The 72089-nt window shown below is 40.2% G+C and overlaps 1 protein-coding gene across 1 annotated transcript; it reads right to left on the minus strand.

Annotated features, from left to right (window-relative positions):
* Positions 1–50177: 50177 nt before the first annotated feature.
* LOC114271404 (uncharacterized) lies at positions 50178–56150 on the minus strand. The gene is made up of 3 exons (XM_082900995.1): positions 55956–56150; positions 50856–51272; positions 50178–50768 (listed from the first exon to the last, which is right to left on the minus strand). The coding sequence occupies exons 2-3, from the start codon at positions 51270–51272 to the stop codon at positions 50178–50180; spliced, it is 1008 nt and encodes a 335-aa protein (XP_082757121.1). The 5' UTR covers positions 55956–56150.
* Between the last annotated feature and the right edge of the window lie 15939 nt (positions 56151–72089).

Raw genomic sequence — 72089 nt, forward strand, 5'->3', positions numbered from 1 at the left:
GAGGTTAATCTTCGAACAACTTTCGACATACTGAAACCACTCATTGCATAAAGAAATGAGAAAGTAAATAGGTTTGCACCAAATAGGAAGTGAGGTGAAGAGAGTAGTGCAATAACAGAATAAAACCGTTAACAATTGAGAAAGTTATGGAGACCGAAAGATAGCTTGAAGAAAAGTCAAAAATATGAAGAAAAATCTTATTTTTGGTAAACTTTCAGAGCTCTGATGGCATACGAAAAGAGACAGAATGAGATGTATGAAGGGTGTTACGAAAACTAGGCCTTGAGATAAATCCAACGACACTAAAATTAGGCAAAACAGAGTTATGAAGAAGGAGTTACAAGGGCTTGAAGTGGTGGGTTTGAATATGAAACTTTGGCTTTGTTCGTGCATGCTACTAGTGGGTTGGAGAAGATGAAGTACGTTTTATCCAACCTTTTTTGGTCCATGGTGCTATAGTACATTCGGGTTAATCAAGTGGTCCGATGACATCGGGGATGACTACTCGAAGGTTTTTCGATGTGTATAATCCATTTTTGAGGTCAAATGCTACAAATTCCAAGTCCAAGACACATATCAACAATCGACAAACTTGGAAGAATCAAATGGAAGATCAACGATGATATCATGTTCGATTGACGTGAAATTTTTAGTAGGATGATCATGGAGCTAGGACAGACATATCCAATGGTCAACATTGTAAATTGAAGTCACACAATAAACCGTTAACAACCTAAGCATCGTGAGAACTCCTTTAAACGATTCATTTCTCCTCTTTTTGTTCTATCTTATTTTGTTCTTTTACTTTATTACGTAGATGATGATATATGTGATATTATATGTTGGTTAGATAGTTTAATTATATAATGCATGAAATTGGTGATTATAACACGATTTCTTATTTACTATTCTATAGGTATCGGTCGAAACCTGTAAGAGGAGATATGACCTCTTTTAGGCAGGATAGGTTATTTAGGATCCTACTATTTCAAATATTGTTTAAGAAAAACCAAATAATTATGAAATCAAAATCTATTTAAATAGGGCATTATTTGGTATATGTATAGCACATGTGATTTTTGATGAAGTCTAAAAAGATGTGTTTTAATAGTCCAAGTAATTCTTAAGAAAGTATTCGAAATTATTGATGAATTTATGGATTATCATACCATGTCATATCTCTTGTTTGTTTTAGTTTTGTGATATCATATATGCTTATTTTATGAACTTATTTTTATCATGCATTGATTGTCTCATGTTTAACTTTGGTTAACCTTGTTGTGATTATTTGTTATTCTAACCGAAAACATAATGAATGTAAAATGGGGAAATGTAATGGGATGGTAATGGGTTTGCGCTCACTTGTTATATTTTGGAAATATGATTGTAATTGTTGATTCAGTGATAAGAGGATTTCAATATTGAATTGATGGTGGGATATGTTCCCTTTGAGTTAAGTCTTGCGCAAGTATGTCACGGTACCCTAAGATGGAACGAGTCATATTCTGACTGTCTATGGATTTGGTTGTGGCATAAGGTTGGTAGTGAAGGTCTCACACAAGGAGAATATCCCTGGAAGGTCGTTGCTCCTTGGCAGGCCATTGATCTTACAGCTCGAGTATACAATTCGGGGCATATGCATCCTTGGTGCTCATTCTGATATAAGGCTAACGGGAGATCCGAATACCTTCATGTCCATTACTTAGTGGCTAGGTAGGTACGACGCTCTATGGAGAGTTGCCTAGAGTTATGTGATTAATGACTTGTTGACAACTAACAATCATAATTGTTAAAAACTAATGTTTTCGTTTATGAGGATTGTAATTTATGTTTGTTTGCTCAATGTTTATGTTGCATATTATTGTATGTTTTATTGCACTACTTATGTATTTGTGCCTATCTTTACTTGTTATTGTTATATTGCTATGTCTATACCTATTCATATTATTTGGGGGTTGTAGAAAGTTTGGGTTTGTGTTTGTTCTTACTGAGGTTCAAGCGCTCATGGTTATTTTCATTGCCATGACATTAATGGCAAATTTTTGGAAGCATTCACTGACAAAGAAAGATTTTGCAAAAAAGCTTGGAAAATTGCATTAGCCATGGACTGATGTCAAATTTTTCATTCCGCTATTGAAATTTTATTTTATTTATAATTTGTAAAATTAGGGCGGTGTTGTTTGTAATATATTCAATTCTAATGTATTATTATTTATTTTTAGACTTGCAACCTTGGGAAAATCTTGTATTTATTTGTTAATATATTTCTTGATGTTCCCGATTTTGGGGGTGTCACATTAAGTCCCAAGCGGAATCGCCAACTATGGGGGCTGTGCCTTTTTGAGTATTAGGCACGTTTCCACCCAAATGTTGTGCCAACTTTCTTTAACCAATATAGAGTCACCACTTAATTTTTTTACGGGGAATTAAGAAACATTTAATAATGAAAACTAAGCTAAGGACCTGATCCATCATAACAAGAGATTTTCAGGTTTAGGAGCTAAGGTACAAAAGAGGAAGGTCATTGAATGAAAGCACTCCCTTTTTGCCCAATCTGAAGATTAATTTCTACTAATTCTCTATTTTATGATTTTAGTGGTTAATTATTCATACATGTCATTTTAAGCATAACAACCCTTGACTAACCTAAAACTAAGTGATTTGAATAGAATAAATATCATCCATTTTTTATTTAAAGAATAAAGTCATATTTTTCTAAAAATGATGATTTTCCAAACAAAGAGAATTTTTAATAATTCATAGCCATAGACTCAACCCAAAATAAATAATATTTATGAAAATCATTCAAAACAACCAAATTTCCATATAAAACATATAACTTGGATTATTGAAATAACAATGCAAGGAGCACACATATGCTATAAGAATGTAGGAAACTTACCTAGATGCCTACGTTTAGCGAGTTACATTCAATACATAAATTAAATATGACCCAAATATACAACTACACATACAAGTAATGATCCTAAGCTCGGTTTGAGGCTACTAAAATGTTGTTTATGAATAAAAAGGCAGATAACAAGTAAAAAGAAAAAGAAAATAAATATCCTAAGATTACATGTTGACCAAACTAGGCTTATGCATGCTTATTATATGATTAAATAAATCGTAAAACATGTTATTTAATAAGAAATAAAGAAAATGCAAGAATGGGTGAAAAAGCTAATGAAACTAACAAGGTACATGATGGAATGATGAACTAACACCCTAACTATGATTAACTGCTGAAAGTAGGCTAAGGGAGGAACTAAAATTAATAAACTATGAGGGTTTACCTGCTATTTTGAATAAATCGAAGGCACACGAAGAAAGGTGCAAGAAAACAATTTGCAAGCGTCCCTCAAGCTTGGGTTTTTAAAATAGTTCAAGTTCTTCAAGCCTTCGAATGATTTTCAGTCTTTAAAGTTGCTTTGGGTGTGTTATTTTTGAAGCTAAGGCTAGAGAAGAGAAGAACATGGGTGTTTTGCTCTCAAAACTCACTAAAAACTCTCAAGAGTCTAACCGTTTGAAAGGGAGGGGGAGGGTCCTTTTTTTATAACCAGAGAGGACTTTTAGAGCACTCTAGAGGTTCTCATCGCTTCCCCTCACCGCCTCTCTCCAGAAATGAGCCAAGATTGAGTTTCCAAAATAGGCTTTGCCACGTGCCCAAATGCATGTGAGACGAGTGTATGCAAACATGAGAAATGCTAAAGAAACATGATGCTCTACACTACCATTATAAATGGGTAAATAAAAGGGAGAAAGAAATGGGATTGGAAGACATACACCGTTATTACATATTTGCCCTTATGCAAGAGGGTTTGGATGGGTGTCGAAGTATCTGAATAAACTAACTACTACAAATTCAAATAAATGAATCACATTAACTAAACTAACTACAAACTAGATATCTAAGTTATCAACTAGCTATCTAAGTTATTACAACAAAGGCATTATGAGAATAATAATATTGCATCACAAATATTTACATCAATAATGATTACAATAAAAAGATTACATAATTACAATGAGTAACTCAAATAATAGCAAGGATGCACAACGATTGCATGCACTGTGTCTAGAAACTGCTCTGTCTGTCCAGACCGCTCTGTTTCACCCTCAACTTTTTCCCTTTGTTTTTGGCAAATTCACTGCTTAACAAACATTGGAGGCCAGCCGGCTCCCAATGAGGCTCGACCGGGTCAAAATAAGGCCAGACGTGCCCTATTTCATGCCAAAATTTTTTGTGCTCTGAGGTGAGGACAGTGCAAACAGAGCCTTTCTAGGTCCTGTTTGTCCCTTCTGCTCTTCTCTTTCTTGTGAAACTCAAGAGAAGAACAAAGTCGAGTCTGAAACCACCAATAAGCACAAGTTGATGGCTTGATGATCCCGAGCACGTTTGGACAAAATTGACTAAATACAATGGAAAACCACCACCCCTCCCTTATATCATGAAGGCTCAAAGAGGGAAGCAAACACACTCTAAGTCTCATGAACGTATCATGGATTGATAAGTGGTAATTCTCAGATCGATGGACTTGGCATAACGTTCGGCCAAATCCAACCATTTAAACATTTTCTTTATGTCAGTTTCATTCATTTTAAACCAATTTAATTAATCCTTTCCATTCTTTAATCAATTTGTCCAAAGTGATGTTTAAGTCCACTAAATAAAGAGAAACGTCAAACGAGAAGTGATCCATAGTATGAAAGAGAGATTATGTCTTGATGATGAACCTCCGAAGAGATTAAGCCATTGAGCATGTGTCTGTTTCTCATGCCTTGAATAACAATCGATCGCTTGAAATGACTCTCAAACAAAAGAAAAGAAGTACGGTGGGAGGGCGCAAAAACGATCATGCAAACTTGATTATTAGGATGAGACTCTTGATATGAAAACTAACTAAAGAAAAGCTATCAAATCAAATGACTCGGTGTCTAAGGCCTAAACAACTGAAGCCATGAGGACTTACAACACAACAAGCTAGATATTCAAAGCATAAGCTATTTAAATAAATTAAAACAGCCCTTAAACAGCCCCTAAAGTGTAAAAATAGTGACAAAACTACTTCAAAAAGGGGAAGAAAGTGAACACAAATAGGAGAGGACAAGCTAGACAAGCAAGCTTGCACTAAAAACATGATATTCAAAGCATAAATTAATTAAACGAGTCACATAGCCCCCTAAAACCATTAAAAAAAATTATAGTGACAAAACTACCCTAAAAACAAGCTAAAAATCGTTTGAAAAGCTAGAAAAAGTAAGCAAAGATCAAAGAGAACAAAGCTAGTAAGCAACCTTAAGGAAGGGTCGCTAACCCCTCAATTTTTTGCAACTTCAAATCACATATTTTAGCCTCCAAAAACAACCCAAAAATAGTGGCTAAAATCATGTTAAAATAGCACAAATGATAGGGAAAACAAAGAGATACAAAACTAGTAAGCAAGACTAAGGAGGGGTGGCTAACCCCTCCATTTTTGGAACTTTTAAATCACATTTTTCAACCTTTTCAAACTCAGAAAATTAGTATATAAAGACAAAAAAAAAAAAAAAAAAAGAAAATAGAGGAAAAGAGTAGAAGAAGATTAAAGGAGAAGGTGCAAAATTATAAATTTTGAAAAGTGAGGTAAGCTCTTAGTTAACAAACTTGATTCCAACACTCTTAAGTTTATGAAATTTAGTTTGAAATCTCAACAAAAAGCTCCAAGAACAAGCTCTAATGGTTTATGTATTGTGTATGTATAGCTAAAAAGTGATATGAAGTCAAGGAAGCTTTTGGAAGGAAGATTGATGTTTTATCAATGTCTAAGCCTCTTGGAAGGTTTTTCTAATCTTAAAATCTGAAGTGGGAGGTCCTATTTATATAATTTGAGCCAACTTGGTTGAAAATATTTTCAAATAAAGCCAGCTGTCCAATTCTCACCTGTTGTCTGTTTGGCGTTATTGAGAGCCAGCTGGCCCCCAAAACAGACCATCGGACCTAAAATTGAAAGGCCGGCTGTAAAAGGAACAAATTCACTATTTTTCATTGAAAGCCGGTCGGCTCTAAATGAGCCACGGCCGGATCTAAATGGTCCCGGCCGGCTACAAAAATCTGTATTTCAGGCCTGATTTCAAACGGACATATCTCCCTCATCCGAACTCAGTTTTAGGTGATTCTTGAGTCTAAATTGAAGCCCCGGAAGTCTAATTTCCAATGCTGGTGACCTCATATCTAAATTCTAAGTGTACAAAGAGATATTTCTAATTTAGTGAAGTCTTCTCATTTATATCTTAACGGATTGATGCCCAACATTTTCCTAAACTAGTTTTCTTCCATCCCCTCCTATTTCCTTCAACTCCAAACCTATAAATAAGATATTTTAAAATAATTTTTCAAAGATTTCACCTCCCTTCCATGTATCTCCACTTTGTCCTTACTCGGTTTACCGAAAAGTCCAATATTTTAAACGAAATGCAAGTCTTGGAACATCGTAGAAACATTTGGAAAAATATTTTGAAAAAGAGGGTTTTAAGGTTTAAAATAGTTTTGGTCAAAATGGGGTATAAGGTTTGGGATTAGAGCTTGAATCCAAATTTCTTCACTGAGAATTCAAAAGATTGCAGAGTGTAACTTTCATCATCAGGTATTTGGAATAAAGTGCCCAAGTCTTAAGGACGGTCAAAAATAGGGTGTCTACACATGTGCAATGCCCTCTTCTACATGTGCGGTGCCCTAGGACGCATGTGTGGTTTACTGTAGAAACCACAACTCAAAGTTTACCCCTTCCACCTATCGCATGTGTGGGACCCTAATACAGAAACCTCTAACTCCTCTGCACTATACCGTATGTGCAAGCTTCCTATGCCACATGTTCAGGGTGGTCCAAAAATGTTTCTAAGGAATTCCACACTTCCGCGGTTTCGTCTTTCCACCTAAAACGCAAAAATTTGTAACTTGGAAATATTAAGAAAGGTTAAATAAAGTTTGAAACGAAATCTAATGACATTATGTGGTACTCAAGACTCCGAAAGTAAGGCAAATAGTCCAAATAACCCAATTCAAGTCAGGTCCATGACCCAGGACATCATAACCTCTCTACCTTAGGAAATTTCATCCCCAAAATAGAAATAATGTAATAGACGAGGTCTAACGAAAGTAATAGAAACTAAAAGAATCTAAATACTCGAAATTAAAACTAAGTTCCTCTGAACAAATCTAGGTATTTGGAGTTCCAAGGTGTCTCCATAACAATTTCACTAATGGAATGGTTTTGCCCCTCAACACTTGCTCTCGGGTGTCTAACATTTGAACTAGCCTCTCCTCATACGAGGCATCCTCATCTAATTCTAGATCAGCCCACATACTTTTGAAGCATGGATATGTGAAATACATCGTAAACCCCATAAAGTTAGGGCGGTAAGGCCAAACAGTAAGCTACCTCTCTAATCCATTCTAAAATCTCAAAAGGCCCAATGAACCACAGAGAAACCTTTCCACTCTTCCTAAACCACATCCCACCTTGTCTCGATTAAATCTAAAGGAACACATGATCACTGACCCTAAAAGATAAAGGTCTCCTTTTCCGGTCGGCATAGCTCTTCTAACAACTTTGAGTTACGACCAACCTCTGCCGAATGTAACTTTCTCAGTTGTTTCACGAATCAACTCCAAACCCAACATAGGTGCATCCTTCACCTCGGGCCAACATACTAGTGATCCATGAGGTTAGCCATACAAGGCCTCAAAAGGTGTCTTCTCAATGCTTGCTTGAAAGTTATTGTTGTATGCGAACTTTGTCTAAGGCAAGTTTCTTTCCCAAGGCCCCTTTAAGTCAAGAACAGAAGATCGAAGCATGCCCTCTAACATTTGGATAGTGCACTTAGATTGCATGTCGATCTAAGGGTGGTAAGCGATGTTAAAAATCAACTTCGTACCTAAAGCGTCTTGAAGGCTCTATTACAACCGAGGTGTAAAACACGAATCCCTATCCAAAACAATGGTCATGAGAACCTCGTGCGGTCGAATTATTTCTCTAATATATAAATTAGCTAGATAATCAACCGAATCACCCATGCGCATAGGAATAAAATGTGTAGACTTGGTCAAACGGTCGACAACTACTCAAATAGCTAAATTACCTCCATTGAGTTTTCAAAAGCCCTAGAATGAAGTCTATAGTGCATGCGTCCACTTCCACTTAGCTATAGGCAAGGGTTGAAACAAACCCGCCAACTTTTGGTGTTCGACCTTCACTCGTTGACAAGTTAGGCACTTCGATACAAACAATGCTACATCTCTCTTCATACCCCTTTACTAGAACTGACGGCTAAGGTCATAGTACATCTTTGTGCCTTTTGGATGTACTGCAAGGTGAAAATGGTGAAACTCCCAGAGTACCTCAGCCCTACAAGACTCTGGCACAAACAAGCAGTCTAGGTATCTTATAGTTGAATCGGGATGCATGCTGAAACTCCTCTCTTCCTTTCCCATTGGAGATTCTCTCTCAGATATTCTCCTCCCCAGTCAAGTTGTTGTGCTTCTATCACCTTAATAATCAAAGTAGGTTGTGTAGTCATAGTGAACAAGGTAGCACACTCATTAGACTCACCAAGATCCAAGTCAAACTCATATCCCCCATCATCTCTAATTCTCGAATGGAAACATTTGTGATACTACTCATGAACTTCCTACTCAAGGCATCGACCATGGCCTTTCCTGGATGATAATGTAACTCGAAATCATAATCTTCCATAAACTCCATCCATCTTCTATAACATACGTTCAAATCATTTTGTGAACACATATATTTCAAATTCTTGTGATCGGAGAACACTTCGAACCTCTCACCATACAAGTAATGCCTTTTATGAGTGCAAAAATCACTGCTGCTAACTCCAAGTCATGGGTAGGATAGTTTTTCTCCTGGGTTTTCAATTATTGTAAACCATAGGCCACAACATTCTTTTCTTGCATCAACACACCCCAACCCATCGTGAGATGCATAACAATAAGTGGTATAGCCTAAGCCTCTCTTTGGAATAATCAAAACTGATGCAGTGGTAAGTGTAGTTCTAAGCTCTTGAAAGGATTTCTCACAAGCCTCGCTCTATACAAATTTTATACCTTTCCATGTCAATCTAGTCAATGGTGATGCTAGTCTAGAGAAGTCTTTCACAAACCGTCGATAATATTCGGCTAATCCCAAGAAACTCTAGATCTCAAACGCATTCTTAGGTTGTTCCCAATCTTGCACGGTGTCTAACTTCGAGGAATTAACTATCACTCCCTTCCTTGACATAACACAATCTAGAAACTTTACTTCTGAGAGCCAAAACTCACATTTCTCAAACTTAGTATATAATTTTTGTGGCCTAAGAAACTCAAGTACTATCCGTAAGTGCTCTTCGCGTTCCTCCTTGGAGTGTGAATAAATCAAAATGTTGTCCACGAAGACAACCACAAATTCATTTAAGAACTCTCGGAAGACACAATTCATCAAGACCATAAAAGAAGCTGGTGCATTAGTTAACCTAAATTGCAAAAGGCCTTCTTCTGAATATCTTCCTTCTTTACCTTCAACTGATGATACCTCAATCTCAATCCAATCTTCAAAAAGCAACAAAACCCCTTCAGTTGATTAAGTAATATATTCTATACAATAGGTATTTGTTCTTAACCGTAACGCGATTTAACTTATGATAGTCAATGCACAATGGGAATGAGCCATCATTCTTCTTCGCAAAGAGAGTCGGTGCTCCTAAAGGCGATGTGCTAGGGCGAATGAAGTCTTTATCTAACAACTCTTGAAGTTGTACCTTCAATTCACATAACTTGGTAGACGCAAATCTATACGGGTCGTGGAAACCGATGTCGTTCCTGGCACTAAGCCAATGGAGAACTCAATCTCTCATTGTGGTGGCAACTCAGTAAGGTCTTTCGGAAAGACATCTGGATACTCGCAAACTACCCTCGACAAGTCACCTCAAACAATGCTACCATCGTTGGATAAAGTGATGGAAAAGAGGAAGTTATGCCCTTCTCGACCCTTGAAGTCATACAATGGAATAATACAATTATCACCCCAGTCACAAAAGAAGTCAAAATAGTGCCCAACTGGTATACACATTGATACCCTTCTACGGTGGCAATCTATTGTCGCCTGAAAATGATCTAACCAATCAATACCCAGGATGACGTCGAAAGTACGCATGTCTATGATGATTAAATCCAAGAAGAGTCAATGATGTGCCACCTCAATCTCATTGAGCGACACACTTGCCCCAATGCCACTCTACCTCCAACAGAAGACTCAACCAACAACGGAGACTCTAACTGATCAATCTATAACCTCAAAGTAGATGCAAAAGAAGATGACATAAATGAATGAGATGCACCCAAATCAATCAACACACTGAACAAAGAATTGAACACTAGGAAGTTACCTCTCACAACTGAAGGTCCTGATGAATGTAGACACCCCATTTTTGACTGCCCTTAAGACTTGGGTGTTACTGATGGTTTACTTGGTGGAGAAAGGTGTGCAGGGCAAAGGTTCAAATTCGTCAGCAATGAAAGAGTCAAATCCCAACTTCATACCCCTTTTGGACCAAAACAATCTTGATCAAAAGATTTTAGATCTTAAAATCCTCTCTTTCAAAATATTTTGAAAATAAAATTCCTACGATGTTCCGACGCTCACATTTTGGTAAATGTTGCGCTTTTCGGTAAACCAAGCAAGGACAAGTTGGAGATGAATGAAAGAGATATGAAACCTTTGAAAAATCTTTCAAAACACTTTGTTTAGGGGTTTGGAGTTGAAGAAAGGAGAGGAAGAGAGAAGAAACCAAGTTAGAGGAGAAGACAGGCATGAATCCGGGTAGAAGGGAGTCGAGCAGTCCTCGCTGAATCGGGCTTATTAATCTGCCTACTTGGATTTCAACTATGGGGCCACCACCGTCGGAAATCTCACTTCCGGGGCTTCATTTTTCACTCAAGAATCTCTTAAAGCCAAGTCCGGGTGGGGGAGATATGATCAGTTGAAGTTGGGCATCATTCCGGTTGGATCGAATCTGCGCGGCTTCACCAAAAAAAACATAACTTTTTGCACAGGAGGAATTTTAATGTAAGGTTTGCGGCATTGGAAAGATAACTTTCGGGGCTTCAATTTGGACACCCACCGGCCATTTTTTGACCATGGCATCATCTATCGGCAATCTATTAGCCGACCGGCAATTTATTGTGCCGACCGGCCATTTATTTTGGCTGACGACCTCCTTTTCTGGCCAGTTTGACCTTTTTGCACCTTCCAGGCATGGTGCACGCTAGCTGTGCCAGCTGGGATGCACAAACCCGTCCCGCCATACACATAGGTGGTTGTTTTGAGCCATTGACCCTTTTTTTTGCACCCTTGGCTCAAGGCTTCTTGAGGAAGCCTTGACCCCTTATCTTGGCTTCCTCAAGAAGCTTGGCCAGCTGTCTTAGCTTCCTCTAGAAGCCTTGACCTCCTTTGCCCCCTTTGCCCCTTTCACGAAGCTTCTTTGAGAAGCTTAAACCATTTCCCTTTGCCTATATAAGGACCCCTCTTCTTCCATTGTAAAAAGGTTGGTGATTTTGAAAGAAAAACCAGAGCTTATACATACATATATCGGATATATACACCCTCTCTCTCTATATTTTACTCTCTCTCCTCCCTTGTGTGTGTTTTGTGGCCTAAAAGTGCATTTTTACCTTAGTTTTGCACTAAGACACACACTACCACACCTTGCTTCGAGTTTGAGAGACATTGAGGGTTGATTCTTAAGGTTTTGGACTGATTTTGGTCAGAAAAGAGTGGCTGGACCAACTGTTCTTGAAGTGTTCTTCAAGGGTGAGTTTCTTGCTTTATTTTCCCTAATCTTGCATTGGCTTTTGACCTATCTTGCATATTGATTTGAGCTTTGTGTATAACTAAAAAAAGTCTTGTTTTTAGCTCATTTTCAAGTTTATTTAAGAACACTTTTGTGTTTGGGGTAGTCTACCCCCTCTTAGGCCTTGTTTGGCCTCATTCTTATGCATTTTTTGTGAGCTCCGGGACCACCTTGTTTAGGCCTCCTCACCACTGAAATGTTAAGGGATTTCAGTGGTGAGGAGGGTGTCTTAAGGTCCTAAGAAGGAGAGGGCCATCCCCTCTCCTTATTGTCTTCATTACTTGCATTTTTGGCCTTACAAAGGGGCCTATGTTTGCACACATCTTGAGCTCGGTTTACGCATTTTTCAGTGGGTTTTAGGACCCTCAAAACTCATTTTCAGAGTTGGTTTGGTCTTACTAAATGTCTATCTTGCATGTGCTTAATAACTCCTTGCATGGCCCTCTAAAGTAACTCATCATTTTTGCATGCCATGGTTGCATATCAGTGGTTATTTGGGCTTATTTTCACATGTTTTATTCACTGATTTTTGATGGTTTGGTGAGATTCCATGTGCATCATATACTTGCCATACAACCCATGTTTGCAAGTCAAAGTTACATGCTATTTTAGTCCATCTTGCTAACATCTTTTGGCCATGCTTTGAACTGGAAATATGCATGTTTTGGGACTGCCTTGACTCTGTCTTCATGCTTCATAATCAAATAATGCATGCTTTGTATAGCTATAGGTCAATGCGTATGCCTAGTTTTGTGTTTCGGGACCATTCCATGCATCGGGTGCCATGTTTCCATGATTCGGGGCTGTTTTGTATCACATTTCAGTGCTGGAATTACATGCTTGTATGCCATATTTCATGCCTTGCCATGCCTTGTTAGAGTTGCATACTATGCCTTAGGTTTGGTCCTTGGTTTGCGTGCATGCATGCACGCGTTTCGAGAGTCTCATTTTCATCTAATGACCACTGATTTTGGCATGCTTGCGAGCTATCCATGTTAGTTTAAGTCCATCATCGTATGTTGTTGCATGCCATGTTTGCTTACATGTTTAGGTTGTGCGCCTAGTATACATTGCTCATTTGCATGTTCATGTTGCATACTTAGCCTCCATGCCTAGGTTGCATTTCATTGAGCATGCATCCCTTGCCTGTTGATCAATCATGATAGGGGTTGGGGCCCTTTGATATGTTTTTTGCTTGCATTTCTTTTGATATCGAAGTTGCAAAACTTGGCCTCTTAGGCCATCATGCATAATTGATGGCCCGAGGGTCGAGGGTCGTGCTCCCTTGAGTCCATTACATGATAGGGAGTGTGTCCATGCATACATTTGCCTAAGAATTCCATGCCATACACTGCTTGCCCTCTGCTGCTGCCAATTGCAGGTTCTGCAGGAAGCTTTGGTCGGTCGGTTAAATACAGTGCCGACCGGCAATCCATAAATGGCCGATAACTTCATCAGCGGCCGGTGACCATTTCCCGTGGCCGGTGGGTATTCCCTTCAGCCGAAGGTGTCCTATAGGGCTCGGGGAACCTGTCCCAGGATTTTTGCAGTTTTCAGAGAAGCAGGGCAGTGTAAACAGAGGCAACAGTGGTATGGTACGGGTTTTCGGGGGAACATAAATCCGAGCATGCATCATTCACGCATCCCGAGGCAGGGGCCGTGGCCACCTTGCATTTAATTTGTTAATTAAATAGGAATTCTGTAATAATTAATTAAGTAGTTAGTTATTTATTCGGACTGTAATATTTATTCGGTCCCTCCGAGTGAGGGCGTATTTGTAATAAGTGCGGGTGCGTGTGTGCATGTCTTCCAATCCCCACTTCTTTCTCCCTTTTACTTACCTGCTTTGATGGTTAGTATTATGACATGTTTAATTTAGCATACCTTATGCTATGCATGCGTGCATCCATACATTTGCCTTACATGCACTGGGCTCGGCACATCATGCTAACTGCACTTGTGTTTCAGTTCCAAAGTTGAGTACTTGTTAATTGCAGGATTTCACATGCCATGTTTAGGATAGCCGAGCCTATCATAGTTGCATCTTGCATGTGTTGCATTAGCCATTTTAAACATGAACTAGGATCATGCATATGATTACTAACTAGTTTCTGTTTTGGCTTGGAGTACTCTGTAAGTTCTTTCGCTTTAGCATACCGCATGCGTGTGAGTGTTGCCATAGTTGCATGATTACCATGAGGCTAGCTGCTTATGTGATATAACTGCTTGAATGCCTGTGGATGGAGGTTGAATTACCTAAATTGGAATAATGCATTAAAACTATGAGTTTTAAGCCCACTAGGTAGTGGCAAAATCATCTTTTCAAAAGCCCACTTGAGGGTGGCAAAACCTGCATTTTTTAGCCTACTCGCGAGTAGCAAACCATTTTAAAAACAAACATGAAATGGTTTTGTTCTAATTTAGGCAATTTGGTCTATACTTGTTGGTGTACGCATAACATAGTAATTCTAGGCTAATAACTGGAATAAGAACACATAATGCTTTCAAAACAAGATATGACGGTTAGTAGAGGCCGATCTTTGATCGGGCGAGAGGGGGTGCTCATAGTTGACCTTCCCCAATCGTACCCAAGTTCCCGAGCCGAGGCAACTTTGGTGATGACGGACACGTGGCCTTTGGCACCGAGTCAGGGTTTCCTAAATTCCCCAAAATAAAATATTTAGGTGGCGACTCTGTATCTGGCAAAGCAGTCCATGTTTGGCACTTCTTTTTCTAAAAATCTGTTTTCTCAAAACGATTTTCCAGATTTGGACTCTTTCGTTCAGATTAAGAACCGTGACAATTTGAGTCCGAACTGTAGTAGACCCGCAAAACGAACGGAACGGGACCTCACCCTCTCGGGGCGTTCGGGGACGTCTACAGTTTTTGGCGACTCTGCTGGGGATTTTAGAGAGCTTGACTCGAACTCGTGATATCCTGTTTTGATTACACTTATGTGTTTCTTTGCATTGCATGTGCATTGGTGCGCCTAGGACACCGTGTTTGCCATCTGCCATTCCCGAACGGTTTGCCGAAGGCTCGTCTTGTCAAGGCATGACCATAAGGCTGACCAGCTGTGGACTCTGATAGTATGGGAACACAAACCCCGGTTTTACCGGGGCACCCTTTTGACCATTCGACCTAGTGCATATTGAAATCCATAGTGACCATTCCAAACTAGGACAGGTTGCTCACCCGATGTTAGGTTGTTTGAAACCGCTGTGTGCGTAGTGAAACCCTAGTTCCTGACAAAATAGGACAGGGAAACCCTACCCCAACATAGGGGTGTTTTGGCTCTCTCTTACTTGCTATGTGCTTTTAGAGTGTATCTCTACAAGAACGCATATACCAGTTTGCAAGTCTGGGCATCAGGCCTGTGGGCATAAGCATCAGTATTTGGGGAATCCGTTTTACCCGAGGGTATCAGTTTACAGGCAGATATTTGGGAAACAGTGATCAGTATTGAGCACAGTCATCTTAGTATGCTCAAATCCGTTCCAGTGAAATTGTGCTGAGATGCTGTCTGTTTTCTCTTTTGCTAGGTAGTCCTGGAACTATAGCTTCAGAAGGCTCCGATATCCCCGGGGTACATTGGACTAGTGTTGATAGACTTTGTTAGGTCAGAAATTCAATTCAAGGGCAACCAGTGCTCTTTCGCTGAGGCAAGGCAAAGAAAGGCGGGTTAGGGCTCACCGGTTCATCTGATCCGTCAGTCGCCAGTCACATCACCTTTGTTCAGACTCAGCAGACCATGATGGCCTAGGGTTCGGAAGAATTTGTGGCCGTGATAGCAGCGTTAAATCAGGGAACTGCCATGCAGGCTGAGACCAGTATTGAAATGCAGCGTCCACCTGAGGCATCTGCCTCACATCCAGCTTTGGGACCCCAGCCAAACTTTGACCCACTTCTGCCAGTTGAAGATTTGCAGTGTCCGAATCCTCGAGAAAGGTTGACTCAAGCTTAGGTGCTCAGACCCTTGGTACAGCCTAATGAGAGGCTTTATTCCTTTGATGTTAATGAGCTCAATTCGACTACAGTGAAAATTGCAAACCTTGAAAAGCACTTCAAAAAGGCACAGGGCCTTAATTCCATTCCCGACATTGAGGATGGGCACACTGAGTCTGCCGTACGGCTCCCAGACAGATTCAAAATGCCATATATTGACCGTTTCGATGGGTCTGGAGATCTAATGGTACATATCCGACTTTTCTTGGATGTCCTAAAGCCGATGGGTCTAACTAAGCCACAGAAACTCTCTCTGTATGGAAGAACCCTGTCGGGTGTAGCAGCCACTTGGTACGCTAAGTTGGAAGATAAAGTGAAGCAAGACTGGGAAGAATTGGCTGAGGCCTTTGTTGATCAGTATTTCTACAATACCCAAGTTGAAATGACCATGCAAGAGCTTGAAACAACCCGCCAGAACCCAACAGAGCCTTTTGTGGAATTTGTTGCAAGATGGAGAGCAAAGGCAGCACAGATGACAGATCGGCCTTCCGAGAGGGATCAAGTGCAGATGATGGTGCGAAACCTCGAGCACGATATGTTGTAAAAGTTGATAGTCGCTCCACTATTCACTTTCAAAAGTTTGCATGAACTGGGGGTTCAGGTCGAGAATGCGTTCAACAGTGGGATCATCCCCAGAACAAGTGAACCGACAAGGAGGGTGATTTCAAGGAGTACCAATGCTGGTAGTAGCACTATTCCCAAACCCACCGAAATCAATATAGTCGCTACAGCCGACCCTTTTGCCAATCCAAGCCTACAAACCGCCAGCCCAGCCCGAGCTCAAGGCAGAACTTTCACCCCCCTCTATATGAGCCTGACTAGCGCACTAAAAGTCTTGATGGAAAGAGGGCATCTCAAACCCCTCGATCCTCAACCTCTTCCTAACCCACTTCCAACCAGACATAACCCCTCCAAGTACTGTATGTACCATCAGCAGCGCGGTCATGGCACCGACCGTTGCTACCGCCTTCGTCACGAGGTCCAAAATCTCATCGACAACCAGACAATAGCTCCACCTTCAGACCCCAATGAACAAGTACATCATTCACATCTCAATCTAATCCACACACTGGCCGTCCCTTGCGACCCCAGCATGTGCATCACCCCAGTCCATCTACCCAGGCCTAATGTGTTTATCCCAGAGAGCCTGGATTTATGCATGATGGGTGCATCTGAACCCCAATCATCTCAAACCCACGAACCCACTACTTCTGAGCTGATGAAAATGATTGAAGACCTTCAGAGAACTATGGCAGATCTGGCCTTTGGGGTTTTGGCCCCATCATCGACCATATCACGTACCATGGAATTCATATCTAAAGGCTCCCCAACCTTGGGACGGGTTGCATTTGAAGAAGACCAATCCCTTGGCAAAGTGGAGGCAAGTGGTAAGAACAAGGTAGGGGCAGGCATTGGTCCCCATGAACACCTTCAGTGGGATATTGAAGCTTTGAAAGCCGAAGGGCTGAACAAACAACAAGTACTCGTAGTTGTTGCAAAAATTGTAGATGACACTTTCGCCACTCAGAATGAGAGCAGTCTGAATCAAGAGGCAAGCCGGGAGAAGGGCCGCTGTACCAGGAATGTTCCTTTCAGCTCTAAACCCTTGCTCGGAAGAGATCAGCAAACCCAGTCAGCACCTACCAATCCCTTTGCTGGTGCATCCAGCAAAATTCCACAAACCTCAAAACACCCACCTCGAGGCCAGAGGGTGTTCGCACCACTGTACATGTCTCTATCAGCGGCCTTGAGGGTTCTGATTAAAGAGGGGGATCTGAAACCCCTGGAGCCGCAACCACTGCCAGATAGACTTCCTCCCTCCTATGATCCGGCCAAGTACTGTGCCTTTCATCAGCAAGTTGGCCATGTCACTGATAGTTGTTTCCGTCTTCGCTATGAAATACAAGATCTGATTGACAATAAGGTCATCGTCGCACCAACTCAGCAAAGTCTATCATCATTGGATCAGTGAACTTGGGGGATAATGTGAATATGTGATCGGGGGATGAACCAGCTGCGGGTGGCGCTCGATTTACTCCAGATGTGGCATATGGCACACACTGTTTTGAGCATTTGCGAATGCTAGTTTCTGACTTGGGTACTTAGTTCAGTTTTTGTTGTGTTGTTTTGAGTCTGTCTCTTTGTTTTGAGTCAGTCTTTTTGTTTCGGGTCTGTCTTGTTGTATCGAGTCAGTCCTATTTTGTTAGAGTCAGGTGATTCCGAGGGTGTTACCTCGGGCATCACTATTTTGTTTTGTGTCTGTCTTTTTGCTTTCTTTTGAGTCTGTTTCTGCCATGGAGCCAGTTACACCAACAGTTATGAATGAAACAGCAGTGGTTTTTCATGCTTTTGTGCTTGCTTCTGCCTTGTGCCAGTTGTGCCAGAAAGTTTGAATGAAACGGTAGTACTTTTTACCTACTCTTCTGCACCCCAAAATCATTGCATTGACCTAAGTTTTTCAAAACTTTTTGAACACTGCGGTGAAAACGAAGAGGAAGGAATTCCTTGGGTTTTGCAAAATTTGATCATTTGAGAGAAAAAGAGGCATGCTAAGCCTTTTATGATTGAGATCATGCTTGTTAATGTGAGTACTGAGAAGGATCCTGGCTTGATCAAGATTGGTCTCACACTGTCTTCAGCACGAGCGACTAGTCGCTTTCTTAAAAGATTTCAAAAAAAATATTTTGCGCGATCCTGCGAAGACCTGTGTGGAATCGCTCTTGAGATTGTGCAGCCTAGGATCACTCTCAGCCTCGAGACTTGACCCCTCATTTTCAAACCTTGGACTTAAATTCAGAATGGTCAATGGTCAACCATCAAAGGAGGCCTGTGTGGCCATATTTAAAGCAGCCCTCAAACTAGGGGCAAGAAAAGTCAGATCAAGGGGATCAGATGTCGCCAAAAGAAGCTTGCAAAGCTAGATCAGAAGTATCCCTGGAACTAGGGGCAAAAATGCCAGATGTGCTCGAAGAGCCGAAGATTAGTCGTCCCGCAAATCAATGAAGACTGGCAAGAATGCCAAACCCCAGAAGAGAAGAAAGAAGAAAGTATTGTTGAAGAACTACTGAGTTCCTATCCACAGCACTAGGGGCAAATCCAGCCCCCATGGAATGGACTCTTGCATTGTCAGCGAACAACAGTCACTCTCCTAGATTCAGATGGATTCGAGATCTCAGAACCATTTGACATGGACAAAGCTACACTTTTACCCTTGAGAGGCTCGCTGGGTCGAAAACCCGGAAGGGCGACCCAGGCAAAAGTTAGAGCAAGGAAAAAAGGAAAAGAACAAAAAAGAAGAAGAAGAAAAATGCAAAGAACAAAGGAGAAGAAGAAGAAAAATGCAAAGAACAAAAAAGAAATGAAGAAAAGATGAAAAAAAAAGAAAAGAAAAAAAGAAAGAAAAGAAAAGATGAAAAAAATGAAAAGAATTGAAAAGAAAAGAAGAACAAAGCCCGTAAGGCTGAAAACCCAAAAGGGCGGCTTTGGCAAAAGTTAGAGCGCAAAAGGAGAGGTTAAATACCCGAGTGTACCTTAACCCCGAACTACGTAAGGCTTGATTCTCATCTTTGGGATACGTAGGCAACTTCATTCTGAAGTCCAGCCGTAAAACACTTCAAAATTAACTGTGTCCATGTAATGGTTTTGATCATCTTTGCCTTCTCTGTGTCCGAGAGTTCGGTTGTCATCGTCACTCTGAGGACTGATTGCAATGCGCTGCGATGCTATCCAAACAAGGGGCAACTTTCCGTTGCCATACAGTGTGCCGCGGTGCCATTCAAACAAGGGGCAACTTTCCGTTGCCGTGCAGCTCTTTTCAAGCAAGGGGCAATTTTCCTTTGGATCTGAAGTTGCGCATCTCAAGAGTAGGTTCCATGCTTGTTGAGCATTGGCCGTTTGCAAAAATAATTTTTGAGAATTTTTATTGAGGTTGACTGATCTCTTGAAAATTATTCCATCTTTTCCAAAACTGGACCATTTCTTGGACCCAAAAAGGGAAAATTTTCAGTGCTCACAACCTAACTTGCATGATTTTCAAATCAAAAATTGAACAAGTATGTTAATCTGACTCTCATATTGGTCAAAATTGTTTCAGTAGAAAGCAAAAACAAAAAATGGTCAAAATAATGAACTAGGGGCACAATTGAGTCAGGCTTCCTGTCTTTCTCTTGTTGCCAATGCATCTGCCAGAAAGGGCACTCTACCTGCCTGAAAAGGGCACCACTGAAGCTGACCGCAAAAGGGCAGAAGGCTCTCACATCCTCCACGCAAACGAGGTATCAAGCCAAGTGCGAAGCACGAACGGGAACGGATCAAGATATTCCACTCCTTTGTTTGGACAGATCTAATCATGTCCAAACTCCCCAGTAAGAGCATCGTCAACCAATGTCGATTGCAGATCTGCTGCACATACAGCCGCATCGTGACCCCTCTGTGGGAGAAAGTTCACTGTTGTGAGCAGAAGAAGAGAATCTAGCAGAATGCTTGGGGCAAGAACCCGCAACTTCCAGTTTATTCATCAACCACCTGGGGAGGGATGAAAAATGAGAGATTAAAGAATAGAGAGATGTGCGTTGAGAGAAAAAGTGAGGAAAAGGGCTTTTTTAGAAAAACAGAGCTTGAGGGCCGAGCGATGCGGGAATCACAAACGAGAAAGGGTGGGAAACAATACCCGGGGAAACAGGCTCCATGTGCACATTTGAGTCTTGTGTTTTATTTTGTCTGTCTCGATTCTTGTTTTGAGTCGCTTCGAGTGTTACTCGATGTGTTTAGGTTGTTTACCTTCGTTTTTCCCTTGTCGAGTCGTTTTGGCTGTGGCCAGTCGTCAACTCAATACCCGATTATGAACTCATTTCTCAATTTCCAAAAAATCATCTTGTGCTCAGAGTGCTGTGCCATTCTCCACATTTGTGCAAAATAGTATTTGTTCTTTCATAAAACTGCAGGGTCCACCCCCGATAAGTGTGAACAGTAGAACAAGGACCTATCTGAAGCTATGTAGGTTCCAGACTGCAAAGCAAAAGAAAAAAGGAAAATTTGGAGCATCTTAGGGTGTTCCAGCATTGGCAAGATCCGAGACTGCATTTCAGGTGCACCATCCCAGACCTCGCCATTTCTCTGGAGTATGAGTGTATCTCGACCCCAAGTGTAAGCCTGCTTCAAGTCAGAATGGCAGTCTAAGCAGCACCCGAGGATTTCACATGCAGATGTTATCTCTCGCCAATATAAACAGGGTGTCCCCTTTTGAGCTGAGCGTATTGCCAAGTCCTCCGAAAGGTAAATCAGAGGCACCAGAGTATGTGTTTGATGCCCTTCCATTGCATAGAATGTGCACTTTCATATACACTTCTGTTACATGCATGCCGCGCATTGTTGTGATTCATGTATAGAATATGCTTGCTTTCGATTCTGCATAGAATTTTCTTTCAATATTGCATAGAATATGCTCCTGTTTCTTGCATAGAAAATGCTCGTATCTTTTGCATAGAAAATGCACTCTTCCATACTTGCATAGAAAATGCACCTCATTTGCATAGAACATGCATTCACTCGCACTGTCTTGTGCACTTACACTTTGTATCTCACTAGCGCTGTCTTGTGCATCTTGTGGTTGTATCTCACTCGCACTATTTTGTGCATTGCATATCAATCACGCTGTTTAGCGTATCGCACTGTTTAGTGCATTTCAAGATCAATCGCGCTATTTAGCGTATCGCACTGTTTAGTGCATTTCAAGATCAATCGCACTGTTTAGCGTATCGTACTATTTTGTGCAGTTTATCACTCGCGCTTTCTTGCGCATTGCACTATTTTGTGCAGTTTATCACTCGCGCTCTCTTGCGCATCGCACTGTTTTGTGCGGTTTAATCACTCGCGCTGTTTAGCGTATCGCACTGTTTTGTGCATTGCATATCACTCGCGCTGTTTAGCGTATCGCACTGTTTTGTGCATTGCATTTCAATCGCGCTGTTTAGCGTATCGCACTGCTTAGTGCATTTTAATCGTGCTGTTTAGCGTATCGCACTGTCTTGTGCATTTCAAAATCAATCGCGCTGTTTAGCGTATCACACTTTCTTGTGCATTTCAAATTAATCGCGCTGTTTAGCGTATCGCACTGTCTTGTGCATTTGAAAATCAATCGCGTTGTTTAGCGTATCACACTGTCTTGTGCATTTCAAAATCAATCGCGCTGTTCAGCGTATCACACTTTCTTGTGCATTTCAAATCAATCGCGCTATTTAGCGTATCGCACTGCCTTGTGCATTTGAAAATCAATCGCGTTGTTTAGCGTATCACACTGTCTTGTGCATTTCAAAATCAATCGCGCTGTTCAGCGTATCGCACTTTCTTGTGCATTTCAAATCAATCGCGCTGTTTAGCGTATCGCACTGTCTTGTGCATTTCAAATCAATCGCGCTGTTTAGCGTATCGCACTGTTTAGTGCATTTCAAATCACTCGCGCTGTTTAGCGTATCGCACTGTTTAGTGCATTTCAATCGCGCTGTTTTGCGTATCGCACTGCTTAGTGCATTTTAATCGCGCTGTTTAGCGTATCGCACTGTCTTGTGCATTTCAAAATCAATCGTACTGTTCAGCGTATCGCACTTTCTTGTGCATTTCAATTTACACTCGCGCTGTTTAGCGTATCGCACTATTTCGTGCAATTTACTTTCGTGCTTTCTTGCGCATCGCACTGTTTTGTGTATCACATTGTTTCATTCGAGCTATTTTGTGCATCGCACTATTTTGTGCAGTTTACACTCGCGCTCTCTTGCGCATCGCACTATCTTGTGTATTTCATTACATGCTCTCTCTCATCTTGCATAGAAAATGCTTGTAGTATTTGTCAGTGCGTTGCGTCGCACTGTTTTGTGCACCTTACTTGCATTTTGCATGCATTCTATCGCGCTATCTTGCGCACCTCACCTGTACTTGTTAGTACATTGCATTGTTTTGAATACAAACCGGCTTCGCGTAACGTATAAGTCCAATTATCAAAGTCTTCTTTCATATTATTTTTATCCTGCCACTGAACTACGCTGGTTTGATTCCTTGCAAAGGGGTATGTAGGCAGCCTGCGGGTACAACCATTCATTTATCGGTATTTTGTTTCTTTGTCCAAGTCTTCTGCCTTGTCAAAAATGGGTCGTCTCTGGGCTTTGACATTCACTCACATCACTTCTTGACTTCCGAGTTTTGTCAAAGAGGGGCAACTGTAGACACCCCATTTTTGACTGCCCATAAGACTTGGGCGTTACTGAGGGTTTACTTGGTGGAGAAAGGTGTGCAGGGCAAAGGTTCAAATTCGTCAGCAATGAAAGAGTCAAATCCCAACTTCATACCCCTTTTGGACCAAAACAATCTTGATCAAAAGATTTTAGATCTTAAAATCCTCTCTTTCAAAATATTTTGAAAATAAAATTCCTACGATGTTCCGACGCTCACATTTTGGTAAATGTTGCGCTTTTCGGTAAACCGGGCAAGGACAAGTTGGAGATGAATGAAAGAGAGATTAAATCTTTGAAAACTCTTTCAAAACACTTTGTTGAGGGGTTTGGAGTTGAAGAAAGGAGGGGAAGAGAGAAGAAACCAAGTTGGAGGAGAAGACAGGCATGAATCCGGGTAGAACGGAGTCGAGCAGTCCTCGCTGAATCGGGCTTATTAACCTGCATACTTGGATTTTAGCTATGGGGCCACCACCGTCGGAAATCTCACTTCCGGGGCTTCATTTTGCACTCAAGAATCTCTTAAAGCCAAGTCCGGGTGGGGGAGATATGATCAGTTGAAGTTGGGCATCATCCCGGTTGGATCGAATCTGCGCGGCTTCACCAAAAAAGGCATAACTTTTTGCACAGGAGGAATTTTAATGTAAGGTTTATGGCATTGGAAAGATAACTTCCGGGGCTTCAATTTGGACACCCACCGGCCATTTTTTGACCATGGCAGCATCAATCGGAAATCTATTAGCCGACCGGCAATTTATTGTGCCGACCGGCCATTTATTTTGGCCGACGACCTCCTTTTCTGGCCAGTTTGACCTTTTTGCACCTTCCAGGCATGGTGCATACTAACTGTGCAGCTGGGATGCACAAACCCATCCTGCCATACACATAGGTGGTTGTTTTGAGCCATTGACCCTTTTTTTTGCACCCTTTGTTCAAGGCTTCTTGAGGAAGCCTTGACCCCTTATCTTGGCTTCCTCAAGAAGCTTGGCCAGCTGTCTTAGCTTCCTCTAGAAGCCTTGACCTCCTTTGCCCCCTTTGCCCCTTTCACTAAGCTTCTTTGAGAAGCTTAAACCATTTCCCTTTGCCTATATAAGGACCCCTCTTCTCCCATTGTAAAAAGGTTGGTGATTTTGAAAGAAAAACCAGAGCTTATACATATATATATCTGATATATACACCCTCTCTCTCTATATTTTACTCTCTCTCCTCCCTTGTGTGTGTTTTGTGGCCTAAAAGTGCATTTTTACCTTAGTTTTGCACTAAGACACACACTACCACACCTTGCTTCGAGTTTGAGAGACATTGAGGGTTGATTCTTAAGGTTTTGGACTGATTTTGGTCAGAAAAGAGTGGCTGGACCAACTGTTCTTGAAGTGTTCTTCAAGGGTGAGTTTCTTGCTTTATTTTCCCCAATCTTGCATTGGCTTTTGACCTATCTTGCATATTGATTTGAGCTTTGTGTATAACTAAAAAAAGTCTTGTTTTTAGCTCCTTTTCAAGTTTATTTAAGAACACTTTTGTGTTTGGGGTTGTCTACCCCCTCTTAGGCCTTGTTTGGCCTCATTCTTATGCATTTTTTGTGAGCTCCGGGACCACCTTGTTTAGGCCTCCTCACCACTGAAATGTTAAGGGATTTCAGTGGTGAGGAGGGTGTCTTAAGGTCCTAAGAAGGAGAGGGCCATCCCCTCTCCTTATTGTCTTCATTACTTGCATTTTTGGCCTTACAAAGGGGCCTATGTTTGCACACATCTTGAGCTCGGTTTACGCATTTTTCAGTGGGTTTTAGGACCCTCAAAACTCATTTTCAGAGTTGGTTTGGTCTTACTAAATGTCTATCTTGCATGTGCTTAATAACTCCTTGCATGGCCCTCTAAAGTAACTCATCATTTTTGCATGCCATGGTTGCATATCAGTGGTTATTTGGGCCTATTTTCACATGTTTTATTCACTGATTTTTGATGGTTTGGTGAGATTCCATGTGCATCATATACTTGCCATACAACCCATGTTTGCTAGTCAAAGTTGCATGCTATTTTAGTGCATCTTGCTAACATCTTTCGGCCATGCTTTGAACTGGAAATATGCATGTTTTGGGACTGCCTTGACTCTATCTTCATGCTTCATAATCAAATAATGCATGCTTTGTATAGCTATAGGTCAATGCGTATGCCTAGTTTTGTGTTTCGGGGCCATTCCATGCATCGGGTGCCATGTTTCCATGATTCGGGGCTGTTTTGTATCACATTTCAGTGCTGGAATTACATGCTTGTATGCCATATTCCATGCCTTGCCATGCCTTGTTAGAGTTGCATACTATGCCTTAGGTTTGGTCCTCGGTTTGCGTGCATGCATGCACGCGTTTCGAGAGTCTCATTTTCATCTAATGGCCACTGATTTTGGCCTGCTTGCGAGCTATCCATGTTAGTTTAAGTCCATCATCGCATGTTGTTGCATGCCATGTTTGCTTACATGTTTAGGTTGCGCGCCTAGTATACATTGCTCATTTGCATGTTCATGTTGCATACTTAGCCTCCATGCCTAGGTTGCATTTCATTGAGCATGCATCCCTTGCCTGTTGATCAATCATGATAGGGGTTGGGGCCCTTTGATATGTTTTGTGCTTGCATTTCTTTTGATATCGAAGTTGCAAAACTTGGCCTCTTAGGCCATCATGCATAATTGATGGCCCGAGGGTCGAGGGCCATGCTCCCTTGAGTCCATTACATGATAGGGAGTGTGTCCATGCATACATTTGCCTAAGAATTCCATGCCATACACTGCTTGCCCTCTGCTGCTGCCAATTGCAGGTTCTGCAGGAGGCTTTGGCCGGTCGGTTAAATACAGTGCCGACCGGCAATCCATAAATGGCCGATAACTTCATCAGCGGCCGGTGACCATTTCCCGTGGCCGGTGGGTATTCCCTTCAGCCGAAGGTGTCCTATAGGGCTCAGGGAACCTGTCCCAGGATTTTGGCAGTTTTCAGAGAAGCAGGGCAGTGTAAACAGAGGCAGCAGTGGTATGGTACGGGCTTTCGGGGGAACATAAATCCGAGCATGCATCATTCACGGATCCCGAGGCGAGGGCTGTGGCCACCTTGCATTTAATTTGTTAATTAAATAGGAATTCTGTAATAATTAATTAAGTAGTTAGTTATTTATTCAGACTGTAATATTTATTCGGTCCCTCCGAGTGAGGGCGTATTTGTAATAAGTGCGGGTGCGTGTGTGCATGTCTTCCAATCCCCACTTCTTTCTCCCTTTTACTTACCTGCTTTGATGGTTAGTATTAGGACATGTTTAATTTAGCATACCTTATGCTATGCATGCGTGCATCCATACATTTGTCTTACATGCACCAGGCTCGGCACATCATGCTAACTGCACTTGTATTTCAGTTCCAAAGTTGAGTACTTGTTAATTGCAGCATTTCACGTGCCACGTTTAGGATAGCCGAGCCTATCATAGTTGCATCTTGCATGTGTTGCATTAGCCATTTTAAACATGAACTAGGATCATGCATATGATTACTAACTAGTTTCTGTTTTGGCTTGGAGTACTCTGTAAGTTCTTTCGCTTTAGCATACCGCATGCGTGTGAGTGTTGCCATAGTTGCATGATTACCATGAGGCTAGCTGCTTATGTGATATAACTGCTTGAATGCCTGTGGATGGATGTTGAATTACCTAAATTGGAATAATGCATTAAAACTGTGAGTTTTAAGCCCACTAGGTAGTGGCAAAATCATCTTTTCAAAAGCCCACTTGAGGGTGGCAAAACCTGCATTTTTTAGCCTACTTGCGAGTAGCAAACCATTTTCAAAACAAACATGAAATGGTTTTGTTCCAATTTAGGCGATTTGGTCTATACTTGTTTGTTGTACGCATAACATAGTAATTCTAGGCTAATAACTGGAATAAGAACACATAATGCTTTCAAAACAAGATATCACGGTTAGTAGAGGCCGATCTTTGATCGGGCAAGAGGGGGTGCTCATAGCTGACCTTCCCCAATCGTACCCAAGTTCTCGAGCCGAGGTAACTTTGGTGATGACAGACACGTGGCCTTTGGCACCGAGTCAGGGTTTCCTAAATTCCCCAAAATAAAATATTTAGGTGGCGACTCTATATCTAGCAAAGCAGTCCATGTTTGGCACTTCTTTTTCTAAAAATCTGTTTTCTCAAAACGATTTGCCAGATTTGGACTCTTTGGTTCAGATTAAGAACCGTGACAATTTGAGTCTGAACTGTAGTAGACCCGCAAAACGAACGGAACGGGACCTCACCCTCCCGGGGCGTTCGGGGACGTCTACAATGACTGATCTGCATGGCAACTGTATCCATGCACTCATGTGGCCTTTGATCTACCTACTTACCCATCTGAGCATAGGCCTATTGGACAGATTGGGCTAAAGTGGCCCCCTAAATGGCCCTAGAAGCCTAAACAGAATGGGTTGGTTGATGGCTCTAATATTGCCTCAAAACTCATGAGCCAAATGTACCTCCCAGTTGTGAATTGATTGCCCATATTGATAATATGTGGATGGTTGTCCTCTACCCTAGAACTGATTTTGAGAAAGAGCTGATGGTGATGGCGGTTGCTCCTCTCTATGGGCATCCTAGAGACCTGTGGCCCAGCTGGCCACACTGAAAACAAGTTGCCTCACTCTGAGTGTTCCTTCCTGAACTAGCACTCGATACCAAAAAAATTAGATCTAGGCTGCTGAGCCTAAGACTGAAATAAAGTAACACCCCTTTGTCTCTTGCTATTTTGGGAATTGCCTTGTAACTCCTGTCCCCTTTGCCTTGAACCTCGGAGCCTCTCCTCTTTCTCCTGAAGAATAATCTCAAGGCGAGCCACCTCCTCAACTAGACGATTGTACTCTCGAAGATAGAACCGTCTACCTAAAATTTGATCATCATCCTCAACCTCTTCTCGAGCTCTATGCAAAGACGTTTTTTTATCATTACCAACTCTGGTGCAAGCCGGGACAACCTAGTAAAGGCGCCTTTGAACTCAGCCAAAGGTTTGCTTAATTGCTTGAGCCTCTTGAACTATTGCCTCAATCTCTCCCTAGCAGTGTGAAGTAGATACTTGTCTTGGAAGGCAGTAGTGAATGCCTTTCATGTCACCCCAATCTGGCCTTTAGCGTACTTTCACCATTGGCCTAAATCTCAAGGTCACCTTTAACTCATGCTCTTTGATGCAAAACATATCAAAGGTCTTCTCTGTTTGCTCAAGCCACTCATCCACTTTTATCAGATTTGGCTCGTTATAAAACTCTGTTGACTTTAATTGGAAGAATTCTCGAGGAAGGAAAGATGATCTCAACTCGACTGCATTTTCTCAGGCTTGATTCTCTATGCTCTGAATATCTATGGACTCTCGTAAGGGCCTGACCATCTCTCGAGCTAGCTTGCCTATGGCACCTTGGCCCACTTGCTCGGCCACATTCGCTTAGCCAATCCCTTAAGCTTGAGAAGGTATTTCATCCTATGTCGGCACTCCCCGACCATCTCCATGAGGCCTATCCTGACTTCTTCTTGCATTCCAGACATTCTGATTAAAGACAAGTACAAACAACTTTAGCACACAATACATGTGCTCGCAACGGAGTCTCACACATTCTATTATGATGATTAACACAAAATTCACTTCACATAAGCATTTACTTAGATAATCACATACGGATTGCCCTCCTAAGATAGTAATTGTCCCACAAACTTTTCAAGAGTTCCTATTAGGATAAGCATTGGTCAAGTAATCTTCTAATGAGGCTTCTAGGAATTTCATAAATGCAATTAATATCCTAGAAGTTTAACCCCATACCCACTTAGTCATATAAACATATTATCGCTTAGCACATAATTCATATAACACTCCTAACTTGTGAAATGAACTCATTGAGGTCAAAACCATGTCCCACAGGCCCAAGGTATTCAAACCAGGTAGGCTTTGTTTCTAAGTTCTAACACCCCCCAAAATATTGTAACCCGACTCACCAGATGCGACTCATTTTCATTAATCAAATGCCAATATAAGCATCACCATACATATAGAAATGATAATTAATATTAACATTCATTCTCAATCAATAGTAAGAGAATTTCCCCTCCTTTGTATTCTAATCCCATATTTCTAGAATGTCATTACATGCATTAAGAAATTCATAACCGAATATGCTTGAATCTATAGCATGTAATTAATAAGAGAAAATGTTAAGCTAAATATAACTATATGACTTAGAAGTTACAAGTTCCAAGGGCTTTTCCTTGTTACATCGAAATGAGTTTCAACCCCAATACAAATTTTCCCTTCGCTTATAGAAAGAAATACATTGTGCTCCAAAAATCTTCCATGCCTTCACCGTAGCGGAGGCATGTTGTTAACACCTGAAATGGTTCGACATAAAGATGAGCATAAACTCCAACAGAGATAATCTTAATGAAATGCATGATGGTTAACCATATCATGAGGTAAATGCAATGAGATGTCATGCCAAAGATAATAGTTTTCTTTTTCAGAACCTCATGCCATGCACTTTTTTGAAAATCATAAGCAATTCAATTCAATAAAAACTCGAGGCAGTAAATATAGTTTTGACAATCCGTAGGTACATGTGTGTGTAGGTGTCACGGGGGTACCCGAGTGTGCCCAATAGTTTAGACTCCCAATTTCATGATCTAGTCTCACTAGTGCAATGTGAAACAAAAAATGAGAGTCCAAATCCGACAACTTTCATAGAAAATCCATTTATTGCAAAATATGCCAGAAATGGATTACATCACCAGATCTCAGAGTCACCACCTAATCTTTTTGGGAAAACTAGAAAACACGTGACTCTCACCAAAGGCCACTATTTGTCATAACCAAAGATACCTCTGTTCGGAACCTAAGGTATGGAGAAAGGTCATGAATTGAGCACCCTCGCTCATCCAATCAAAAGATTAGCCTCTACTAAATCATGATACAAGTTTTATAAACATTATATGCTCCTGTTTCAGTCATTTATTAATACTAATATTACTACCTAAGGCAATCAAATATAGACAGTGTCACTGATTTTGGTTATGCTTTGATTTCATGCATTTTTGAAAGTCCTTTTGTACAAACTCAGAAGCATAGGAACCAATTACATTCCAATATGAGCAATACAACCTCCATCTACTGGGATTCATGTAGATATTTCAATTGAACATTTAGCTTCATGGTATAGCAATGAATATGAATGATATTTAACACATATACATACAACATGCTAAAGCAAAGAAATGCTCACCTAGTACTCCTAGATGAGCCAAAAGAATGTCATATACATATGTATGATCTTATCTACAACTAGTTAATGCAAGACACTCACAATATGCAGCTAAAGATTCGGTTACTACCACATGACATGCATATCATTTCAACACATGCGATAGCACATATAACCACCTTTGAATTGATAAAATCCACAAATACAAATGAACTGAATCCATATGCATGAAAAATAGAAGCACAACAAAGGTACGATCAATTAACAAGAGATTCTTTTAAGTGGAGAGCGTAGATTAATGCAAATTGTATCTTCGTGGAAGCTTTACTTTTAAAACAAGAGATTCATCGAAGTCATTAAAACATCCTCTTCTATTCGTAGAACAAGGATGTTTCCTCCATTTTCTATGTTCACATATGATTAAGAAGAGAGATTTCAATACCATTTGGCCCAAAATTTGTTGTTTTACTTCCAAAAACAAATATAAGGAAGGAAAAACACAAGCCTTTCAACATCAAATCCCTAGAATCACTCAAGGAATCTTATGAGACAACCATTCTACTCATTATCATTGACCATAGGTGGAAACACATAGATTGGTGCACTTGAGAGATAGGATATGTGAAGGGGAGAGGTGTAATAACAAGAAAAACTACTTTACATATTGAACTTTTGAATGGATGGCTAATAGCTACTCCCAAAAATATCCATAAGGTTTCAAAATATATAATAGAGGTAAGGAAAGCAAAAAAATAAAGGAAAAGCTGTCAATTCAATGGATGGGTAGCTAAATCTACTCCATTCACATCCATGAGGACTTGTTACATCTTTACAATAGTTACATAATGAAAATAAATCTTGAATTAAAGAAATAAAGGAAGAAAGATGATTAACGGTGTGAGAATAATACCTTTTAAAGAGGATGAGTTCTTTTGATTAACGAACTCTCTTTTAATTCCCTCATGTCACTTTAGATGTGTTGTTTAATGTCCAAGAGTCCTAACAAGAAGCCGAAGATCAAGCTTCAATGGAGCTTTAGTGTTCAAGGCTAATGGGTGGTAGAAAAGAGGTGAGGGTAAGAGAGAGAGAGAGAGAGAGAGAGAGAGCAAGAGGCTCTTATAAGTATTGGGTAAAAATTTTAACCCTTTGGATTGAGTTTCCAAGCTCTATTTATAGAGCCTAGGGTGTAAATATCTGAGATATTTGTGGAAAGTGTGCTAGACAAGCTGAAATTTTCAAAATTGGTCTGTGCCCAGAACATTCTGCCGACCGTTCCCTTTTGTGTCCAGTCGAATGCATTTTTGACAGGCCATCATTTATTGTCCAGCGAGTCAAAAAATACACCATCGGATCAACAAGGTAGGGTTAGCCTAGGCCATCATATATTGTTCCATTCATTCGTACTATGTCCTTTGCTCAGTTTGTTTGAAAGAATATAACGCTTTGATTTTTGAAAAAATGAGCCTTTGAACACTGTGGTAATGTCTAGAATTGCACCACTAAACTCATTTTGAAAGAAGTTTCTATTTTGGTCAAAAATCATTTTGTCCAAAATAGGCATTTGGATGGTTTAAAGCTTAACCTTTAGCCTTCTTGTTGTAGAACTTGTAAGATTAACATATCTCGCCTTCATCATTGGAAACACAAAAGAAAGCGCCCAAATCTTAAGGCTAGTCAAAATAGGGAGTCTACTGTGGGAGCCGAATTTAACTGGATCAATAAGGACGAATGGATCCGTCCGGTCCATTCGTAACATCTATTCGGCATTTATCCTAGTCAATCGAAGAGCCGAATAAAGTAACCGGCACTCCAGCCAATAGAACTAAGGCCGAGTAGAAGTACATATAAAGGATCAAGGATGGGCCTGGCCCTAAGGCCCAAAGAGAACACAATAAGTACGAGATCATCAGTCAGAGAAAGCTATGTGAGAACTAATATGCTTAACTTAAAATACAAGTAATCCAAAGAGAGTAGAGACTAACTTGTTCGTCGGAGTGCTAATTCTGGCATCCCCGACTGGAGTGTTAATTCTTTTCCAGGTGGCTAGCTAAGGGTCACGAGCGTCCCCCAAGATCAGAAGAGTATTTCCAAACCACTTCTACACAATTGGCGCCGTCTGTGGGAATACTCAAATACATCCATGGTAGGCGTAACGGAAGACCCTCCGATAGTCACTGATGAGACCACGCAGAGACGACCTCACTCCAATAAACATGCTTGGACCAGAGACTATCTCCGCAAGACGCGTTTGAACTTCGCCTCCCTCTCAACTTCAGAGCATGAGGAAATGCAAGCGATCATGGAACAAGCAAAGCAAAACGAACAGAGGTTGGAAAACATTATCGGTGAGAACGAACGTCTCCGTCAGGATTTGGCCTTGGAAGTGGCGAAGTCTAAACAAGCTATACGCCAAGATCTGGAATGACCTCTAAGAGTAGGTGGTCGACGACCTCGAGCCCGACAACCAGACACTGATAGCGACTCCGACTCGTTATCCCTAGAGCCCAAGAAGAAGGGACAACCCAAAACATCTAGTTCCAATAAAGAGAGTCCACATATAAGGCATAAGCGTAGAAGAAACAGTTCAAATGAAGAAGACCAGCATGATCCCTTTGTGCGACGGATCGCCAGGGCAGTTCTGCCCAAAAAGTTCAAAGCCCCATTGTTCACTCTCTATGATGGAAAATCAGACCCCACCGATCACATCCGTCACTACAAGCAAGCCATGAGAGTACATGCAGACGATGAGGCCCTCATGTGCCGAATATTTCCCAACAGTTGGGACCATTGGCTGTTAGGTGGTATTATAAACTGGAGCCGGCTTCGATCAAAAGCTTTCATCAATTACAGAAATTCTTCAGGGCTAGATTCATCACCAACGAGGTCCAACCGAAACAAGCCGACTCTCTCTGGGCAATGCAGATCTGGCCAGGAGAAACACTAAGAGCGTATTCGGCACGCTATTGGGAGTGCTTTAATCTTGTTGATGACGCTTGCAACAACTCCATGGCCATCACTGCCTTCAAAATGGGTTTACATCCTGACAGTGCTCTCCGCAGTTCTTTGACTAGGAGACCCCCCAAAATAGTCTGGTCGTTGATGAAGAAAGTTGAGGAATACTGCAAAGTGGAGGATGACGCCTTGCGGGTTAAAGTCGGAAACGTGGCCAACAGGACGACCCTTTCTAAAATTGCTCAGCCGTTAAATTTTGTACCACCTCAGAGCCCTGAACCATGGCATCGGGCTAAACAAGACAAGAGACGAGATTCTCGCCGATCAAGCGACCAATGCTCCCACCAAGCGAATAAACAACTGCAAGTTGATAGCAGGCGCACAAGGCGCACCGACAAGAAATATACAGAGTTGGTAGAGCCGATCAGCTTGGTTATGTCTAAAGTCCAACACCTTCAGTTCTTCAAATGGCCGTCCAAAATGGTGGGGCCTCCCGATACGAGAAGACGGGATAGACGGTGCGAGTATCACAAGGACCATGGCCATGATACTGAGAGTTGTTATGCATTGAAGGATTATCTGGAGGAATTGATACAAGATGGTAGGCTACAATAGTACGTTCGAAAAGGCAACCCAACCAAAGTAATAGCCTTGAGACAGGATTTCCCTCCACTCGGCGTAATTCACATGATATATAGCCTGCCAATGTCAGCCGCGGTGCATACAATTCAGTCGAATCCCGACCCTCAAAATCAACTCACTCCGGCAAAACAGCCCCATGAAGCTGCGCGCATTGCTTTTGATGATTCAGATTTGGCTGGAGTGACACTTCCCCACATCGATCCCTTGGTAATTGAGTTACGTGTAAATCGATTCACCGTTGAGCGTGTACTCAGTGATCCGGGGAGCACATCAGAGGTTATGTATTACAAGACATTTACCAAACTCGGCTTCTCCGAATCAGATCTCTCTCCAGCTCCTTATCCATTATTCGGCTTCAACGCCAATCCAGAATACCTATTGGGAAAAATCACAATACCCGTTCGAGCGGACTCCCGAACAGTGGATGTGGAGTTCTTGGTCGTCAAGCTGCCATCGCTGTATAATCTCATCATGGGGTGATCTTGGTTGCATGTTATGCAGGTCGTGCCAAGCACCTATCATCAGTTGCTACGCTTCCCGATAGAACACGGCATTGAGCAAATCCGTGGCTGTCAGAAATCGGCACAAACATGTTATCTCCTTGCTCAAAAGATGCCAAAGGAGTCGCAAGCGAACTCTATTAAGGTAATAGATCGGGAGAGTCTCGACGATGTTGGGCGGCTCCCAAATGAAAAGGCCACGGAAGACCTAGATCGAGTTGAAATCAACAGCAACCCAGACTGGTTTTTCATGGTTGGCGTATCCCTCAATCAAGTCGACAGACAGCAGCAAATTTCCTTCCTGCTCGGCAACCTTGATGAATTTTCATGGACTCCATATGAGATGCCGGGTGCAGATCCGTCTGTTTCGCAACACCATTTAAATGTTGACCCTAAATGCAAGCCAATCATTCAGAAAAGCTGGCGATCAGCCGCAGAGCACACTGCCGCAGTTGTTGAAGAGGTTGATCAGTTGCTTGACGCCGGGGCAATCAGGGAAGTGACTTACTCTACATGGCTCTCTAATACTGTGGTTGTGAAGAAGAAAAATGGGACCTGGCGAGTCAGTGTTGATTTCACGGACCTAACTGGTAGATGCTACAGTACGTCATTAGCGTATGAGCTTCCTCGATGCCTATAGAGGCTACCATCAAATTGCCATGCATCCGGAGGACCAAGATAAAACTGCATTCCTCACCCCAAGAGGAACCTATTGCTATAAGGTTATGCCTTTTGGGCTGAAGAATGCAGGGGCAACTTACCAGAGACTAGTCACCACCATGTTCATGGAGCAACTCGGCCACACTATGGAAGTGTACATTGGCGACATGGTGGTCAAATCCAAGGAAGAGCAGAATCATATAGCCGATCTGGAGGGGACATTCGGCATTCTACGCAAATATGGAATGAAGCTGAACGCTTCCAAATGTGCGTTTGGGATCGGCTCTGGCAAATTCTTGCGTTACATTGTCAACCACCGAGGAATCGAAGCCAATCCAAGGCAAATCACAGCAATCCTGGAACTCGGCTCCCCTCGATCGGTCAAGGAGGTTCAGAAGTTAATGAGGATGGACGCCGCACTTAATAGGTTCATCAGTCGTTCCATGGACCACTGTCGATAATTCTTTCATACACTACGGTAGGGCAAGGCTTTTGAATGGTTCGCCGAGTGTGAAGCCGCTTTCAACGGCCTCAAAACCTTCTTCCTATCAGTTCTACTCTTGACAACACCTTCGGTAGGTGACCTGCTCATTTTGTATCTGGCAGTTTCTGACCGGGCCGTCAGCGCCGTACTGATAAAGGAAGAGCTGGGGGAGCAACGGCCAATATATTATGTGAGCAAGGCAATGGTCGATGCCGAAACAAGCTACCTTCCACTGGAAAAACTCATCTTCGCCCTAGTCATGGCGGGAAGAAAACTAATGCATTACCTCCAGGGGCATAGCATCAGGGTGCTAACAGATTACCTCCTTCGAACAGTACTACGCAATGCGGAAGCATCAAGACGCATTTCAAAGTGGGCTCTTGAACTCGGCCAGTACGATATTTAGTTTCTACCAAGAACCTCAATCAAGGGACAGGTGCTTGCCGACTTTGTGGCCGAATTCACTGGGGGTCTTGCCGACTTCAAGTTTGAGGAAGTTCGACCTAAGCCAAACTAGAGAATTTATGTTGGGGACATTTGGCAGTTGTACTGTGATGGATCATCCAATCAACGGGGCAGCGGAGCTGGGGTAGTAATCATGGCTCCCGACAGCGCAATAATTGAGCAGGCTGTCAAACTTGGCTTCGAAGCATCAAATAACGAGACCGAATACGAAGCCCTTCTGGCTGGTTTGAGGAATGCACACCTTCTGGGTGCTCGACGTTTGCTGGTATTTTGTGATTCAAAATTGGTGATTAATCAGCTAAAGGGGGAGTACGCAGCCAAAAATGACCGTATGTGGCTTACATGAAATTGGCTAGCGCCTTGTTGGTCGAATTTGACCATCATGAATTGAATCAGATAACACGTGATCAGAACACACATGCAGACGCCCTAGCTTGCCTAGCCTCCGCCATTAACTCAGAGATTAAACGAACCATCGAAGTAGGTTTCATCCCGGAGCCGAGTATTGGCCCTTCGAAGGAGATCCAGGTCAATGTCATAGAGTCAGAACCGAGTTGGATGGACCCCATTGCTGCATGCCTGTCTTTCAAATAGCTCCCAGCGGACAAAAAAGAAGTGCACAAGTTGCGAAACAAAGCCCTACGATACTACTTGGATCCGCAGGGAAAGCTATACAAAAAATCCCTTTCTGGTCCATACCTGGAATGTGTACACCCGGACAAAGTCGAAGAGCTTCTGACTGAAATACACGAAGGCAGTTGTGGTACCCATTCTGGCGGGCGCTCTTTGGCCCATCGAGCTATAACACAGGGGTATTACTGGCCGATAATGAGAGCTGATGCCGCATGCTATGTGAAGAAATGTGAACAATGCCAGAAGTTCTCCCCGTTAACCCATTTGACTGCTGAAGAGTTGAGCTCCATTACCTGTCCCTGGCCGTTCGCCCAATGGGGACTTGATATCGTAGGACCAGGGCCCTAGGGAACAAGCGATACTTGATCGTCGCGACAGATTACTTCATAAAATGGGTCGAAGCGGAGGCATTAACGCACATTCGTGATGCTGATGTTCAGCGCTTTGTATCGAGAAATATCATAACACGATTTGGCATTCCAAGAGCTCTTATCTCGGATAACGGCACTCAGTTTGATTGTGGCGTCTACCGAGAGTTGTGCAGCAAGTATGGTATCTGGCCTTACTTTTCTACGCTGGCTTATCGACAAAGCAATGGTCAAGCCGAAGCCTCTAACAAATCCATCTTGGATGGCATCAAGAAGAGGCTAGAGAAAGCAACAGCCAAATGGGTTGAAGAATTATCGAGTGTATTGTGGGCTCATCGAACTACGCCGAGGCGATCCACTGGAGAAACGCCGTTTGCACTATGCTTTGGAACGCAGGTGATCATATCCCTGGAGATCGGCCACCCAACCCTGAAATCGCAAGTTTTTGATATGGACCGAAACGACATGATGCTGGCTTTGGATTTGATTCTGATCGAAGAACAAAGAGACCGTGCCCTTGCGTCTATGGCGCGGTACCAGCAGCAGCTTGCCAAGTCATATAATCAACGTGTTCAGCTGCGCCACTACACACCAGGAGAGTTGGTCCTGAAGAAGGTACTTCCAGCTACCAAGAAGCCGGCGGATGGAAAATTGGGTCCAAACTGGGACGACCCTTATCAAATTGATTCGATCGCAGGAGTAGGGGCATATCGGCTCAAAGACATGTCTCAAAGGAGTCTGCCGCGACCTTGGAATTCAACGCACTTGCGCAAATTCTATCATTAAACCTGACCTATGGGGAATGATATTAGTTCTGAATGGCTCACCATGTACACATTACACTTTTGTAATGCAAAGATTCCTATTTGCTCACTGTGCAATCCAATTCAAAAGATTTATGATAAAAGCCTCCGGATTCGGAGCGCCCTTCGTGGATATCACGATTGGCCAAATAAAGTCTCCGGATTTGATTGGTTTCAGTAAATGGGTTGGTTATTTTGGCTGAGGTGGTAATAGTGTTGACTTTTGAAGGTTTCGCGACTATCTACTATTGCTAGTAGCATTGGAATCGTGAACAAGGGTCTTTCTCATGCCTAATATGATCCCTTGCTTCATGGTATCTTCAATCTGGACTCCTATTTCATCCAGATCTTTAAAGGTGAAGAGAAGAAGGACTATCATCTTTTGTAGCATCTTTCCATGTAGATTTCTTATGACCATTCGACTCTGATCCTTCTCTGAAGGCCTATTGGTCAATGTGGCCACCTTGGCTCTCCATCTTGTTATAAATTCCACAAATCTCTCTTTGTGCTCTTGATGGATTGCTTCTAAGTCCCAAGTGGTTTACTTCAATTTGTGTGTTATAGGAGTACAGAGTGATGAATGCCTCAGCCAGCTCCTTCCAACTTTGTTTCACTAAATCCTCCAATTTAGCATACCAAGTAGTAGCTATACTCGGCAAAGTTCGCTCGAATAGAGATAGCTTTTGGGCTCGAGCTAAGCCCAACAGCTTTAAGACATCTGAGAACAACTAGATATACACCAAGGGGTCCCCTGATCTATCAAGCAGGTCTACATGTGGCATCTTGGATCTTTCTAGTAACTTGATAGTAGTTTCGATATATCCATCCTTGATATCGGGGATAAAATTGATCCCCTGTAACTTTTTGAACAACTTCTCTAACTTGGCTATCTTAGCATAGTCGGATCAAACTCAGTAAGATCAATGGGAAATAGCCCCTCGACAAGATATGCTAGTGTTTTAAAAGTTAGAGCCTAGGCCAGCTATTTTGGTTAGCTAACACTCGGGAAATTCTCGATTAGTGAAAGTGGGTCTAGAACTAGATGATTTTATTGGCAATGGATGAGCAACAGGTGCCCCGGTTGATTGTTGCATCCTAGCAATGGTGTTGCCCTTAGCGACTACTGGGTGATTAAGAGTGTCCATAGTCTATTAGAGAGTTGTAACCATGTCTACTAGATCCACTGGATTTTAGGCATTATGGAATTTAGTGAATTAGAAATTATGGAGCTGGGTGGATGTGACCTTGTCAGAGATGGCTTTTCTAGGATTGGATGGACTAGAGTGTTTTTTATTTGGATTGGTCAGATTATATGGAGTGTGATAGGTTAGGGTTTTTTTTTCTTTTTTTTCTTTTTTTTCAAGTTGGATTGGACTGGGCTTTTCTTGGATTGGGTTAGTTGGGCTATTTCTGAATTGCGTATGACTCCTCGCGGGCAACTCACCAAAGCATATAGAATCAAGCACTTCTGAACTCATTGAATCCTAGCATCAAAACAAATACCCCATCAGATCATGGTATTGAACATGCCAATCAAAACAAAGCAAGAAACAATTTTGACTTCTTAGTTTTGATATTGCTATGAATTCAACCTTTCAGATACAATCCCCAAATTATAATCCTCCATCAAGCAAACATAACCCCCTAGATTCTGACCTCAACTTCTAATTCTGATATGACCCCAAATTTTGAAAGAAATCCCCTAAGAAAATAAGACTCTCCAAAGATTGGGCGCTATTTTTCCCAAGATTTCACATTCGCACATAAGCAATCATTCCAAACACCCCTAGAGGTTGGGGTTTCCCTGTCCTAGCTTTGAATAGATCTAGAGCTTCACTATTCAAACAAGCAGTATCATCACATCTTAGACACGAGAAAGCAACCTGCTTTAATTTTGGAAGTTGCTACAACTTAATATATGTACTAGGTCAGTTTGGTCAAAAAGGGTACCTCAATAAGACACCGATATACGAACCTTACCTATCACTTATAACTAAAGGGAGGATCAAGTAGTACGTTGGTGGTCTAGACCCGAGGCTTGTATTCCCATTGTAATAGAGCCAACATCCAACAAGCCGTCCGGGATGTCAAATGGAAAATACAGTGACGTAAGTGCACCATGTATGCAATGCAATGAACGTACGAATGTAAATAAATCTGATATCATGGAGTTTGAGTCAAGGTCTCTTAGTTTCCCCTAACAAAATCGCCAGAAACTGTAGGTGTCCTAGGGCAACCCAAGTGCGCCCAATAGTTTCGACTCCCGATCTCCTTATCTGGTCTCACTAGTGCAATGTAAAACAGAAAATAAGTCCTAATCTGGTCTCACTAGTTGCCAAATCATGAATTGAGCACCCACGTTACTCGATCAAAAGATCGGCCTTTACAAAACCATGATATGAGTTTTATAAACTTATATGCTCATGTTCTAATTATTTATTAATGCTAACATTACTATTTGAGGCAATCAAATAAAGACTATGTCACTGATTTTGGTTATGCTTTGATTTCATGCATTTTTGAAAAACCCTTTTGAACAAACTCAAAAGCACAGGAATCAGTTACACTCCAATAGGAGCAACACAATCTCTATTTACTGGCATTCATGCAGATATTTCATTTAAGCATTTAGCCTCATGGTATAGCAATGAATATTATATTTAACACACATATACAACATACTAAAGCAAAGAAATGCTCACCTAGTATTCCAAGATGAGCCAAAAGAATATGTTATATACATATGCATGATCTTATATACAACTATAGTTAATGCAAGACACTCACAATATGAAACTAGGGATTCGATTACTACCATATGACATGCATATCATTTCAAGACATGAGATAGCACATTGAACCACCTTTGAATTAATAAAATCCACAAATGCAATTAACCAAATCGATATGCATGAAAAATGCATGCACAACAAGGGTATGATAAATAAAATATGATGTCGTACAATATACATGGAAAGCATGCAAATAAAAGGGTTAGAAAGACATAGGGTTGGAAGTTATTACAACAATTTGAATGAGAAATGTGTGAGAGAGAGAGAGAGAGAGAGAGATTATTACAATATTTTAATAAATCATAAAAGAAAAAAAGAAAGGGGATTTGAAGAAATTATTACAACAATGAGTGGATTCAACTAAACTAATGTTGAATCTAACAAATCATGTTAAATAAAGTAGGATAACTCAACCAACAGCCCAAAAGCCACCGAGGAGACTACCCCTCTAAAGTTGTTGCTCTATTCTTGGGGAATTTATTTAGCCATGGGCAATAGTGACTGGCTGAGTAGAATTTGGGTTGGCCGAATATATCCTTCAGGTAGAATTTGGACTTATGCAAGGATTCCAGAATAGAAGCCATGTACACTTTCAAACGGATGTTCATTAATTTTTCCTCTTCCATCCACAAAAACCACTCTATGGAGAGGTAGATAGGCTACGGCCCCCCAACAATGATATAACTGATATATACAACAAATATTTTGCTAAAAATAACAAGTCAAATGAATCAAAACAAGAACAAATTCAAGCCCAAGAAATTGATAGGAACCTACATCTTCTCTTTGTGAATAAAGGCAAATTAATGCCCAAATCCATGCTATTAAGTGGAGAGCGTAAATTAATGCAAATCATTTCTTAGTGGAAGCTTTGCTGTTAAAACGAGGGATTCATCAAAGTCATTAAAACCTCTTCATCTATTCATAGAATAAGGATGTTTCCACCATTTTCTATGTTCATAAATGATTGAGAATGGAGATTTCAATACCCTTTAACCCAAAATCTCTTGTTTTACTTCCAAAAACAAACAAAAAGAAAGAAAAACACATTCAACATCAAATCCCAAGAATCACTCAAGCAATCCTATGAGACAACGATTCCACTCATTATCATTGACCATGGGTTGAAACACATAGATTGATGCACTTAAGAGATAGGATATATGAATAGGAGGAGTGTAACAACAAGAAAAACTACTTTACTTATCGAACTTGTGAATGGATGGCTAATAGCCATGCCCAAACACATCCATAAGGGTCCAAAATACATAAGAATTAGAGGTTAGAGCGGAGGAAAGCAAGAAAATAAAGGAAAAGCTATCAACTCAATGGCTGTGTGGCTAAATCTACTCCCTCCACATCTATGAGGACTTGTTAAATCTTTACAACAGTTAGATAATGAAAATAAAGCTTGAATTAAAGAAAGAAGAAGAGAAAGATGATTAAATGTGTGAGAATATTACCTCTTAAAGAGGATGAGCTCTCATGATTAACAAACTCTCTTTTAATTCCCTCAAGTCACTTTAGATGTGCTGTTTAATGTCAAAGAGTCCTACCGAGAAACCTAAGATCAAGCTTCAATGGCACTTTAGTGTTCAAGGCTAATGAGTAGTAGGTAAGAGGTGAGAACAAGAAAGAGAGAGAGAGATGACTAGTAGGTAAGATGTGAGAACAAGAGAGAGAGAGAGAGAGAGAGAGAGAGATGTCAAGACTCTTATGAGTTTTGGGCAAAATGTTTTAACCCCTTGGAATGAGCTGTCGAGCTCTATTTATAAAGCCCAGGGTGTAAATATCTGAGATATTTGTGGAAAGTGCACTGGACAAGCCGAAATTCTCGAAAATGCTTTGTACTCGAAACATTTAGTCCATCATTCTCTTTGGTGTTTGACTAAATGCATATTTGACCAGCTATCATATGGTGTTCGGCCAGTCAAAGAATACACCATCGGATCAACAAGGTAGGGTTAGCTCGGACTAAGAGGAGAAATAGGTATTTTAGAGGATTTCATCCATTCCATTCATTCGCACTCTGTCCTTTGCTCAGTTTGTTTGAAAGGATACAACGCTTTGATTTTTGAAAATATGAGCCTCAGAATATTATGGAAATGTCTGGAATTGTACCACTAAACTCATTTTGAAGGATGTTTCCATTTTGGTCAAAAAACATTTTGTCCGAAACAGGCATTTGGATGGTTTAAAGCTTGACCCTTAGGCTTTTTGCTGTAGAACTTGCAAGATTAACACATCTCGTCTTCATCATTAGGAACTCAAAAGAGAGCGCTCAAGTCTTAAGGCTAGTAAAAAATGAGGTGTTTATAGTGTGCTGGTAGTCTCATAGAGCACTACTAAATCCACTTTACTGGCTCTTAACCAGAAGGAAATTGGAACCTACTACGCGCGCATTTTAGGACTTTCACCATGGACCTAGAGCCAACTTAATTCTCATCAACTACACCCCTTAATCGGATTCACCAAGGTATTTCCCTCATTTCTCAATAAGTTTTAATCATTCTCCACAATTTCAAAAGGTCACAATATATCAAATTTCCATGCATTTCTCAAAATGCAATAAAAACCAAAATCATGAACTCACGCGATGTTCAATGATATGTATGTCGTTGTAAATGTTTCAATTTACCTAGTTCGTATGTGATTTTAACAACATGTCAATACAACCCTCCACCGGCTACTGAAAATAATTATCTCTATCTCAATATTCCAAAATAGGCAATATATAGGGCATAATTTAATAATTCCCAAACATTTCAAAATATAACATAACAAGACATGATGCATTTTGAGTGAAACAATTTGAAGAATCGAAAACCAAATATGATATTACCCAATTTCCTATGCATTAACATATATATATTTATCAAAATCCTAATTCTCCAAACACTTTTAGTTATCAAAATAGCACATAATAAAGTTAAATAACATACACAACATTAAGAAAATCCTTACCTTAAGTATTGGAAAAAGAGATAAGCAAAAGCCCTAATTTCAGCATTGTTGGATGTTGATCTGCTCTGGTCAAAATGACGTCCTCGACATGCTTGTCAAAATGGTGTTAAGAATTGATATCAAATTCTGGATAGATTGTGTTGCATGAGATCATTTGTGTGAGTTGGAGATGGTTTTGTTGAGAGAAGGGATATGAAAGAGAGGAAGAAAGTGTTTAGAGAGAGAGAGAGAGATATATGTTAGAATGAGAGAAAATAGGGCAAAATGTCAAGAAAATGGGTTGATGGGCTCAAAATTCGCGGCTGACACGTGCTTGGCTACATGTGTGGAACCCCTCTTCTGCATGTGTGGTGCCTTAGGCCACACCTGCGATTTGTTGCCGATACCACAACTCGAAGTTCACCCTTCCACTGCACATGCGGGCACACCAACTGCAAGTTAAGGAATCCAATATAGAAACCTCTAACTCCCTTGCACTAAACTACACGTGTTGGCTTTCCATGCCACACGGGCGAGAATACCTGGTGGTCCAAAAATATTTCTAAGGCATTCCACACTTCTCCGATTCTATCCTTACTTCCAAAACTCGAAAATTTCTAACTTAAAAATATTAAGAAAAGGTTAAAAAATGTTAGAAATGAAATATAATGACATTATGCGGTACTCAAGACTCTGAATGTAAGGTAAATAGTCTGAATAAAGCAATTCAAGTCGTGTCCAAGACCCAGGACATCAGAAGTAGTTTGCCCTGAAGTACAAGCAGTTCGACCTTGGATGAACTCCAACTTCCCCTTAAGGTTGGGCTAGGGGAAGTCAGAGTTGGGCTTGGTGAAGCCAGAGTTGCTGGTCATTTGTTTGAGGTAAAATCTAAGCAGGAATTTGAACTCCTAGCAGCCTGAGTCTGGAAAGGCAGAACCTAAAGTCAACTTGATAGGTTGAGTTGACATAAGGACGCGGGCTACAGTCCGCGTCAATTGGGTTAACACTTGGTCCTACATTTGTGAACCAACAACTCTTAGAAATCTACAATAGAGGAGCACAATCCCACAGAAAGTGGAACTGAGGTGAGGAGTGGTAAGAGAAAGGCATAACTGCCCCCAACAATTATGATGGAGAAAATAAATTCAATTCCACTCAAGGGACAAGGTACACAATGAATTAGACTATAGCTTTTACACTCAAACTCTCTTGCTTCATTACTTTCAAACTGACTAACTTAAGTATCAGAGAGTTCCCTAGCTGCCCACCAGTGGGGTTCTTTGCTTTTTTGAGTATTTTTCAAATCAAGTGCCACCAAGTTCACGTTAGAGTGTTACCTCAATTGGTGTGGTTCAAATTTTCGCCACCATAGTTATCACTCATTATTTTTTTATTTTTAGTTATGACATATACTATAATTAACGACATCAACATCATAATTTATATATAGTTGTTGGCTTTTTTGGCTTTCGAAGGTTAATTGTATAATTCAAAGCGTGTCAGCAAGGATCAATAAGTCCTTATAGAATTTTAATTGCCAACCAATTATCCGACGATTGTGTTGAAGTTTTTTCAGCCTCAATGAAGAAGACTTTTACTAGTGGTTTGTTTAGGAGAAACTTGTAAATGATCACAGATATAAAATAATTCAAAAACTGAATTTCATTAGGTAGATGAGAACTTACAATGAAATGACCCAATCTTGAAAAGGTTTACAGCAACGACTACTTGAAACTATTCCTAGGAAACGAAGTGTAGTACAGGAATTAAAGAACTTGAAAGAAAAATATGAAGTAAACAATTGGTTTTTAGATCTGAGTCTGGGTCCCTCTTCTGTTGGCCTTCTCTTCTATTTATACTCTCCAATGGTACTCGTCGAAGTAGACTTCTAACCATCGAAATACCCTTCCACGATCATTAGTTAACCATCCGCTCCCACAATGCCTTTCTTGCAGTTAGGCTTCACTCTTGAATTTGAATTTGAATTTGAATTGTGAGTAGCCGTTGGGCCACGTCACCTTGTGCCTTCTAACTGCTTCCATGCAACGCAGACCCACCATTATCAATATGAACTGCCACATGTCTGTCGCTGATTGGAGACTTGCATTAACTCTCCAAATCACTCTTTACGTGCCACGTGTTAAATTGCGATTGACTTATACAAAATATGTATCCAACAATAGTACACCCCTTTTTATACTATAGAAGGACAATAGTACACCCCTTTTTGTACTATAAAAGGACCCAAAGAAACGTAGAAACTTTCACTTGGAATACAGAGTCCAATTCTGGTAACTTTTGTTTTCTTAAAAATCCTATTAATAGTTTCCAATTTAAGATTGTGGGATTTTAAAAAAAATGTTGATATCAAGGACTGTACTTGTGGTTGAGGCGTTCTTCTTTTCAAATAATGTAAGTATGAATATAAGTATGAATCAGACTTATCCATCTAGATTTTTTTTTGAATGGATAGTTGTGTGGTGGAGGGTTTATTTAAGTCTTATTAATAATAAATTGGAACTCTATTCCTTATTTTTCTTTTTGTGTTGATCAAAAAGAAATTAAATAAATAAAATAAAATTAAAATGGAAGACAATAGAATTCAAAATGATTATTGAATCCACAATTTAAATTTGTTAATTTCCATACATTTTTATACTGAAACCTTGAAGTATCTTCTCTTTCCATCTGTGATTTGATCAAATCCAAATCGGCTTGTATAAAAATAAAATAATGTTTTTGATGAGTATATTTAAATTGTGTTTAAATTTGAATTTATGAATAGAGAGAAAAAAAAAAAGGAAAAAAAAAAAAGAATGAGTTAGAATTAGAATTTATTTTTCATTTCACTTTTTCTTTCTTACAACAAAATTCAATATTCAAACAGAATGTGATTTTGTCAATTAACTTTTCTACTCACAGAAAAGAAGAGGAAATTTGAAATTACGGTGATAGGGCCATTGGTCAATGAACGCTCATTTTAATATTCCCTTTGGCAGGAAAATGAATGGCACACCATAGTTTACGGGACACTCACATGCTAACGTAGAATTTTCATCATCAAAACATTACTTTAGGCAACAATTTTGTTTAATAATGCAATACTTTCTGGCCAACAACATGGTTTACTTATATAATATACATAATTTATTGTGCGTACATTATATTTTAGTTAAATATCTTTCAGTGACTTCATCAAAATGGAACCAAATTCTCACTGGTACTAACATTTTTTATTATTTTTATTTTAATGTGATGATGATTCCCCATTCACCAAAACTAATGTTTCTTTATTTCCTCCATGTGCAATTGCAGCTAAGGCACTATAAAAGATTTCAATCAACTAACCATTGTGTGTATTTGTGACTTATCTAAATATATTCAACAAAGCTTCCATGATGGTCTAGTTCTATGAACTAATAATGCACTCTAGGTCATACGAGGGAGGTGGGACTCATCATGTTCGTGTTGACAAGAAAATTCTTGATATTTTATATAGTTTAATCCTATATATATATATATATATATGTGTGTAAGATTTGGGTTGTTTTTCGAGGTCATTTTACTTTAATTATTTAACTTTACTAATTTACTAACATCCAACCATATAACATCAGTTAAAAAACTAAATCCATCTTTGTTTATGTAGATTTCCTCAAAATAAATTACATGGTTGAGTTTGAACTCCCATATTGGGAATTTTTGTTATTAGTTGTTTGTTAGGCAAAACAGATCATATGAGACAGTTGAAGGATCATTCAATTTCGAATGAACAACTTGTGAATAGGGGGTCTTTCATGTTGAATCATCGATGGAGACTTCAGTGAATATATATTGTCCAACTTATTAAATATCAATTAATGTCGAGTTAAAAAGAATATTTATGTCATCATATGCAATAGCAAGATCATTGCTTTTATGAATAAATTTTACTTTGAACTTTCATGAAAAATATATTGGAACCTGACAATTAGTTTGTTAGCAGAAATGTTAGTATTTGTGCGCTCAAAAATTAATTTCTTAATTTTATCAATTAATTAAATAAATTGCTTGGCATTTTATTTTACACTTTTGTATATTATTATTTTGGGTAATGTTATATTTAATGTTACATATGATGTGAACACAAGGTCCCTTGGGTAACGTTAGAGCATCTCCAACCACAGTCTTTATTTTTCACTAGCTAAAGTATAAAAAAATGACACTCTTTATTTTACCTAATTAGTTTAGCTATTGTGTGTTTCAACCATACTCTTTATTTTAGCTAGTCATTCAAACTAATTTAACCAATTTTCAAAACAAAAAATGCCACATATATATATATATATTACTCTTTTTCATAGAATGCCACATATGCACCTACTCTCTAATATGGTTGCCAATGTGACATTTGCAATAATATTTTTAAAAATAATATTTGTTAATATTAGTTTTAAAAATATTATAAAAAATAATTTTAAGTAATATTTATTTTTTTATTATAAAATTTATAGTATGTGAATACATTTCAACATATGAATTTGGTGGAACCATCTTGAAAGAAATGGAGGGGAAGAATAAAAGAAAACAATAAAGAATTTTTTTAAAAAAATAACAATACAAAGGAAGTTCTTCAATAATTATAATTTATAAAATTAAGAACCGAAAGAACACAAATTAACTAATTAAAAACCTTACAAAGGTCAATGAATAAATAAGAAAAAAATCATAAATAGCAAAGTTAGGAATAAAATTCAAAATAAATAAACTATTTCTAACACTAATTGTTACAAATCTCCATGTAGATGCCACAAATGCTCAACTAGGTCTGCTTGGAGTTTAGAATGAGTTTGTCTATCTCTTATGCGATGATGATTTTGAATGAAGTCATAAAGTTCGGGTGTACGCTCGTGTGACACTGCTGGAGGGAGAGTTTCATCGATTGCATCATAATTACAGTCTATATTTTGTTCATTTCGCTCATCCTCAACAATCATGTTATGCAATATTATACATGCCTTCATAATAACTTTAAGGGTTTCAACTTTCCAAAAACGTGCAGGTCCTCGCACAATTGAGAAACGTGCTTGGAGCACTCCAAATGCTCGTTCGACATCCTTCCTTGCTGACTCTTGAGCCTTAGCAAAATGTATTTGCTTATTGCCTCGTGGAGATGGAATTGTTTTAACGAATGTTGACCATTGAGGATATATACCATCAGCGAGATAATATCCCATTGTATAGTCATTTCCATTGATTGAGTAATCAACTTGGGGAGCACGCCCTTCAGTAAGGAGAGAAAATACAGAAGAACGTTCTAACACATTGATGTCGTTATGAGATCCCAGTAATCCAAAAAATGCATGCCATATCCATAGATCATAGGAAGCCACCGCTTCTAAAATAATAGTTGGTTCATGGATATGACCACAATACATACCTTTCCATGCAGTAGGACAATTCTTCCACTTCCAATGCATACAATCAATGCTCCCCAACATTCCAGGAAACCCACGATTTTTTCCCACCTCTAGTAATTTAGCAATGTCATCTTTGTTTGGTGCCCTCAAGTACACATCTGAAAAAATTGCAACCACTGCCTGAACAAACCTTTGTAGACTTTCTATTGTAGTGCTTTCTCCAATCCTCACATAATCATCTACAGAATCGGCCGCTACTCCATAAGCGAGCATCCTCATAGCCGCTGTCATCTTTTGAAGGGAAGACAGACCAAGAACTCCAATAGCATCTTTCTTCTGCACAAAATAAGGATCATATGCTTCCACCATAGATAAAATACGAAGAAAGAGATATCGACTCATCCGAAACCTCCTCCTAAATAAATTGGGCGGATATATAGGCGTTTCAGAGAAGTAATCTTGATAAAGTCTCTTGTGGCCTTGAATTCGATTACGATAAATAACTGTATGACCTTGAATAGAACCACGACGTAATCCCAATTGCCTCTCATTATTTAGCCGCTCTTCTTCTAAAGCAGCTATTGCAAATATCTCCAATTCATTATCAGAATCAGAGTCATCAATAATCATCTTAATTACACTATTGCGAGCCATGGAAATTAAAAGAAGAATGCAGCTGAGTAATAAACAACTGAAAATAAATATTAGGTTGTGTTTTGCTTCTTAAGCTTTGCAAGTTTCTGCCTAACAACTTCAATTTTCTGCAAAGTCAAATTTATAAAACATATCAAATAACTTCCAAAATCAAAACACCAGCAACTTACATAATCTGTATTTAATTGATCAACAAATAGAAATGTCCTGTAAATAAAAATCACTCCAATCCAACATACAATAAGAATTATATTTAGCCATGGAGTACTTCAACAAGCATTCAACGAGAATTCCACTCAGTAATTAAATTACTACTAGTTCAACCATTCAACAATAGGTAGTTCCAAAAAACTTTTAACATATAATAAATAATTCCAACATAAACTGCATAAAAAACATAGTTCTGCCTACAATGGAGAATCAAATCCAACAATAAATAATCAAATCCAACAATAAATAAAGTGAAAAACATAGTTCCAACAACTAAATTTTTTTTGGGTAGTTCCAACAACTAAATCTTTTTTTGGAGAATTTCCATTTGGCGGCGATGAAGGTATTCTGCTTGCAATGAAGGCAGACCACTTGTATCTATTGACATTATTCGCTCTTCCTCCTTCAATTGTTCCATTCGTATCTTCTCTTTCTCATTATCAACCTTTTCTTGTTCCGTTTGCGTCCTCTTTTTCTCATTATCAATCTTTTCTTGCTCTTGAAGATACGACCTTTCATACATCTCTATTTTCTTGTCATTCATTTTCTTTCTATATTCCTTTAAATCCTCTAATAATATTAAAATATGTGACCCTCCTTCATTTCCACGATCTTTATTCTTTCTTTTATTCAAACGTTCCTTTTCAGCTTTCCTACCCGGTGGTCTTTCCAAGTCTACATTGTCATTATGTGAAACATCATTGTCCTCTAAATTGATTGAATCCGGTGCACTAGGAGAACAAACGCCGGGAGTTGCCACTTTTTTTGGTTTTTGTTTCTTCATGCTATATTCCTCTCGCCATTTTGGTTGACCTCTTAACTCATGCCAACAATGTTCAAATGGAAATGACGATTTGTACAACTCTTTGTATAATTTCTTCGCATCAAGAATCTGAATAATAGATAAAAGAACACTAATTATCATGAGATTAGACAATTCCAATTATAATAAGTATAAAAAACTCAATGGCATTAATACCTTATCTTTGTCAGTCTTTCCACTTTGATTCAACCTTTGGATTTGGGCGAAGCACCCACTGAACTTATTCGTGGCAAGTTGAATTGCTGACCAACGGTTCATTAAAGAAGTTTGACTACGATTAGATGAAAAAGTTTTGTACTGGTGGAAATACTCCCACACTCTTAGCCAATAAGCCTTTGATTTTTGTTCATTCCCTTGCACTGGATCTAAGCTAATGTTAAGCCACGCCGATATGAGCATACTGTCTTCTTCTGTAGTGAAGTTGCCACCTCGTTGTGGTTTCTTGGTGGTTTCTATTTGAGGAGAGATTGGGGAAGACTGATCCCCTTGGTCAAGAGGTTCATCCATAAATTCATAATCAGTCCCATCATTCATCAAGTTGGTGAAATATGCATCATTTTGTTGCTGACTCATCTATACACAAGGTAAACAAAATTATGGCAACATATATTGGGTTGGAGAAATAACTAAGATTCCCAATTGGAAGCAAATTAATTAATAAATAGAGATCATGTAAATTAAAACATTAGTTGTTTTGTTGAAAATGATTCAATGATAATTTTAGATAAATAAATGGAGATCATGTAAATTCAATGAAAAAGAATTTATGGAGCTGCGGAAGATTCATCTTTTCTTAAACAAATCAAAGAATTCCAAGGTATGTGAATCAAAGGATAGAATAATTGTCGGTTGGAAGCACTCATGAAGTCAAAGGAAGCAAGCTGAGCTTTCAAAGAACCATGAATCAGTATGTCAGAGGATATCTTTTTAGTGAATATTTTATTATTGCGCAAAATCGAACTCGCTAGAATTTTCTCTCTTTCACATGTTCTTGATAAAAAGAAAACCTTGCTCAGCAAATTTAGTAGACTCCAAAAACTCTCAAAGTTATCACACTTCATATAAGAATAATTTATTTGACTAAGAAACAATTATTTGGAATTTGATGTGTGGATATCATTTGTCATTTTTTACTAGGTACATTGAGTTGGATAAATGATCATATTTAGCTTATGAAATGAGAATTAATGGGTAAGGAATAACAATTTTTTAAAATTAATTTACACTCCATGCTTAAAAAAATAGAACATAAGTCAATATAAAATGCCAAAAATATTTAAGATGGTTATTGAACTGGTTTGAGGTTGATTTACTAAAATCTGTTGTTCATGGTCTTTTTCAGCGTAGTTTTCATCCCAACTGCACACAGCATCTCTTTTTAAATATACATAATTTTGTTAGTATTTTATGCAAAATTTAGTTAGATATTTGGACTTGGTTTGTGTTGCATTAGCAGAATCTGACTTTTTCAATGGAATTTTCTACCATAGAATATGCCTCAAGACGGTCTGAGATCGGCTGTGTACAGATCATTTGTCATATGTGATGATCCAAAAGGCGTAATTGAATGTAAAACGATCAGAAAATCCAAAACCAATCCTAACAGATCAGATGAAAAAGGCAAAAGTCGAAGAAATCCTAGGAATTTGAATTCCTCTTCTGCATTCAAAGAAGAATCAATGAAGATGGGCTCAAGAAATGTCACAGAAGAAGATTCACATAACCCGTGGTCTGTGGGGATGACAATTCATGGGCATTCTAAAGAAATTGCGAAAGATTTGTTGAAAGGAGCTCTTGATTTGCAAGAGTCTTTGATCATGCTTGGAAAACTACAAGATAAGTTGTGGGAAAATTGAAAGGAAAAATCCAGGGGAGACAGAATTGGTGAAGTGGGGATTGAAAGAACAAAATCCCATCACTTCCAAGATCATGATTCCCAAATGGGATTTGAGAAACCGGGATTTTCTGCTGATGGGTGTTCGAGGGATTGTTTTGACGAGCTTAGGACTGTGATCAGAGACGGTCTTGCTAGGCAAAATCTTTTGCTGCCCAGTTGCACTGAAAAAAAGGCTTACTGTGATAAAAGAGCACTGGACTCGGGTACTGATATTGCCTCCACTAGCTCAAGCCAGTCCTTCCAAGGCTTTGCTTCTTCTGATAGTTCACTCTCATCAAATGCTCCTCACAAGTCAAAAGGCTCGAATTTGATTGCCAAGCTTATGGGTTTGGAAGAAATTCCCTCAGAAACTGTGTAGATTAGTCCCCAGAAAAAGTTGGAGAGTAAAAAGATTTCCTTTCAGAGAAGGCCTGTGTTTGAAATTGATATGCCAAAGGCGAGGAAATCTCATTCTGCTGATTATAAGGTAGATACAGAACAGAAGAAACTGAAAGAAATAGTCAAAAGATTTGAGAACATGCAATTTGAAAGGCTTGTGAATGGCAATTCTGATGAAGGGTTTGTGCTTCAATCGCATCGTTCTTAATGTTATTTCTTTTAGAAACTTCTGTTTGTTCTCTGATTTTTATATGCATATATTGTTGTTTAAATATATTTTTTGAAGACAATAACAAAGTAGGCAATGCAATGTTGAAACTAATGAGACAGCCTTAGAATCATCACCAAATAAAGAAAATTTTATTGCGAAGATTGAAACATTATATGACAATGCAGGTTGAAAATGTGGGATGCAAGTATGGTGACAAGTCAATTGACCTTAGTTGTGAAAATGAATCCGATATGACAAGAACTGGCACTACAACTGCAGATCAACTCCTTCCTAAAGAAAGGACAGATTCCTCTGAATTTCAGAGTAAAGGTATGGCACATTCTTAGATTTGAATTTTTTAAATTATGAGAATTAGTAATGAAGTGAATTCTCTACTCTCGCATACATGTATGCATTCTGTAAGTATAAAAGGTACTAATTCATGGAGGAGGACTGTCTCTTATCCGAGTGTCTTCAGGGCAAGAAAACTGTATTACAATTATGGTTCAAAGTTCTAAGCCCGCCTTACCCGTCACTAGCTGTTGGATGTAACTTATATCATTTCTTTGCATAGCGTTCCCACAAGTACAGGAAAAAGAAAAACGGAAAAGGGTACTGCTATTTTAATGTCTACATATGGGATTCTATATCTATAACTGGATTGAAAATATACACACATATAAGGCGAGTCATTACTCTACCTTAGGGTGCATATATAGGTACTTGCATTTGCAATTTGCAGTTCAATTGTATTGATTTTTATGGGACTTTTTATGTCTTTTTAATTGCAGACCAGTATGATAGCCACCAGAGTTCTGTCTGCAATGTTATACCACAGACTACCCAACAAGAAAGCCTCACCAAATCATCTGAAGAAGCTAACCATTGCATCAATAGTACTGAGAAGAAATGCTTCAGAACAGAAACTAATGTCGAAGATTTGCTTTTGAGTAGTTCATTGTTCCTCAGTTATGCGGAGGAGCAGTTTAATATCAATGACAAACATGCGATAGTTTTACAGAAAACTAGTCTATACTTTTTGTGTTATGTGAAGCTTTTAAAAGAATAATCGAATTTATGTAGAAGAGTTTTTGGAAACTTGCCCAAGTGTTGCCTATAATTAGAGTTGTGGTGAGTTTTGGGTAGTAAAAGATTGTACGGTTAGAGTTTTAACAGGTAGAAGACAGAATTTATGATTTGGCAAGGAAGAAGGCCGGATTTTGGCTTGATTTTTGAAATGGCAGATTATGGGATTTCTGAAATATTAGTTGCAAGAATTCTTTGAACAACCAGAGTTTTGATTTAGGTGCTAATTCAAAGGTACAAAGGTAGGGGAAGGGTAAGGTTGACTGGGTATAAGTAGACAGTCTCAATGGTCAAATAAATGGTCAAATATAAGTAGATCTCTCATGAATCGTATGATTCTAACAAGCATGCTCCCAACTTCTAATACATGAGAGATCTCTGAAAAACCCTCCTAAAAATTCTGCATCCAAGGAGAAATAGAATATTTAGGCCCTCTTCCCTCCCTTCTAGAATCGTTCATTGTTGGCTGAGTTTCAAATGAGCTTATGATGAAACTTCATCATTTCAATGTACTAACTGCGATTTATCTTTTTGATATGACAATTACCCTCCCTTTTTTTATGTATCTGTCTACAGGTACCCAACATGTGGGGTGAGGATGAGCTTCACAATGTTGTCCAAATGGGCTTTAACTCCAGTGCTCCACTCGACAGCCAAGATTTAACTGGTATGTCGACTCCTTAATTTCCCACACTAGCCTCTACACAGTCCAAGAAGAGTCAGAGGTAACGACTCTGTTCCCATTTGCAGGGTCTATGCCACCAGACCATATGAAAGTCGAACTTTGAATTTGTGTCTTTCAGTGCCAGTCTCCATTGTTTCTCCATTTGAGCTTTAATATAAATGCTACCAAAAAAGTTCTAATTCATTCTATCTCAAGAGAATTGTTTGATGGGCGAGGATTTGTGGGTTGAAGGTGTCGATTACTCAACAAAATCAATTGATATGTTGTAGAGGAAGCTGAAATATGGTGGTTGTGTTTCTAACTTACATGTATTTGTCTGGGATGGGGTTTCAAAGGAGATCGGAGTCGAAACCATAGAAGTGTACTTGCTCAATTTAGGAAGGGAGAAGTTTGAAGATGTATATGTTAATTATATATTGACCAATGAATATGAGGTTTTATTCATGTTTACTTCATAAATTTCTTCCTAGGAGTATTTATTATTATTTTTCGGGAAATATCTTTTTTAGGATTAGTTATGGGTTAAACCTTGCTGATTAAGAATAATCGAATTTCAATTGAAGTAATAATTTTCTGCTTAGTAATTTACAAGGTCATAAAATCAGATAGGAGAAGAAGATAGTATCTCCATGGTAGCTGTTCTTCCTATATATCCTAGGCAATATCAAACAAAATGCCAGAATGTGAGTAAACCCATTATAGTATTCTTAGAATATGTAGAATTAAGGTCTATCTTGTAAAATCATTGGCAACACAAAAACTCAAAACACAAAAATAGAACAGTGAAGTATCAAGGTATGGTTGAACTCACAGATCAGACAGACAATACACACATAAATTGTATACAGATTCGTAAAACCAAGAACATGGGAGAGACCCATATTACAGAGGAACAAGGAAAGTTTGTCCTATACATATATATATATATATATAGAGAGAGAGAAAGAGGGTTTATGAGTTGCATAGAAGGGGAAGACAGAGAGATAAAAGGATACATACCTTGAGGAAGAGGTCGATGGAGGGAGTTGCAGACAACGTTGAAGGAGAAGATCGTTTTCGCGCTGAAGGAGCAGATCGATTTCGCGGGAGAGACGTGTTTGGAGATCGATTTCGCACTGACGAAGCATATTGATTTCGCGGGAGAGACGTGAGCAGATCAATTTCGCGGGAGAGAAGAGTTTGGAGAGCCTTCAATCACTCTCCAATTGAAGCCAGCGGAGAAGCCGCGAGGGAAAATAGGAAGCCATTTAGCCAGCCCATTGGAGTGGGAATATTAGGGTCATCCGAGCTAAAATAGCTAACAGTCTCATTTTACCTCTTCCCTTGGAGTTGCTCTTATAGAAAATCATACTAATAGTTAATGAACCAAAAGCTAGGCGTTACGATTTTTTCAGAGCCGTGTAGACCCAATTAATGTTCTGGGCTATGGGCGTTGATTGGGCGTCGCACTACTACAACTTACATCTATTTTGCTGCTGTATGATAGAATGATTAACTCCATCGTCGAGGTAGTGACATAAGGCAAATAGGTAGGTGCTCTGCAATAAGTGCATGCACTGATTATGATCGGTTTTGAAAATACCTACGGAATGATCACTGTCAGTTTGAAAGGTAGTTCTATTACAATTCATTTATTTTCCTTTGACCCGATAACCTTGTATAAATTAATTAACTATTTATTTAACTTTGATATTGTCAATCGGTGATGCCGAACCAAAGGCTATATACAGACATGTTGGGTTATATGAGTGGTAATTGATTTATATAGGTGCTTAACATGGAATCCACCATTCTCAAAGTGAGAAAATATATTCAAGTAATTTTTCCTATTAATATTGGGCCAAAAGAAAACCGGCCGGTAACTTTTTCATAAAAATATTGTTATTTGTACACATATAATTATAAAAGTATATTTTGAAAAATGCTTTAGGGGTTCAATTAGAAGAAAGAAAAATTTTGAATTCACCTGCATGAGCTAGGTTTTGATAGTGATAAATTTGTCCGTACCTGTAGACACCCCATTCTTGACAGCTCTTACGACTTGGATGTCCTCTCATGCACACCTGATGATAAGTTTATTTGCTCGCCAAGTGCTTGAAATCCTCAGTGGAATGCCACAACTTTGAGCCTTTCAAACCTTGATAGCCTTTCAAACTCAGCTTTGGACCAAGCCTATGTCCTTCAAGCCAGCAGCATTTGGTGGCCTGCCGGCCATCCCTAGAGGTTGTCGGCCATCACTTTTGGGTTGCCGGCCATTGATATGGCTTGCCAGCCACCAGTGATGGCCAGCCGACTACCAGTGTATTTTGCAAATATTTTATGTCAGCTGTGCCAGCTGTTTGCACAAATGCACACATCTTCACCCACGTGTAGGGCTAGATCTCCTTGATGGAATTTCATGTTTTCTATATATAGAAGACCTCTCACATTGTTTTGAAGGTTTTTGAGCTCAAAATTTTTCCTCTTTACAATTCTCTCTCTACAAATTCTCTACACTTTAGCCTCAAATTCCTTAACCTTTGCCCATACACCCTTAACCAAATCTTCTCATCTTTGAGCTGAGATGTTCTTGTGAGAACCCGAATATACAAATTAAGTAAATAATTAAATAATAATAATTTTACAATCTCAAATATTTTGTTGGTGAATCCTAAAGTACAAATTAAATATTGTTGGAGGGTCTTTCAATTAATTTTAAGCCTAAAAAATTTATGGTGAAAATCTCTAATTTGGAGGTAAGATTTATTATTTTTTTTTTAAAAAAAGGGGGGAAGTTAGTAAGTATATTTTGATCTAATAATAGTTATATTTTATTTAAATTAATGATGAGAGGAAATATAATAAAATAAAAACAGGATATTAATTTAGAATCTTTTAAGTTTAGATATATATAAAGCAACCCTAGTTTTTCTAACAAAAACCCTAAACTCTCATATCATTCAATTAGCAGCCGTGAAGAGGAGATAGGAGTGGCTTTTGGTGAAAATTGAAGAACTAGTTTGGTGCTTGAGTAACTCCATCTCCAAGGTAGAAACAAATATTCTGTGAATATAGTTATTTTGTATATATGTTTCTGTGCATTCAATGGAAGAAGAAGGAATGAAAGCTTAACTGATTAGGTGGCTTGAATATCTATCAGATTAATAGTTGGTGTGAAATAGTGTAATGGGTATAGTGGATGTATGAAGAACAAGTATATGGCATGGATTATATTCAATGGGTGTTTTTGCTTGAAATGGTGGATCTTGTGAGTGAAACGTGGGTTAGGTAGGAGTACTTGACCACCAATATTTGTGAATATCATGTTTCTTTTATGTAGTTTGAGGAATTAAATGGGTACATATAGTTGAGGGTACAATCTATGAGTATGAAATTCTACACAGAACCACAAACTTTTTAAAAATCAAGAAACCATATCAAACGAATGAATTTTGAACTAAGATTTTCACAGTAGATGAATTACATATTAAATTGCATATCTGATTTTTTTCATAATTTTTGGGAGTCAAAATCCATATAAACTGATGTGTTCAAATCTGTCCAGAAAACTGGTTCAAACAGTAAATTCGAGACTGTTGTTCTCTTTGGGTATAAATTCGAAAATTACCAAATCAGCGTCATTATAACCGGTTACGAGTCTAGTTTCTTACATTTTTAGCCTTGCATTGATTTCTCCTATATACTAAGAGAACCATTAATTTCTTTAAAGTGCTGCAGAAAACAACCTGTTTAGATATAATTAATTGTAGATAATTATTTTGATAAGCAAATCAAGTGAAACCATTTCAGTTTCAAACTTAGGATATATTAGTTAATATCTAGAGGGTTTTGGAATTTTTTGAATAGCGTGGAGTGGGTTTTGTAATTTTCAAAGTTAGCGAATAGATTGGGAAAACTAGTTTAAAATTCTGTTTTATCTTAAAATTACTTTTAATTAAGTTTCGACTGGAACCCATGTCTTGGATGATTTTAGACCTTGAAGAACATGAATTTAGGTAATATTTAAGAGTAACGGTGAGTTGGGTTGAGCCGTGTTAGTGTGCTTTAGTTGAGGTTTTTAGTATTTTTAAATTAGTAATGACGTGTAGTTTTTATACTTGGTTTAGGGCACTAGTTGGACTTTTATACTCTGTTCGAGGATTACATTATTTCGTTTCCAGGTGAGTAGTTTCATGCTACATATTTTTATAAATGTTCCCCTACCCTGAACTGTTGGAAAATTAAATTGTTGCTTCGTGACTAAACTGTTTTAATAAATTATTATATTATCAATGGAATCAAATTATTTCTGAAACATGTGTGAACTTGGCATACTGTAAGCTATTAGTCTTGGTCTCATGTTTATAATGATGACCTACCATGTTTTGTAAAACTGATGTGTATTGATTATTTGGACCATCTGTGTATTTATTCCAGGGAAATTATTCCACTGTGTGTGGTGACTCTGGCCACTAGGGAACAGATCCGGTTTGGGCCGTGATGACTCTAGTGCTTAATGATTGTAAGGAAAAGACCTACATTAAGCTAGGTGACCTTCAATCGTATCGTCTTAGAGAAAAGACCCAGGTTGCCACCCTGAGGATGACTCTTAGTTCGGTATTGGATCCAACGGGGCTTATAGTCTTAAGAACTGTGTGGCATATTATTTGTTATTTTCTTGGTACCCAGAAAATTATTGGTGTTCATGTTGTAATCTGTTTTAAGTGAAAAATGTCATTTTTCATGTTCTCGAGAGACATGAATATTTTAACTGTTGAACTGTGGAACCTTCTTTTTGAAACAGATTCTCTTTACCAAACTGTATGCCAATCTGGTTTCTGTGATATATATATCTTATTTTGGAATTGATCATTGTTTTCAAAACTGTATATACTATCCATGTTACTACTCACTGAGCTATCAGCTGACTTAGTTGTTTACCATTTTTAGGTGTTAGAAGGACTTAGAGTGGACTCATGGCATAGCGGGGACTCGATTGCATGGACCTCTAGTACATTCATTTATTTTAGAGTGTTATGTCAAGTTTGTGCATATTTATATTCATTTTTATTGAGGTTCATTTAGGATTATTTTGATATGTGGGTTGTTTTTATCCCATAAGTTTGGATGGTATTGATTACGGTTGATTTTTTTGTTTATACTTGTGGCATGACACTTGATTGAGTTTTGGTTATTTATTAATGGGCTATTTTATTGTTATTCAATGTGTATGGTTTCGTATTTAGGCTTACTTGTGCCTTGGGCTAAGGCCCTGTGAGCCACGGCCGGTCATACCCGGGTTTGGGGTGTGACAGTTCTTGAGCTTGGTTTGAGCTCTAGAGGGTGTATTTGCTTGGTTTTATAGCTTGGAATTACTCTTCTCTTCAAGAGGTATAATACTTGCCTTATTTGCTTGCTTTGCATGCTTGTTTTTCTATCTTTTTCCCACTGATTTTGGGCTTTTTTTAGGCTATAAAAGCTCTATCTTTGTTGGTTGAAATTTGTGGTTTTAGGCCATTTAAAGGTAGGGGGTGATTCGCCCTTCTTTGTATCTTGCTTGTAAGGCCTTTCCACCTTTGTTCCCCACTTTCAAACTATCTTTCGCCAAGCTTTTAAATGCTAATTTTCAGAGCTTTTTCAGTGGTGAAAATCATGTTTTGAAGTCCAAGTTTGGAGGGGTTAGCCTCCCCTCCTTATGTCTTGTTTGCTAGCCTGGGTTGTGCTATGCTTTAGCTTACTTTTCTAGATTGTTTTAGCTTAATTCCAACATATTTTAGCCTCTGATTTGGACTGTTTTAACTCTGTTTTGGGTTAATTAAGTCATTTGAGCTTTGTTTTGCATGCTTTTAGTGTAATAGTCCTCACAAGCTTGGTGTTTTAGGCCTTTAGACACCACTTGCTTGAGTTGATTGCATTGTTTTAGTGTTTTTCTCACTTAATTTCAGCAAGCATAATCTCTACAACCTCCCTCCGTTCTTGACTTTTTATTTTGCTTTGAAAGTGGTTTCAAATCATTTGCTTGCCCAAGTATGAAATTGAGGTTTCATACTCAATGGTTTAATCCCTTAGGGGGTTCATTGCGAACGGTATGATGCTTCTCTCATACTCAAAGCAACTTGTGTTTTGAGTCCTCTTTCCATTAGAGGACTTTAATTCACCCAATGGACTTAATTGGTCAAAGAATGGTTGGTAAATTAAAATGAGTAACTAAAACTTACGACTAAAAGTGAGGAAAATAATATTTGGATGTAATCAATCGGACATTAATTGCCCATGAAGTAATCCGAAACTCCCAATCATTTGTGCTTTACTACTGCTCTGATTCATACTTAGATAACTGGCGACAACTAACAATCTGTACATTCTCTGTTTGCAGATCATGTGGCAGCCCTGGGCGACGATGCCAGCCGAAATGAGGGACCAGTATGCCAGGGCTTGGACCATGTCTCGATTCCAGATTTTGTTGGAGGGCCCACTCTGCCGAGCCTGGTTCTTGGGTAAGCGTTTCATATGCCAAACTCTGGGCTCACCTATCCCAGTCGTTCTTATACCACCCCCAACATCTATGAGGACAACAGATAACCTCCCAACTGGGGGTATTATTCAGTTTATGGTGGGGCTGGATGCCGACTATTTCAGAGCGGAGGGCGATTATGCGAGTTTCATCCAGACTTATCTCATGCCACCCTTGACAGGAGTTCATGCGGGCGATGTAGCAGGTGCTCCCTTGGCGGGTGAGGCTGCTTAGGAAACTAGGGCCAATATTGGAGGGGCCCTCCCGTTGTGTAGGTTGCTGGTTGGCCAGCAATTCCCACTGCACTTACATGCTGGCGGCCGACCGGCTCAACTTATCAAATTTTGATAGAGCCACCCGAGGCAGGGCATGGGTATGTTAGAGCCCATGGCGCACCTCAAGTATGGACCACACTTTAAAGCTTGTAACCGTACTCTCCCTTTCCATATATTAATTATTCCTGATACTGATCATTCAAATACCCTTGTAGGCCTTGGCTGAGTACACAGAGGGCATGCTCCAGCCGGTTGCTTCTCGGATTGGTGTGGTGCAGAGGAGAGAGACGTTAATTGATCTCTATGGTATCCAGGTATTTTTTCATGTTTTCTACATACATTTCACTACTATCTCACACTGTTGTGCACCACATCATCACATTCCCACTGGTACACTGATACGCATGCTGTAACATTCACACCACCCCACACTACACTGATTCACTGCACTGACACACTGTACTTATATTGTACCTTTTTCACTCATTCTACATACTGTATTGTATATGTTATGTCGAATACTTGTTTTTCCAGATCCCATCTGTACCGAGGACACCAACAGTAGTGGCACCAGCAGCACCTCCTCTGGCGGCAGAGAGGAGAGGTAGATAGGCCCCAGCACACGGCCGAGATGAGCACTGAGGTCAAGGTCGAGGCAGAGATAGGGGTGCTCGAAGCCAGAGCAGCAAGTCCGAGCCCATATCGAGCGGGGATGATACCGAGGCTCGTGACTCTACGATGGCAATGAGCTGACACTTTGAGTCTGAGGACTGAGGCGATGATGCTAGTACGGGGTCAGGAATCAGAGATGACACCGAGGCTGGCTTTGAGGCAGGAAGTGGAGATGATGATATCAGCTTTACCTTAGAGTTTGATTCTGATAGCGGTGTTGACGGAGATAGTGCCCTTGAGTCCCCTTCGAGAAAAAGGACGAAGAGAGCCTCTCAAGCTTGAGATGATTGGCGCCAATTTTTGTACTTTTTGCTTAGCTTCTTTTATTTGGTAGTTCATCGCACGTATAGCTTCAAATAGGCTTTTACTTTTGCTTTTGAAAACTAGTACTCTCTTTTGTAAAAACTATGATCGGGGAAAAACCCTACAGTTTTATGAAAGGAGTTATTGTTTTTGCATCATGAGCACCACATTTGCAGAATGAAAATGGAGATGAATTTGAAACCAAAAATAAAACTTGTATTGGCACGATGTTTTTAATCGGCTAATGAGTCGACCAACGACCAAAATATAAAATACAACTCGATAAACAAAGTGAAAATGACTCAAACACAAATATGCACACTTGTTAAAACCAAAAGACTCAAAAGGCCTCAAAACACAAAGACCAAGACAAAACTAGACTGCCAAAACTGCAAGGTCCACAAGTGGGCGGCAGGCCACACAAGTGGGCGGCAGGCCACAAAAAGTGGGCGATCCACCAGACGGCTGACAGCTGGTCTCCACTCATAGCCCTATCTTCTATAAAACGTCTTTCCTCGTGATTTCTTCACCAGAACCTCATTTTTGCTATTGTTTCTTCCACAAATAGAGATATTCCTTCCCGAGAAGCTAACGGATTGGATAATCACTTTAGACGGCATGGAAAAGGTAAATTTCTGAGGTTTTGGCATAAACTTGCTTTTTCCATTAAGCCGTACGTTGCTTTGTTTTCCATTCCTCCATGCCGCTACTTGATGTTGGGACCTAATTACACATGTATTTCACTTTGGAACATAGGAAATGTGCTCGACTCTGGAAGAATTTCGAGTATTGATGGAAACCCAGCGTGATGAAGAAATCATGCCTCAGCCCCATTTGGGCCATGCCCAGGCTTTGGGACGAATGTGTGGGCTTACTTTGCATGAAGCTTGATCGTTGGCCCATGACGGAGAGTTAGATATACCCAGCTTGATTCATCGATTTTCTGACATTGGTGACAGAGGCGACCCTCTCTGGCGAGGTTTTCGACAACATGCTCTCTGTTTATGTATGCTTGCACATTTCCTTCTTGCCCCTAGTTACGGCGAAACCATCATTCGGTTGATCGAAGTGGCCCAATGTCTGAAATAAGGTAAGAGTTGTATCGCTTTGACACTGGCCAAGACCCTGATGGGCTTATATGCTTTTCATCGACGAGAGACTACTAGATTTGCGAGGAGTCCGCTACTTCTTCAGGTATTGTTTCCCACCCTTTCTGATATATGCCTCACACATCACTCGCCACTGATGCTCTATTTTCTCTCAAAACACGTTCTTTACTTTTCTCTCCACACACAACTCTCTATTCTTTAATCTCTCTTATTTTCTATCCCTTCCTAGGTATGGCTCATGGATAAGCTGAAAGTGGTGGACCCTTGCCACGAATATTCAGCTCGAGCTTATTTCTTCCACCAACGACTAGTGGACTTTCCCAATGAGGGATGGCGGTGCAACTGGATGTGCAGCGAATTTGCAGCTGATATAGCTTGGCGTTGCCCTTGGCTCAACCTGACTGAGATAAGTTACAGCATGACTTGGCAGCCAGGCATACAGTTGTTTATCCTCACGCACTGCGTGTTCTACTTTCTCTTCCAGCTCAAACTCCAGTTTGGGCATGATCAGACTTGCCCCAAGAAAGGGGTAGAATACCCGGCTTCATCCCGATTCGTGCTTCACACCTAGCTTGGTACCTTGCTGCCTAGAGGACGAGAGAACTTTTGGCCCCTGCCCCTAGTTTCAGTTATGCCCTTTTTGGTGAGTGCTTGGCTTGGCTCAAGGATGAGTCACAAGCCGGGCCCATTTTTGGCTACAGAAGCCTCCGCCAGCACGAGCAGAGAACGCAGGAGCACCTGACTTACCTAGGCCCCTAGTTTAATGCTTTGACCTTTCTTTTCAAGTTTTATGATGTAAAAGCAACTTTGATTTGTATCAGAGAGTTAGAAAATGTACTTGTGTTGAAATCAATGGAATTAAGGTTGTGAACACTAAAAATTTTCCTTTTGGTCCCAAAAATGGTCTAAGGTGTAAAAGGTAAAATTTTGAACAAAATCAACTTTTATTAAAACTTTCCAAAACCATTTTCGAAAATGATCACTACCTGACATGCACATAATCAAACCCTTAAGATGTACAACCTTGAATCAAAAGATCATAACTGCCCCTGATTGCATACCACTACTGCTCTGCATTATAACCAGCTTTTCTTCCCAAAATGAAGATCACAACCAAACTAATAGATGATGAACATAGATGGCCTGATTAGGAAAACGGACAGGACAGTTGAGTTGGAAATAGTTATGGCCGAACTTCAGGATGAAGTTGCCTACGTATCCCAAAGATGGGAATCAGGCCTTACGTTGTTCGGTTCAGGTTCAATCGAGTATTAACTCTCTCCTTTTGCGCTCTAACTTTTGCCAAAGTCGCCCTTTAGGGTTTTCAACCTTACGAGCCGTGTTTTTCTTTATTTCTAATTTTTCATGCTCTAACTTTTGCCTAGATTGCTCTTTCGGGTTTTCAGCCTAGCGAGCCTCTCAAGCGTAGTATTTCTTCAGGTTGTCTATATTGATTGGCTGTGAAAATTCCAGGCCATCTAGGTCCATGAGAATAACCACCCCTCTTGACCAGATAGCTTTGATAATGTAAGGACCAGTCTAATTGGATCTGAACTTGCCCCCAGGGTCATAGATAGGAGCTCGATTATCTTTCACCACCATGTCTCCCTCCTTGAGATTCCTGGACTTAATTTTCTTGTTAAAAGCCCTGGCAATTCTGCGCTGGTTGCCTTGAACATGATACAATGCCTTTAACCTCCTCTCGTCAAACAACATTAACTCCTCAAATTTGATCTGTTGCCAGTCCGCCTCCGCTATCTGACACTCGGCCATAACTCGTAACAACGACACTTCAATTTCAATTGGCAGAATAGCCTCCATCCCCGTAAACGAGAGAATAGGGGGTTGCCCTTGTAAATGTCTTGATCGAGGTTCTGTAGCTCCAGAGTGCGAACGGCAGTTTATTCGGCCAATCCCTATAAGTTTCAACCATCTTCTGCAAGATGTTCTTGATATTCTGATTGGCGACTTCAACAGCTCCATTGGTTTGTAGCCTGTATGTGGATGACTTATGAAAAGCCACGTTGTATTTCTCTAAAAAGTCTATTAACTCTTTCTTGAAATGCGAGCCGTTATCTAATATGATCTCGTTCGGAACTTCGTACCGGTAGATGATATTGTTTCTGATAAATTTGGTCACATGCGATGCCGTTAACACTGCATAAGATTGAGCTTCCACGCACTTCGTAAAATAATCAATCACTACCAAGATATACTCATGTCCATTGGACCCTTTTGGCGAGACAACACTGATAACGTCGATTCTCCAAATTGAGAAAGGCCATGGCAAAGTCATGTTGTATAGCTTTGACGATAGGATATTCATACGATTGTCATGGATTTGACATTTGTAGCATCACCGCACAAAACCAATACAATCCTCCTCTATGGTGGACCAATAATAGCCTTGTCTGAGGATCTTCTGGGCTAGCCTTACACTATTCATATGTGCCCCGCATTCTCCGCCGTGGATAGTCTCCGTAAGGCGCTTCGATTTCTATTCCTCCACACATAGTTTATGCATTCCCAGATGGCCTCTTTTATATAGCTTGCCCCTGCAGACGATAAATTCAACGGCCATACGCCGTATTTCCCGTTTGTCTTTGGCATTTGCCCTTGGTGGATACGTCTCCTTTTCTAGAAAGTTCCAAATATCGTAATACCAGGGGTTTTTGTCTTGCATTTCATCTATCGCGGCAATAGTTTCATAAGCCGGCGTATATTTCTGTTCAATGATAATCGGACGTGTCCGGACTCCAAGTGGGATGTCTACCATAAAAGATAGAGTTGCTAGCGAACCGGTTGTTCTCTCTTAATAGATGCGTGGATGTCAACTTTTGAAACCTCGAAATCAGAACATCCAGGGTCTGAGGGTAAACCTTCATCTTCTCTTCTTTGACTTTCCGTTCTCTGTTTGCTTGAGAACCAACCAAGTTCGAGTCCTCGATGACATCCAACCCTATTGCCCCTAGTTCTAGTGCAGCTTCTAGACCAGCAATACACGCTTCATATTCTGCTTCACCTTGAGCCAGAGTTTGAAGGCTAAAGATATATGAGAGTCGTCAGGTGCTATTAGCAACACACCTATCCCATAACCGTACTGATTGGACGCTCCGTCAAAGTACATCGTCCAAGTTTCCTCTTCAACTTGCAGAATGACTTCATCTGGGAATAAGTATTCCACTGCTTCATCTCCTTCTACAGGGTGGTCTGCCAAGAACTCTGCTATAACTCTTCCTTTAACTGACTTGCAAGTGACATATTTGAAATCAAATTCAGAGTGAAGAAGCAACCAATGAGCCAGCCTACCCGTAAGCGCTGGTTTCTCAAAGAGATATTTGATGGGATCTAATCTCGAAATTAGGATTACAGTGTGAGTCAACAAGTAGTGCCTCAACTTCTTGGTGGCCCATACCAAGGCTAGGCAAGCTTTCTCTAAAGGTGTGTACCGGGTCTCATAGTCTAGCATTTTCTTGCTCAAATAGTAGATGGCTTTCTCTACCCTATCTTCAGATTCTTGAGCGAGCATGCATCCCATAGTCGTATCTGTGACTGACATGTACAAAATTAGAGGTTTCCCCGGCTCCGGTGGTGACAATACAAGTGGATTCTGGAGGTACTACTTAACTTGTTCAAAGGCAAACTAACATCGATCATCCCATCAGAATTTATTATCTTTCTTCAAGAGACCAAATAGTGGTTCACAAGTCAAGGTTAATTTGGAAATAAACCATCTTATGAATTGCACTTTATCCAGAAAGGCACGCACCTCCTTTTCGATCCTTGGTGGTGGCATTTCTAAGATTGCCTTGATTTTGGAAGGATCTACTTCAATTCCCCTCTATGGGATCAGAAAGCCTGTCATTTTTCCTGTTGTTACACCGAAGGTGCATTTTTGTGGGTGTAACCTCAATTTGTATTCCCTGATTCATTGAAAGAATTTCTCCAGAGCGGTGTAGTGGCCCTCTCGTTCTTTGGACTTGACAATCATGTCATCCACGTACACCTCAACCTCTTTGGGGATCATGTCATGCAGAATGGTGGGCACAACCCTCTGATAGGTAGCTCTAGCATTTTTTTAACCCAAAGGGCATAACTCGGTAGCAGTAGATACCCCACAGCGCAGTGAATGCGGTCTTTTCTCTATCCTCAGGGGCTATCAAAATCTGGTTGTACCCGAAAAATCCATCCGTAAATGATAGCAACGTATGGCCCATAGTGCAGTCTACCAGCTCATCAATGTGAGGCAAAGGAAAGTCATCCATCGGACTGGCTCTATTCAAGTCCCGAAAGTCAACGCAAACCTGAATTCTACCATCCTTCTTTGGCACTGAAACGATGTTGGCCAACCATGTTGGATACTCGAATACTAACAAGAATCCTACATCAATCTGCTTGGTGACCTCTTCCTTGATTTTTATCGCCCAGTCCGGACGAATTCTATGCAATTTTTGCTTGACTGGTCGGGCCTCAAGGTCAAGAGGGATTTGGTGCTGTAGAATCTCAAGATCGATTCCAGGCAAGTCTTCGTAGGGCCATGTGAAAACATCTTTGAAATCTTTTAATAAAGCAATTAAATGCTCGCGCTCCTCTGAAGGCAACGTGGACCCAATCTAGACCAGGCGCGGATCCTGCTCAGTACCACATTAATGGCAACGATTTCATCAGCACAGGGTTTAGCAAACCTCTCCTCCTCTCGATTAATCAAGTTTGTCAAAGCTAGAGGAATTTCTTCCCCTTCATTTTCATTGAAAATTTGAAAATATTGGTCAATACAATAAACCAACGGTACAGAAAAGTGCACAGAATCTGCAGAATTCTCATTCAAAAAGTCCAGATCTTCGATTACAGACTCAAAAGAAAAGTTGAATGAAGACCTAGATAAGACTTTGGTATCCGGGTTACCACCCCCAAAGATACCAAACTCAGACTCAGACTTAGAAGAACTTGAATCTGATCCCGACCCCACAGACTCAATGGAATTAGATTCTGGCTCATTACCCGATTCAGGACTAGAAAGATAGCCCTTCTCCAACTGCCAAGTAAGATGTAAGCCCTATTTGGTAGAGCTGTGGGAAAGTGCTTATAGCTTATGCCTAAATAGCTTATATCTTATAACTATGAACATAAGCTGACTTCTGACTTATTCTTAAAGCATCTCCTACCCCACTCAAAGAATAAACTGATTTCTGACTTCCAAAAAGCTATAAGCTATAAGCTATAAGCTAAACCAAACACATCAAAATAGCTTAAATTAAGCTGAAAGCTGAAATAAGCTGATTATAATTTCTGCCAAACAGGCACGTAGTGCCTTTAATACATCCAAAATGCCGCTGATTGGGTTCACACTCGATTCTTCCCCGATCATGGAGATAGTAAAGTTATCCCCTAAGTTCTCTAGGTCGGCAGCATGATCTGTCAGGAGACTAGCTAATGCTGCCCCTACTCGAGGTTCATTATCATTTGGGTAACCTTCCGTGCTCTATTCAGCGTTGATGCTTGGTTCAGCCCTTTCCTCACCATCATGGTCCTACAATTGATGGTCAAAGAAGATCTCGAACTCGGGGACACGCTGCATCAAGGAATTTACCCAAGGCTCGGGAAAGCCACAAAAAGGGAAATCCTCACCTTTCCAAATAAAACGGCCATTCAGTGTCCCCTGGATTGGCCTGTGGATGAGTTTATAGCGTTTTTCGACTAACTTGGCCTTGGCTCTGCCTCTCATTTCTTCCCTCTTTCTGATCCAGTCCTCTTTGGTGGGCATATAGCCCAGTCCAAAGGCATGCTGACGTATATCCCTTCGTCTGCCGCCAGAATTGTTTGCACTACCTAGGCTTCAGCCAGAGTGAATCTGAAGAGGAATACATCCTCCTTGCCATGTTTGATCTCTAGCATTAGCATGGTCACCTCTAGCGGCGGATGGATGGAGGAGTTTCCAAAAACAATTGTCACTCCTCCATCCAAAAACAATTGTCACTCCGCCGGTTTGGCCATTAAACCGGTATCTACTAACACCACCGACACCCATTTCTCCCTGCATTCCACAGATATGTACAACAGTTTACTATCAGCTGAGCCCTCCGGCATCAACTTTTTCTCAGAGAAAGTGAGCATTGGCCCGGCACCACCCGGAAAGACCAAACCCACAAGCTGCTTGTGGTGTTAATGGACAATTTAGCCTTGTCCATTTCTGACAACACTACCTGCCGGTGTACTCGTAAGACCATGAGAAGACCCCAGATGGAGATGTCAGCTTGGATTTTCTTGAGCTGTTTCAATACGGCTTCTTCTTCTAGTTGTTTCTCCTCCTGTTTCTCAAACTCTTTGTCTTTTCCAGACGCCTCTGCCTAATCCAGGTGCGGCGACTTAAAATATCATCCATTGCGGGTGAGATGATCTATTTCCTCGGCATACCACATATTGTCCGGAATGCAATTGCCCCAGTCTTTGTTAGTATGGGCCAAATGCAAATCATTATCGTCCCACCATTCACCCTCAGCAGTCCGCAAACAGTTGTCTGGCTTTGTTTGTATCACCTTCACAGCATAGGTGTCCTCCATAGGGTGCCTTGAAATTACGGTTTCCTGGGTGTCTTCAAATCTTTCTCATTCAAATTGCCTTAGTGTAGCTTCGTGTTCAGTATCTATAATGTTTACAACGCCCACTTCTTGGGCTGGGTTTTCTACACTAGCGCTCTCCGGCAACCTTCTTTTCTTATTAGCCATTCTGGTTATTACAGCTATCTCTGCTTCTTTTCCCTCTGGTTTCATTCTAGTTTCTTCTTTCTTGTTTGGCTCATCACTCAACCATCCAATGCTATCAGTTGATCCGTTCAGTTCGAACCACCCGATCTGTACATATCCTTGATCCTACTTATCAAAGAACTGCAGGTTGTCCAAAACCTCATCGAGATCAGCCAAATCATCAAACCTGTGGCTCGAGCCATCTTCCCTGACCACATTGATGTCTACGAAGGTTGACAGCACCAATTCAGGCTTAATTTGACCAGTTGAGACAATCTAGCAACTTGGATCATACACCCTATCAGATAAGTCCTCAGGACACTATGGCAGCAGACTAGTACCTTCTTCCAAGGTCGACTCCCCTTCCATTGTAAGTCTCATCACCACAGGCTTGGGTTAAGGTTTGGACGTGTCCATCATGCACAAATCTGTACGTTCCAGAATGAACGTCGGTTTTGGTAGGTGGGAGGGAGTAATATATACGCTGGAGTCGTAAGAGGTAGCCAGTGTATGGATAATGTTAAGGTTTCAAGGTAAGGGGACTTGATTATGGGCTGGGAGTGGATTGGTGGTAACGTTTGGCTTCTGGGGTAGAGCGATCGCCTTGTTGTCAATGAGATCTTGAATCTCATGATGCAATTGAAAGCATTGGTCGGTATTATGACCATGCTGTTGGTAGAAGACACAATACTTTGTAGGGTTATGTTTGGGTGGAAGAGGGTCAGGCAATGGGCGAGGTTCTAAGGATTTGAGGTGCCCTTTCTTGACTAGCTCCTTCTTGGCTTGAGAGAGAGTTATGTATAGTTGGTTAAAAGTCCTCTAGGGTCGGGCAGGGTTGGACGATGTTTGTGAGCTTGTGTTGGCAAAGGGGTCAGTAGCCTTGGTTGTAGTGACAACACTTACGTCTGACGGCCTCGCAGCTGTGCTACCACTGGCAGCATTGGAACTGCGAACAAACGGCCTTTCTGCCGGCTCTATCTCATCTATAATAAGTCCCTACTTCATGGCATCTTCAATTTGCACTCCCATTTCATGAAGTTCTATAAATAAAAATAGAGGTAGGACAATCATCTTTTGCAGCAGCTTGCCATGCAGATTCTGGACAACCATCATGATCTGGTCCTTCTCAGAAGGCCTCGTGGTCATCATCGAGGCTTTAGCTCTCCATCTTGTCACAAATTCAAAGAAACCCTCCTTCGGCTCTTGGCGTGTGTAGACACCCCATTTTTGACCGTCCTTAAGACTTGGATGTTCTTGCAGGTACATCCAGTGACAGGTTTGATTGCTCGTCGAGTACTCGACTTTCGCGACGGAATGCTCCAGGTTTGATCCTTCTAGACCCTATTTCCATTCTGTCTCATATTTGGACCATGTGCTGGTCTTGGCATAGTGTTGTTCTTGATGGCCTGCCAGCCATCATTGAGGGCTGCCGGCCATGGGCTTTGCCCTGCCGGCCATCAATGAGGCACTGCCGGTCATCACTGATAGCCGGCCGGCCACCAATGCTTAAGTAGATATTTTTGCAGATATTTTGACAG

The sequence above is a fragment of the Camellia sinensis genome, chromosome 13, assembly GCF_055761805.1.
Source record: "Camellia sinensis isolate YWXY chromosome 13, ASM5576180v1, whole genome shotgun sequence".
Taxonomy (NCBI): Eukaryota; Viridiplantae; Streptophyta; class Magnoliopsida; order Ericales; family Theaceae; genus Camellia; species Camellia sinensis.

What these genes read in the sequence shown, in the direction of transcription:
- LOC114271404 (XM_082900995.1), bottom strand. Translation starts at nt 51,272, where the DNA reads ATGAGTCAGCAACAAAATGATGCATATTTCACCAACTTGATGAATGAT. An exon ending in GAAAGACTGACAAAGATAAG is followed by an intron (nt 50,769 to 50,855) that starts GTATTAATGCCA and finishes TCTATTATTCAG; the next exon opens with ATTCTTGATGCGAAGAAATT.